The sequence below is a fragment of the Argiope bruennichi genome, chromosome 10 (assembly GCF_947563725.1).
Source record: "Argiope bruennichi chromosome 10, qqArgBrue1.1, whole genome shotgun sequence".
Classification (NCBI taxonomy): domain Eukaryota; kingdom Metazoa; phylum Arthropoda; class Arachnida; order Araneae; family Araneidae; genus Argiope; species Argiope bruennichi.
The window spans coordinates 75,742,860-75,814,948 of record NC_079160.1 but is presented as its reverse complement, the minus strand read 5'-3'; the positions used below and the strand labels follow the sequence as shown (position 1 = coordinate 75,814,948).

Sequence of the window (72,089 nt, the reverse complement as noted above, 5' to 3'; positions counted from 1 at the left end):
ATTGTTTTAAAACTTAAAAAATATGTTTTCTTAGCTGAAAAGGTATAAAACAAAAACCTTCTATTTTAAAAGAAATATTTAATAAGATAATTTGATATTTTCGTCAAAAATTGTCTTTTGAAAGTAATAATTTATTTTAACAAATTCTAGAACACATTTACTAAGTAACTGTTTTGTAGTCGATTTATTTCTTTGTGTACGAACACATTGATTAAAAAAATGTAACAAAACCAGATGAATTAATTTCAATTTTAGCAACAAGGTTGCAGATATATATCAAATTTTGTATTTAATCGATGGAGGGAAGTGGTACAAAATGAATAATCCAGTTCCATAATGAATTATATTATGAAGGTAAACAAGAAAACTTAGTATATTTTTACTTTCTCATTTACGAAATGTTTAAAGAGTAAATATTGTAATCGTCAAAAAAAAAAAAAAAAATCGAACTCAAGCGTGTGATGAATCTTCGTATTTCAAACCTTTTTGGCTTCGAAAAACCCATTTTTGTGACTATATCTATCTGTCTTTCCATCTGTGAATACGATATCTCAAAAATATTTGGAGTAAGACGAATGAGTTTTGTTACATAAACATTACATCATATTTGTAGATTTCTGTCAAATTTTGACAGATTCTTACGAAAAAATTGAACGAACACTTAGAGAAAATTGTTTGTCCGGTTGTCTGAGAGCACGTAAACACGATAACAACAAAAAGTAAAAGATAAAATAACTACATTTGATGTCTACTCATTTAGCAACTAAAATGTAGATTGTAATCATATTTTGAGACAAATATGTGAAAGGGGCGACCGTTTGTCAGTCAGTAATTTTGCTTGCACATAAATGCGCAATGATTCAAAAGCGCAATGACTTACATAAATGTGACATTTTGTGACATTTGATTGCAATTTACAATTACAACAAATTACAATTTTTGATTACAGTTGAAATTCTATGTCAACTCTTGGTTGCTATCGGTCTCAAAACAGGGTCCAAAATACAAATTCGATTTTCGATACGTTTATTAACCATAAACCCGGGATTAATCGCCGAAAACCGTACTCTAGATTCAGGCTGAACATCAGTATTTCTTATCTGTTGGTCGCCAATGTCATTCAAGATATTATTTTATACGTAGATAGGGACAACATCTTTATTGGAGAGTATGCTAGAAAGTTTTAGGGGGACTATTCCCGCCGGTTTAAGTATACGATAAAGTCTAAGGAGGGAAACATGAGTTTGTATTTTATGCAAATTAATTTTTATGACTCGTCATTTTATTGAAATAGTTAAATTTTCATGCTATAGCTGAACAAAATATACAAAATGAAGTCAGGGAAATTAGCCTTTCCGACACTTTCTCTCATGATAATAAAAATACTATCCTCCCCCCTCCCTTTCACTTGAAAATTGTAATATTTGGCAAATGCTGTCATCGTCAAGATTGTACAAATTAGAGTGCCACACAAGAGCGTTTTGTGCTTCGTACTATCGTAAAAGAAACCAAATATACATTTTGATGTCATTTTGTGTCCTGATTGATTCCAAAATTTGATATAGAATTACATTTTTTATAACACAAGATCACAAAACAAATTTCACACAAAACAGATCACATCAAATTTAAGATCACAAAACAAATTTCCTTTATCTACATTGTTGCATTATTGAGATATCGTATGTACAATCATACGAATATGGAGAGAGTTAAGCGTAGACAGAATTAGCTTTAAATATGGTAAGGACTTAGAGGCTAAAACAAGATGGCGTTATTCATCATTTTCATTTATTCGTTTGGTAATTATTGTGTTCACTTGTATTTAAATAAGGAGAAAGACATATTTGCTTTACATGGATTTCGTTCATAATTAATAACTTCTACTGTGTGAATTCGAAAAAAAAATGTTTTTTGAATTTGTGAATTCGAAAAAAATGTTTTTTGAATTTGTGAATTCGAAAAAAAAAAGGATTTTTGAATTTGTGAATTCGAAAAAAAGGTTTTTTGAATTTGTGAATTCGAAAAAAAATGTTTTTTAAATTTGTGAATTCGAAAAAAAGGTTTTTTAAATTTGTGAATTCGAAAAAAAATGTTTTTTGAATTTGTGAATTGGTAAAAAATGTTTTTTGAATTTGTGAATTCGAAAAAAAGGTTTTTTGAATTTGTGAATTCGAAAAAAAGGTTTTTTTGAATTCACAATGAATTTACGAAATTTCCATGTTAGAATTGTTTTCTTTCGTTTTTACTTTACTTTTTTTTGTTGGCTATTTCAATATTTTCTCATTGCAAATTTCCTTTGTGTTATTTTGTGCTATTGCTCACTTTTTTGTCTCTAAAACGAAACAAGTTTGAGATAACGAGATTGCAGATACTTAAATTTCTATTATTATTTTTACAAAGGAATGAAAGCGTGTCAAATCCGCCTATCAAATCAAAAGATAAAGCGAGTGTGATTTGATTGACTAGAATGACATGAGAGATAAAGCTGGCAATTCAAATGAGATAAGCTGTTTTATTTCTTTTATTTATTCTATTTTATTTATTTTTTTATTTTGTTTGAGAATACGAAATATATAAAAAAAATCCAGTTATTTCCGATTCGTTTCAATATAAACTATAGCAATAAATGGTATGAATAGCAATAATTTCAATTATTGTTATTTATGATACATGTTACTGATATTACATTACATATACTTGCCCTTTTTAAATCTCTTTCGTTTAATTGCATTTTTAATGTAACAATTTCATTTCAATTATTGCTTGAAAGAAAGAAATTTAAGTTAGTGTTAATATGTCAAAAATGTTCATTTTTATTGTTTCATCCTAGTTTTAAATAAGTATGAAGTTGTTAAGCAGAAATTAAAACTATGCAGCTAAAGATTATTAAAAGAATAATAGTAATGAAATTAATACAGAAAAATAAACAAACATAAAGATTTTTCAACCAGTTAAAAAGTTTAACATAATTTAAATTTATATTGCATAATTAGGCCTGACTTTGTCATTCTCTTTTTCTTTCACATTTTTGGCAACGGTAAATTTGTTCCGGTGAAATTTTCAGTCATGTGCGTAGCTAACTTAATTTTCAAGATTAACGGTAAGGTAATGGAACTAAGAATTTTCCGAGAATAATAACAATTTAACTATTTTACGAAAATAAACAATTTACTTTTAATTATTTAATAAGATTTATTTTGCTGAAGTGTGTCTTTGACAATCAAACCTACAATTCTGTATATTTAATATGTATGTTATAAGTACATGAAATGCTATTTTAATATTTTTTGGATAAAGGCACTTTTTATTTTATTTAGGACTAGCTGCCTTAAGCGGTAAGTTAATTCGTCGGTATCAATAGTTGCCAAAACTTTAATTAAATATCTTCTATAACTTGGTCCTTACGGTTACCGTAGCAAAGCATTTTTAAACTTCAAATTTTGATAAACATATAATTCATACTATTTTTGATTTTCGCCATTTTGTCCATTCTGTTCATTTCCCTAATTTTAATTCATAATTCTAATAATCCTAATAATTAATTCCTAAATTCTTCCGGTTTACTTGTTTTCTAAAGATAAACATAAATTGCGAGTACAACAATTTAAAAAAAAATTATTAGATGTATGTATCTACTCAATATATAAAAAATAAGCGGAATCATCACATCTTGATTATCAACAAGGAAAATAAACGTCAGGAAGAAATTTTCAAGTAACAGTGAAAACGATTTGAGTTTCATTTCATTGATAAAATATATTATTCTTAAATATGCTTAAAATATTTTTAAATTTATTAAAAGCAAAAAATAGATGTGTGTGGCGAAAAATTGACATGATTCCAAAGAGGAGAATTTTTGAAATTTTAAAATATGATGTAAAAATGGATTTTTATATTTTAATATTTAAAGAAATTATCAAAGAAAAGCATCAAAATATCCAATATTTTTTATTAATTAAAATTCCAAAGATATCACTCTGAGATGCCACATTAACACCCTCCCAAATTATTTAGGTGTCAAGTTTGATAGCAACTAAATCAAACGATCTGGCTTATAGAGGGCCGATATACACATGAAAGTTTATTCAAAATTTATATTTAATATTATATAATCAAAAAAGATGAGAGAAAAATCATTTACAGTCATAGCTAAATTGAATGATTTTTCTGTTATTTTTATTTCTTCTCCTGATTGTTATAAGCGATTTATAAATTTATATTTTAATACTTTACTTCATTTTGAGTCGTTTCACCCGATGAAAATGAAAAAAATTGCATATATTCATAAGGCACAAATTTTATCGATGTTTTCATAGGCCATTAATTTTTTCCAATAAGACAAATGGATTCGAATTCGAAAAGTGTCACAACCTGTTTTCATCTGCCATGTGTTTCCGACCACCTGTCAGATATACTCACGCGCCCAGGGTCTTTAAAATCCCATATTCAGGTAACATAAATAAATAAATTAATAGAATATGACAGTCTTTTGCGACGACATTACTGGTTCGTTACTTCTTCGAGTTTTTTTCCCCCCTTCTTATATCACTTGTTGTCTTTTTTATGTATGTTACGAAACAGTAAAAGTAAAGAAAATTACTAAAGTTTTTCGGATTTCTGGAAAAGCTTGAAAGATGAGTGCATTTTGCATTATTTATTAACAGGCGCGGTACCAAACGAGAACTAGATGTACTTTCTTAATATCGTTTGCTAGTTATCTATTTGTGTTTGCTTTCTGCGAGGTATGTGCTGTTTAATTCTTTTGCTGAAGAATTTCTATAAAAGGTATTTCTGAACAAAGGATATCCTAGTACCGTGAGTAAAAGAATGTATTGTAAATCATTTTCAAGAATAATTAATCTGCAATTAATTCATACGCACTAGATAAAAGTGCTTAGTAGTAATAGAATTAAGCAATGACTATAAAATTCGTTAATTTGGCTGTTTTTAATTCGAATTTTTGGAGAGAGGGATTCAAATTTTTCTCCGGAATTTTCTATCATCATATTAAAATTGTATTTGTTAATCTAATTTACGTTGGTTGATTCGAAGTTTAAATGGAAACAAAAAATCTTTTGTCAATTAATTAATTTACTATTTTCTAGCTGAGATGTTGCTATGATACAGATGTATCTGAGGCATAATTTTTTAAGATTCTTATTTCATTCAAAATATTTATTTCTATATAAAGCATTTAATCAAGAAAGCATAAAAAATTTCCAGTTTCAAAACTACTAGCAATTTGAACATGAGTTGTATTATTTATATTGAATATATGTATGAGTTGTATTATTTATATTATTGTTTTGCATATTATTTAACTATTAAAGTTACTTATGCGTTTGTTAAAATTATTATCCTCCTCAAAATTATTTCAAAAATTAATTTTTTAAATTATTATGATTTTATTTACTTTATTTGCCAAGATTATATATCAATTCTTATTTATTTATTAATCATGCATCTTTTATTAAAACAGTTAAATATCAAAAATAAATTTTTTGCACCATTTTTAATTTTAAAATTGTCGTTTATTGATCCAGTTCATAATTTGAATTTTTAGATAAATTAAATTTCAAAAGTATTTCTAAACAAAAGATATTAGAATACATTAAGTTAAAAGAATGTATTCTCGTGAATTGTATATCCAAAGTTTACTCATAAGTACTTTTTAAAATATTTAATAACAAAATGTTTTTGAAAAAAAAAAAGTAGATTAAAATTTGATAAGCTTAGAAATTCTCAAATATTCAAACGCTTTTTTTTATTTTCTAGATTTTGTTCGTTATATTTAATCATTTAGTCAATAAAATTTTGACTTTCTACCCTGTACGCTTTTAATTTCCTTTTATAACTCTGTTTTGTTTAATTTGCAAAATAAAAGTTGTATTTTAAAGTTTCGTCTTTATTTTATTTAAGATTGCACTGTAAATAAAAATTAATTCATGAGCGCTTGATAAAATTTCAGAAAATTATTTAATAATCTAGCAATAAATTTAAATTTATAATCTGATAGGTATAAAATTCTTTAACACGAAAATATTTCTTTATTAAGCTATAGTTTAGTTAAATTTTTATTATTTTTAAAAGCATAAATTTGAGTTTTCAACTGTTATGATTTCGATGTATTTATTAACCAGTTTATTTCATTTTAAAAAAAGGTTAAATAAACTTTCATAAAAAATATTAAGTTATTATCAAGCATAGTAAGTTTAATAGTTAATTTATATGAACTTAATTAAACTCTAAACTTAATAATTTTATATTTCTAATATACTGCATATATTTCAAAATTTTTTCTAATACAAAAACTGAAAAATTAAAGGCTTATAAGTACCCATACCTTGTTTATTTAAATAGTTTTTAATTTCATGTTAACTGCTTTCTGAAACACTTTTTTTCATCTTAAGCAATGTTCAATTTTTTATTAAAAAAAGAAGAAGGTAAAGTTGTGTTAATTAATTAAAAAATATTTTAAAGATAATTTTTGGTCATAACAAATATAATTAAATAGTTACAAGAAATTAATCTAAAAGTAAAAACGGTATTTTATCGATGGAACGTAATTTTTTCTAAAAAATAATGTTATTATATGATACGATGATTTGTTTTTTAAAAATTCATTTGTTTTATAGTTTTTAAGATTTGGCTTTGTATTGAAAGCTTTTTTATTTTAATTATTTAATTGAGAATTGATTGATCTTACAAATGGAATAGATTTTCAAGTTTCGTAAACACAAAATGTATTATCTATCACTTTTAAATGCAATAAACCGCTCAAAAGTTTATAATCGATTTATGCACTGTTAATAACAATTTTTAGCTATAATATATACATAAATCTGATGATGCGCTTATTTTTCTAATAAAAAATGAATCATAATAATTTTGATGTTGATTATTAAAGACTTACAGTTCTTTTGGCATTTTCATTGGTTGGTTAAAGATTTAACAAGTATTTTTCATATATTTCCGAAAGGAAGCTATTTTCTCTCTCTCTCTTTTTTTTTTTTTTTTTTTTTCGTATAAGCGGTAGACAAAGTGAAAATTGTAAACGTCAAAAATTGACTTCTAAATTTTTATTAAATTTCTTCTTTTTGAGTACCCTGGGTCAGTTTTTGGAATTATGTCTGTTTTCTTGTGCATTTGATAACGATGCAACAAGTTAGATAGATGGAATTAAGAGTAGGGCTTTTTGATTTAACTATGAAAATTGATTCTAATTTTTGACAAAACAAATCAAATATTCAAGTGTTGTTCTGTTTGTCTGTCTGTATGTAAAAACGATAGTTCAGAAACGCAACATACAAGATAAATGAAATTTGTCATATGGTCTTGCCTCCAAAATAATAGATATTATCAAATTTTGAACCCACCCGAATGTAGCATTCTTTTCCTTCTACATGTTTCGAAATTTAACGAAAAACACGCTATACTGTGGTAACGTATAAGAAACCGGGAGAAGTGCGCTAGGGCTGTTTACTTATTTTCCTTCAAAGAAACCGTGAAAATCAAAAAGTAAATTATTGGCACTCCGTAGAATCATTTGGTTATGTAAGACTAATTACCTTGATGGCTACTTGGTTAGTTAGAATTAATGGTTACTAAAAATTTTAATTAAATATTCTGTGATAATGTGGCCACAAAAAATGTATTCAAAGTCATTCCAACGCGCTAAATCAATGAAAAATATTGTTGTAAAATATACTTAAAAATACATTTCAAAAATTAAATTAAATTAGGGAACGAAATTCTTATAGAAATAAAATTATCACTGTATGTAATTTTTTTATTTTTATTTATTGATTTAGTTTGAGTTTGAAAGTGTTTGAAAACGACTTTTATTCAAAAACATGCTTTAAAGTTTATGGGGGTGATACGTTAACACTTGAACTAATTATTTAATTAAAAATTTTATAAAAATGGTGAAAATTAAATTTTAATAATACCTACTACGCAAGAAGAGCTTACAATTAGATGTTGAATCTGACAGTTCTAGACACACTAGTCTGCTCTGTAGAACATTTTGAACGATTTATTTAAGACATGAATGTCATCTCACGCATTCTTCACACTAAAAATAATAATAATAATAAATCACCCCATAAATAACCATCTACGATATCTATCAGCAATTGCTATTACCGCTGATAATGCTAATCAAGTAAAATCAGTTAGTCAAGTATTGCACGTGTGCTTTGACATCGAATTTCTCATATCAGAAAACTCAGGAGTCCAGAATGCTTAAATGCTGCCAGTAACAATGTTTATATCAAATCAGATTTTGATAATAATTTTCTAGCATCTGTTTTGCCTTGAATACTTGGAAAACACGCTGATGAAATCACTTGACAACCTTTATTTGGAAAAAAAATGCATTTCTTTCAGACATTTCTTAGGATTTGCGGACTTTGGTTTCCATTTCCATCACTTTCGATCCTGATAAGATTAAGATGCATTTTTTCTCTACCTTTTTATAATAGTTATGGTGTTTAAAAGAATTTCTTAACTAGTATAAATAAAATAGCTAAATGGTAGTTGATTTAACTGAAGAAAGGAAAGAAAGGGACGAATATAAATTAGAATTATGGATGCTCAATACCTAAGAACTATTATCTTACATATTTTAACTTACATCGGAACTATAAAATTATTCTTCAAGATTACAGTCGTTTTATTTTATATTCTAATAAACGCATTTAACTGTTTTAGATAGTAAATTTTTCAAAATTTGTCTTCTTCATTTCTTATGATTATCAAAATTTTCATTTATGATAATCATAAAAATATCACCCTCACTCCACTAAGCCAATGAACCAAGGAAATTTTAATGACCGTCTTCGCGACAGTATAGAGGCAGAATTTAAAACTAAATTCTAAGGTCTGTCACCACTCACGATACAGCCTTTCACGCAGAAGATGTTTCATCATTGGAGTGGAAGTATCACGACCCCACAACATTTCTATACCCAACAAAGGAAGAGAAGAAGCAGCCATTGAAACCAGCAACTTCCCATTCATATATCTAGTTTTCTTCTCCAATGGAAATTCAAAGTTACTCAAAAATAAAAATTCGTGAAATATTTTTCCTAGCAGAATGGCGACATGCCTATGTAAATACACATTAGCTAAAAAATGCACGTAATATTTCCCAAAGGAGAATGGCAACATACATAAACTGTAAATGTTGTGACTAAAATGTATGCAATATTTACAAGTGAAATAGTAACAAATATAATTATAAACGCTGTAACTAATGGTGTTTATAGTATTGATTCTAAGGGAAACACGGAAAATATAATTACTGCATTTGTTCTAACATAGAAAGAACAAATGCAGCAATTAAACATATGCTTGTGTGTGCAATAATTAATAAAGGTGCTATTGACTTTATTACGATCAAATAGCACATTTTGTGTTAAGCTTCGTCATAGAATGAGAAGAACCTATTATGCAGATAAGAATATAGACAGAGGCTGAAAATATTTTGTTAATAATTTAATGGAAGCCACTTAAAAATCATATATTAAATTTCATTATATTAGCTCACCGCATTTTTGATCTGTCATACTTGCATAAATACAACCAAACAGTTAATTAGTCATGTTGCGATTTGCGGCACAATTTCCAAATTTGAAAATGCTGCCATTTAAACAGTCAGACAAACAGACAACCTTTCCATTCATGGATTCGGTCTAAAATTTCATACAAGTAGACAAATTTGTTGTAAAGAATACACACTAAATTCTATTCATTTTTTCCGTTTTCCACGTAATCGAAATTGTATACAGATATGCACAACATTTTTTAATCCCTTTCCCGACGGGCATGTCATATATGCATCACCAGCGAACGTTTCTCACAGCCGAGCGTCCCACCCGTGCATTTCTGGAACTCGAACTCATTGGACGGTGATGCATTATATGCATTCTAAACTGGAACAATTTTTAATCGCCAATAGATGCCTCCCTGTGTCCATTACTTTTGAAATAAATATAGTTTTAGTATTCGGACCTTCAGTTTACTCATATTCAGACTTTGGTATTTTACTCATCAGCTATTGCAGGGCTGGGGGGGGGTAAGATTAAAATAAATAAACAGAGCTGGATTGTGTAACGTTCCACTTGATAAAATCATTTGCGTTTCTGATTTCGCTCAGAATTTTCTTCTTTTTTTGTCATTGCTGTATAACCGTAACTAATCTTCTTTGGTTTAACGTCAGTTCTATTTATTTCGTGTAGATTTCGGATACATTTCCCGTACTTCTCTTTTTATTACGGGAAGTCTTGTTTCCGGTTTATTATGACAAGAAAACGCAATTTGTGCAGAAAAATTGTGCTTAAATTAAGAATGAACAAATAATCTAAAAAGATGGAAAAAATGACGACGTTAGGATTTAAACTTTATTTTTTGTGATTTTTTTTTTCAAAGTTAGGCTTAGCCACGCAAAACCCCCGTCCTGTGGAATGATTCCTTTCGCGTACGCTCCGTCCCGTGCGCGCGTCTAGTATAGAGGCTTCCCGTCCTGAAAGGGTTAAACTAAGGATATCTAAAATGTGGAAATGCATCAAAATCTTGTAGTCCGATTTATTATTTCTATTTCTTTGCAACGCTATTTCCTTGTTATTTTTTGACCAGAAAATAAAAAATAATCAAAGTGCATTATTCTAATAAAATGTTTTTTTTTCTGAATATTTTTATTTGGTTTAAGATGCTATTTATCTATAATTTTCTCAAACTTTTGAATTCACTACGAATTAGCTTTAATCCAAATATTTATGAATGCTTTAGTATAGTAATAATTTTTTTCAATTGTGTTGTTGTTTCTTATGGCACTTGCCACCGACAAGCCCGCTGTTACGAAGACAGCGATTTTAAGTCGGAGAGGGAGCGTCTCTTGTTTTTATAATAGCGCCAACTAGGGCGAAGAGTACGACTTGGCTACTCACGCATCACTCATTCGCTTGCACAACCCCCTTTTACAGGAGGGCACATTCACACATCTTACAGACAGAACAACGGAAGAACAACCATGCCCAAACCGGGACTCGAACCCAGGACGCCCAGAACACGGGGAAGACGCGATACCCCTATGCCAGGACGCCGGCTTTTCCATTGTAATTAGCTTTATGAAAGAAAAGAAATCAACTTAAGCAGGGATTAAATAGTGTATAATTTTTCTTTATCCGTTGTATCTTTTTAATAATTTACAATCAGAACTTTTTTTTATTTTTCGACATAACTTTATAATTTAAGATACTTTTTGCTTTCTCTTATACGAAGAGTAGTGAAAGTATTGTAATTCTCAAAAAAATCCATACTCGAGATTTTGACGAATCTCCACTTTTTAGACCACCCTGAATTCGAAAAACACATTTTTGAAAAATGTCAGCTAGTATGTCTGTTATAACTCAAAAATACTTTGAGCTAGACAGATGAAATTTGGTATACAGTCTTTACACCAAATTTGAAGATTTCTATAAAAGTTTGAGCAAAATCTGCTCAAAGTAAATCTGTCTATCCGGATGTTCGAATGTAAGTTAAAACAATAACTATAAACGAAGAAAGTTATATGGATAAAATTCAGTGCACATATAAAGCAACTATAGTGTAGACAGTTATCAAATTTTGAGCCAAATACAAAGAGGGATTGACCGTCTGTCGGTCTGTACTTTTAGAAATATGTAAACGCGACAATTGTAAAATGCAAAGATTTAATATATCAAATTCGATTCGGAATTTTGTGACTAAGTGTAATTTTGTGTCAAATGTGATTGCAATCGGTTCTGAAAACTGCGTCTAAAACACAAATTCATTTTTGGATACTATTAACGGCACATCAGGACTTAACCGCCAAAAAACTCGCCAAGGATGACACGACAGATTCATTAAAAATGTTAAATTCACGCCAAAAGTTAATATTTCGCCATTATTGAATGAAAATTATATGCATTTATCTTGGATAACACTTTTATTAAAGAGTGTTCAAAAAAGTTTTAGGGCGACCATTCCCCGGTATGTGTCTATTATAGAAATTCTACCAGCTGAAGTCTGTTCCATGTGATTCTTTAAATTCATTGAAATTACTTAAAAATGTGCTTATTATTATCCTAAAAAATACAAGAATGCGTTGTTAACATAAGATGAAACTGTCATTTTATTAGTAAATTTTGATTTGCGTGTTTAAAAATTGTGCAAAAAGGCGGCAGAAAAAATTGTTTCACCTATATCTACCAAATTTAGTAGGTAATTAATAATTGGATTATGTGTTCAATAAGAATTATTTTAGATTCAAATTTGATTAGAATTTTAATTCAAAATCACTTTGGAAACTGTTATCATGTAAAGGCATTAACATAACTTTCGAATTCTATAAATTAGAGTTTCAATGATATCAATGATTATTACTTCAGTGCAATATTGTTTCTAATTTTAATGAATTTTGCTGAATATTTTTAAATATCTATTGTAAAATACTGAATTTCCGCTTTAAGTTCTGTGATAATCAGTGTTAATAAAATGTTGATCAGTGTTAATCAAGATATATATTCCAATGATAACTATTCAAGTTAAATTGAATTTTTTGCTGTGTGGTGGTTCTAATATCTTGATATTTATTTATCTTTGTATTTCTGCGAATTTAGAAACGTAAGAATTTACAATTATTTTGTTCAATATTTTGGATGAAATGCTGATCCATTTCCGCTTGAAAGATATAAAATATTTTGAAGTAGTTTTGCTTTCGTTGATTGCATTCGAAATCGCTTGGATAAATAAATATTTTTTTATTATCTTTTATTTAGATAGCTCAAGGATTTTATCTTTGTGACATTTTACTTTGAATAGATCATTGTTTAAATAGTCTTTTATTATCGCTTATCGCTAATGTGAAATGATTCAATACTTATCTCATTTTTCCGCTTTAAAAAAAAAAAAAAAAAAAAAAAAAAGGAGGAGAGGGTGGTTTAATATATTGACTAATTGTTTCTTCCTTCATATCTATAAAAATTGTAATATTTTTTGTAAGATTAAATTTGTTTAAATGCTATCGTTTGCAGGGCTGTTTCCATTGTTCATATATACAAGGCTCATCATAAATTCCTACAAATCTCAAAAATTCATAGTAAAGGAAGTAGTGACCAGAAAGTATTTCTGTTTGCGCGAATATGATTTTTTCCCATTATTAGATCTTCCTTCATGTATAAAAAAAACACCTCCAAAAGTAACCGAAAAAGTGCGCTCACACGTTACACTGAACCATTTTATGCATATCAGACCATCACAAACAGACAATGAATCCGATCACAATAACATGACACTATACATTTATTTTGAAAAGAAAAATATTTAAAATGACCAACACCACAAGGTATTGGACAAATTAGGTCCGTCGCTACGATTATTACAGGCCAGTGTAACATGTTTGCATTGATACCTCCAATGAATGACATCTTTCAGTTCTACCAAAGCTGGAGAGCCTCGGTACACACGCAACTATACGTATTCCCACAATTAAAAATCTGCTAAAAGGCAGTCTAGTGATCATGGGGACCTAGTGATCATTATATCAGGCCGTTCTTCAGTAAAAGTGTCTAATAGGAACGTCTTTTCTTCACGTGGAAAGTGGAGTAACACAGTATCCTGCATGACATCATCCTGCATCCTTTCCTACTAAAAAGCCACACAACAGTGGAATATATACGATTCTGTAATGATTGTTAAGGTTTTCCAGCCAATTATGGTACAAATGTTTTCAATAAAGAAAAGATCCAGGATGATAGACTTTGTAAAACTACGCCCACTAGGAAAATGCAGAAACTTGGTCAATATTCTCGAGGGTTTGTTTTCGTGCAGATACGATTGTTTTGGTATTGATGAAACCACGCAGTGAAAAGTGGGGTTCATCTGTCCACATGACGTTCTGTAATCATTGTGGACTAATTTTATTACAAGAATAACATGGTCCACGCTCGAGAATCATGGGACATTTTGTGGATGATCCTACAAAATCACCATTTTTTCAAAACGTCTTAACAAATTCGGTATCCCATTCAATGAAATAGGGTTTTAACGCCTTCAGTCCTTTCTCAGTGCAAAATTTTCGTAATTTAATAGTTATGGATTTACCATTATTGATAACATAATATCAAGATAATAACACTTTTATGATTTTTTTGTTGTCACTTTATTGCAATTAACTTGTACTATTTCTCTGACCCAACATTTCAGGTATTAGGAGGAGTGCAAAAAATGTTCTATTTATTGTTTTATATGACTTTGTATTAAAATTCAAGCTGTGAAGAAACTGTCAAATACTATAAAAAAAACTAACAGGAGTCAATGCAGAATGCAGAAGTACTGCTTTACGCATACTATGTGAAAAATAACTTCTGTCCGAAATTTTTTGAAACTATCATACATAACATAATAGTTTTTTCGTTCAAACAAATGTGAAAACAAAATCACTGTATCAAACCAGAAAGTAAGCTGAATACTGCAAGAGAAAGACATATGATTCATTGAAAATCAGTTGATTTGGGGGACAATGAAGATAAGTATGGGAAAATGACGCTATCCTGTATTTTGCAATTCATTCTTCTTTTTATGCATTCAAACGAATTTGTTGCCAAACTATCGACTGACCACGTGAATTTTATGTTTTACGTACCTTCTTTTTTCTTCCCAAATGACTGGAAGTCCTAAATGAAAAGTAACTTTAGTAAGGATAATGGTAATAAATATATTTAAGTTATTCTCAACTGGCTGTCCTAAATAGTACATTACAGATAATTAATCGGATTCCATTGTACAACCTTTTAGAAGAAATGCTGAATAGTTTTGGAATTCAGTGCGCATAAATGTACAATTAGACACTCGATGCCATGGGCAATTACGTTTGTCATGTGACAGTGATATTACATGTATTAATTCCATTCAGATCCTGAATTATATTTTATGAGGAATTAAATTCCCTTATTTACTTCCAGTCTAGTAATGTCGTCCAGTCGGCCTCCAACGCCTTATCCAGTCTTCCGGAAGACGAAGACTAAGCCAAAGGATAAAGAAGAGGATGATAAAAACGATGTGGTAGAGTACGCCAAGGACATGCTGCAGAAGTCGATGTTGACTGGAGTGCCGCAGATCGTCACGGCGCCAACCCTCACCAGTAAAATCTTCAAGACTTTCGTCGTGCTCGGAAGCTTCACCGGGTGAGTGCATCTGCCACGATTATTTAATTACCACTTTCATCATAAAAAACTGATTTATCATTAACGAGTGATGATATTTCTCCGAATGTCTTTTGTATTTGGAAAATTGATGATCGGCATTAAAGTACTCTATTTCAATATATCGATCGAATGATATCATGTGATCCACTGCATGTGATCCCCTATCAATAGACGACAATCCGACATAAAGAACATTTACAAACAGTTAGGAGAATGGATTACAGCTAGACAATGATATGCCGGAGTCCCTTTTTTTTGTCCACTTCTACGACTGCATATTCCTTGATGTCAAATATGACATCCTTTGTCATCAACGATGTATCATCTATTCCCTAACGCTGCATCGTTGATTTGTAGAGATATTTCGTTGGAGTTACACTGGTTCTTATTGCGATCAATACTTGTCCCAATGTAAATGCAACTTCAGTGTAGTCAGTAGAAACTCTTAATAGGCCAGCTATATTTACTAGAATTATCATTTCACTAGGTCAACTCTAAATATGTCGATAATGTAATTGAAAGGAATAGATACATTTGAACAAAACTGATACATCAATATGGCGCTATTCTGTGCAATATAAATTTGATTTGTAATCAGAAAGAAAGCTATTTTTTAATATCTTAGAACATCTATTTTTAATCTGATATATAATCCTCCGATATCAAAGAAAACTCTCGATATAAAGCAAGCAGTCATAAGAGATATTTAATATTTGCAGATTTTTATACCAGACTTCTACCTTCCTAGTGATGTACTTTTCTTATCCAACTCTGGTGGATGTCCAGGTCACAACGCCTGCGTTTGTGGACGTACCGGCTCTAACTATATGCAATAGAAATGGGTTCGTAAATTTTTAAGTGATTTTCATTTCTGATTCTGATGTCTCTGTTGGAATAATTAAAAGGTGAGGACTGGTATATTTATCGCAGTTTATATCTTTTAACTGTTTTAAATTAAACTATTAAACTTCGGAGCTTTTGAATGACTAAAAAGCTTAAGGCATTTTGTCTTTTTCCAGTATGTGGGTATGCAGAATTCTGTTACAAATTTCTAATATTGCTTCCTTGCGCATTTAGTTTCATGGTAAGGAAGAAAGTTTTACAAATAATTCTGACGGATATTGAATGGATGCCAGGTTAATAACCCCTCGCCCTTGGCGATAAACTTGGTGACTATTTGATGACTTGGCGATAAAAATAGATATTACCGAAACTATTTATCCCCATTAGGATTCGAAACCCATAGGATGGATGTTATTTATCAGAAATAATTATTTTAAAACTGTTCCTTTTTTTTTTTTTTTTTTTTTTTTCATTAATTTCACACAAGGGGGGAAATGTTTCTCCCGATTTTTTTGGAGAATTTGTATACATGGTTCTTAAATTCCGTGGCGTTATAAGATAAAAAATATGATTGTGATTCAGGGAACTTAATTCCTTAGATCGAAATTTCTGGTAGATGATTAATCCAAGACAAGACTTTAAAAAACAGGAGAAATCTAATATAAAATAATTAGCGAAAATATTTCTTTCATTTAAACAGAAAAAAAATCAAGTAACATCGTGCCATGGATATCTCCAAATAAGGTTAAAATATTTCGGTTTTAATTCAAATATCTTAATTTTTGCGGTCAGAAGATGTTAGTGATATCAACTTTTTTTGTCAATTGTAGATGGTACAAATATGATGCTATTTTCCGAGGATGAAATGATTTTTAGATTAATGATTAAGTTCGATTTAATTATTTGTCAGACATGTCAGATATCCTTATATGTTCATGATTAAAATAATTACACTAGCAGAAATTACATTACATACGTCCGTCAATTACAGCCTCCCATCATTCGTTTGTAAATGCCGATTTCACTAACATCTTCTGCCGACAAAGCTGCCATCCATCTATTATGTCCTTATTTTGGTCAATGACACACTACCCTAATAGTTTTAGAACAGATTTCTCTTAACAATTCTTTATTTCAATCAATCATCCAGCCTTGACAACTATCCTACCAAAGAAATCTCAAAACTCTGAATAATTATTACCTAAAAATATTTGCTTCTTCTTTAAAATATAAAAAAAAAAATCTGGAAAATGTTATTTTTTAATACACTATTAAATTTTATAATACACTTTATGATAGATTTTTATTATTGATTTTATATGAAATGAACACATTACCTGTGCAATATTTTAGAAATGAACACATCTTTGCAAAAAGACTATTTTTATTACAGGATTTTATTTAACTCGACTTGTTTCGCATTTGTAAAATCTATATAATCAATTTTTGCCCTCGTTTCCGTTCTAGAATTGTATGAGGTAATATTTAATATTCACAGAAATTAATTATCAATTAATAGATTCATTTTATTGAATTCTAATTCAATAAGATCAATGAAATTTGGTAGTCAATTTGAGGAAAACTTTTCACTAAATGACATAATACACATCAGATTATTTCCCAAAATACTGAATTATTGACTAAAAATGTGAAAATATTAAAAATAAAAACAGTTTAAAACATGCTTTTATTAATGTACTAAATTATCGAAAATAACTTCCTTTTCTTCAAAACTCTCTCTTTTTGGCCAGTGCAAAAATATCATAAAACTGAAAAATACATAAAGCATTATGATATTAAAATTTATCTGCAATTAACACCAAAAGAAAGAAAAATTCTGAAACTTTTATTAAAAATTGAGGATGTATGAATATGATTAAGATTTCGATTTATTTTATACTCATACTTTTTTTGCTTTGATTTTTAGAAACTGTAATATATTTTAAATGTTGCAAATATAGACTTAATTTTTAACTAACCCTTCTTATTTTAATTCATTTCCGTCTCACAGTCTTAGAAGACAGGAGTATTGTCGCATGAAACCAGACAAGTGTGGCACTTCGGCGGTGTTGGATGCCTTTTGCAACCGATATCCAGAAAGTTGTCAAGATGGTCTCGTGCAAGGTAGTAATCAGGTAAAAATGTTCTTCTGAATTCCTCGGTTAAACTTTATTCAGATAATCTAAAAAGATAAATATTTCCGAATTAAAAACAGTGACTAAATAAGATATCTGAAATAAGTTATGAGTGTTTTTTTTAGTTTAGTTTAGTTATATTAACGTCCTGTTTTAAAGCAACACTAGGGCTGTTTTGGGACGGACCTCATAATTCTGAACCACGGTCAGATGACGAGGACGACACTTGAACTGGAACTCCCTCTCCACACCACACCAGCGGGAGGACTTTGGCTCGGACGGTTTAGCGTGCACCAGACCCGCTTACACCACGGTTCTTCTGTGGAATCCGGTCTCGAACCCGAAAATAAGTTTTGAGATACAAGAGAAAAAAATCATGATTCCATGAATTAAATATTATTAAAAATATGAATTAGCAAGTATTATCATATTAATGTCAGTGAATAAATCTGAAAATTTCTGTAAATTTTCGCCAAGTAAGCAAAATTTTGAAATTATCGGGTAAACATATTCGGATCACTTACAGGTGGAACACAAGTGAATAAATATGAGATCTGCAATAAATCCCAAAAGAAAAAAAAATGCATCTCAGAATCCACCTGTTAAATACTATCCGTACCATTTGAGGAAATAAGTGGTACTAAATTAGAGCCTGTATGTAAAGCAGAACTTTGCAATAATTCTTACCAATTGAAACTATTTTCTTTTAGAGTAAGGAATTGAATTATTAAAAGGTAGCAAAAGATAGATTATTGTACAGCATGGCAAATATGCATATCATTAATATTGGCTATGTATACAGATTGGTCATAAAATCAGTATCAACATTCAGAGACAGCAGCACCTAAACAACCGAACCGAATTTAATCAAATTTCATTTTGTTACGAATTTGAAATATTGTTTTTTCCTGCGCAATTGGTTACCTGAGAAAGGAAAGAATTTTAAGGATAGTTTCAATGGCTGCTGAATGGATCGCGAATTGATTCCCCCAATATTGCCGGCAAATTTAACGAAGGTGATGACAAATATAATGGACCCAGAATGTTCCTGATAGTTCCATTAGGACTCAATCCTATGTATTTGTTTTAGAACTTTTGGTGACCTATCGCGGGAGCTATAAAAGCAAAGTCACCCAGACCTGAAAATCAGAAGTGGGAAAAGTATTCAGTAGAGTAGAGCTCGAGCGAGTATTTGAGCGAAATTTTTCTGCGCACATTTTTTTTACTGTTGCAGTTGTTTAATAAAGATTTGCCGCTTGCGTGTATGTCGAATAAATCATCTTTATCCGTTGTTGAATCTATTGCTTCATCATACATCCACGGATTTCAGCGTCGCAGGGCAGAAAATAAGGAAAATATCAAAATCAATAGTTAGAAATAATGCATGAACGATGGAACATGTATTATTTCATTAATGCTAGAATTATATAAACGCATGCTCAGAAATGAATGATGCGCCATATGAAACTCTAAGAAATTTTCTTTTATTAATATACGTTAGGATTACAGTTTCAGTACGCTGATCTTACCTTGTTTTACAAAATATCGCATAGGTTAATTTCTTATGCGGAATTCATTCTTTCATGCATTTCACAGTCTGCATATGAAATTCGATTTCATTTTATTCATTAATTTTATTTGCAGATGCTTTGAAATATAAAAAGCTATTTTTCACAGCTTAAGTTCACAATGTAAGATTAAATGAGAATTTAATTATAATTAAATGACACTTTCAAACTAGTAATCTATTAAATGACAATTTAATTATTGAGAACATACATCATGATTTTATGATTATCTAATATTGTCTCGAGCAATATAATTTTTTCGTAATCAAATGAAGTTTTAACCTGCTAGAGGGCAGGTTATTTTTCTACTTTCTCGTATACGTTGTGTAAAAATATTGTAATCGTTCAAAAATTCGAACTTAAAATTTTAACGAGTCTCCACATTTTAGATCAAAATGAGTCCGGAAAATACATTTTTAGAAAATGTTCATCTTTTCGTCTGTCTGTCTGTAATAAAGATAACTCTAAAACACTTTGAGCTAGATGGTTCAGATTTGGTATACTATCTTTAAACCGAATTTGCAAATTTCTATCCATTTTTGAGCAAAATTCATTCAGAGGAAGTCTGTCTGTCCAGTTGTTCGAATATATATTAACACAATGATTGTAAAACGAAGAGAGCTATATGGATAAAATTAACAACTATAGTGAGGAATCCTCTCAAATTTTCAGCCAAATCCAGCAAGGAGTTGACCATCTGTCTATCTGTATCTTTAGAAACTTATTAACCCGATAACTCAAAAGTACAATGATTTTAATATTTCAAATCTGATATGTGATTTTTGTGGCTATAAGTGTAGTTTTATGACAAATTTTTGTTCCAATCAGTCGGAATAAAACTCATCTACAAAGCAGATTCGATTTCCGGATTCTGTTAACTGCATGCCAGGGATTAATCGTCAAAACACTGGCCAAGAATGAGCCAATAGATTCAGTAATAAATGCTAAATTCTCGCCAAAGATTATTATTTTGTAAATATGGTATGCCAAAGCTATGCAACGTGTTCTCTTGAATAACACCTTTATTAGAGAGTATGCGAGAAAGTTTTGAGAAGACTATTCCCGCTGGTTTCGCGTGTGTGGTTCAATCATGGGATGTGAAATATATATATAAAATATTTTAAAAGATTATTCTCTCTAATGTTTCTAAGTCTTGCTTCTGTTGTTCAGTTTCCTTTGGGAAGTGCCCGCTTGGATGAAATATCAGCTACTCAAGAAATGGTTGAAAAGGCTGGACATGAAGCATATCCTCTAATATATTCATGCGGTTTTCAAGGGGTCAATGTCTCTTTTGATTTTTGCAAGTACGCATCGTAGACTTTATTAATTGTATTTCTATTCTTATATTTTAATTCACTAAATTTTATTACGATTACTTCTAATTTCAGAAATTCAACATTCAAGAGTTTCATCTTCCAAGATCTGTACGGGAGAATGAAAAAATGCTATATTTTGAACGCTCTCTGGTCGAAGGCTGTTTTAAACCTGCCACAAGTACCCACTAGAGCAAGTAAGTATGCTGGATATTACTTTTTGTTTATTTGAAAATTGAAACCCGCGAAATGGTTTTCACCTATTCGTTTCTTTTCGCCCATTTTTAATTTCTTTGTAAGTTTCTTTCACTGTGTAATGAAAGTACTTATTCCAGCTCTGCAGATAATCATCGACTTCGAACCCGAAGAGTATTTTCGGATCGACCAGATCGTGACGGGACAGCTGGCCATTCACTCGCCTTGGAACATCCTCAACCCTTTCAGCGAAGGTTTCACCATCAAGCCCAACAAGATCTACGTCATCCAGGTCAAAGAAGTAAGAGATGTGAATTGTGCTTTCAATAAATGATGAGCTTAAAAAATTTATTTTCATTTTATATAAGGATAAATATAATAAGGTTCAATCAATTGTCTTATCTTTTCAAAAAATATTTTATTTACGGTTCAGAGAAACATATTTGCAAGCTCATTCGAAGGAAAAGAAAGAAAAAAACCCAAACGAATTAAATTAAAATGCACATCATTACATATGGAGTAGTTCTAAAGAAAGTGCGCGTGAGTTTTTTTTTTTTTAATTTAGTTATATTAACGTTCCGTTGTAAAGCAACACTAGGGCTATTTTGGGACGGACCTCGTAATTCTGAATCGCGGTCAGATGACGAGAACGACACTTGAGCTGGTACCCCCCTCTCCACACCACACCACACCAGCGGGAGGACGTTTGGCATGACGGATTTAACGTGCAACAGACCCCCTTACACGACGGTTCTTCGGTGAAATCGGTTCTCGAACCTGAAACCCTACGACTCACAAGCTGAGACCTTACCACCAGGCCACCGCGGCCTTAGAAAGTGTGCGATATACTTAGTAATATCTTGTTCCTGACCGATCAAATAAGAGAGTAACGTAACAAACAATTCTTTCATTTACAGCCTTATCTATGCACACAAAACCAACTTGTTCTCATCAAAGTTAATATTATTTACAAAATTCATACAACATTTGAAAGTTAAAGTTTCTCGATCAATTCGGAGAAATAGCACAAAAAAAAACTAACAAGCTGTTAGCTCAAAAGCCTCTCCAGGGGGGATTCGCTCCAGAAATCCACAGATCTTTAGTGGGTGGATCCTAACACAGAACCCCGAATCACAACACAGTAACACCTTCTTCGAACACCGACGTCTCTTCAAACTTCTCTTTCCACGCCTCTCACTGCTCTCTTCTCTTCTCTCCCTCTTTTCAAAAAAGAAAAAAAACGCAGTTTATTTTTGTCAGGTCTCCACTTTTGACTTTCACATTGATGAACTTGAGTTCCTTATCACCCAATAGTTTCCCAGCAATGCTTCCTCAATGGTCTCCAGTCGATCATCGGGATGTCTGTTAATGATCCATCTTTGTAGCTGACCCTTCCAACACACGTATTAATTATAATCAATTCACAGCTAACGTCGGCTAACTTCGACACTTAATGACAACAGTTGCTGGTGATTGATCATTTCTCGGATTCGAGGAGTCCCTTCATAATGGAATAAAAGGTTAACAACTGGATGTTTTGTCGTTCTTCTCTCTTGATCTTGATGGATCTCTTTGAAACGGCGAAACATTTCTGTGGCCCCTTATCCTTATACAACAAATGACTAAAAACAATGACTCTACTGGTGAAGAGGTTTCCCATCTGGCGGACCGTAGGCACTTAATTATGTGTGCTGGTGAAGAGGTTACACATATGGCGGACCTTAGGAACTTAATTATGTGTGGGGAAACGGGTGACGTTACATCTGGCCGGAATGCCAATTATCTGAGGAAATAGGGAAATGTTACAACTTGAGAAAAAAATAGCACCATTAGAAAATTGAATTTGTTGTGGCTAACTTTCACATAATTTTCTTAAAATGAAACTATCGAAAAAAATTTATTTAAAAGTAATTCCGGCGAGAACTAATTGTTCAATTTGTTAGCAACTGTATGTTTTAATGCTTCCAGAAAACTTTACATCAATTATTAACAAACTAAAGTTATTCAGAAGTTCTGCAGGGTTTAATCTTCCATCCTTGCTTTTTTCCTACTTAATCATTATTATTTTTAAAAATAAAATCTGAATATCTTTTGTTTGCTGATAGTTCAGATTTGTTTTAGTTTGTATACGAGTGGATATTACTCTTTTTATAAAATGTTCTTGATAATTTGCATTAATTGTTGTACTCAAAAATCTAAATAATCAAATTTTGTATGAGGTCCTGACTCCAAAATTGTATATGTGCATCAAATTTTGATTGGAATCTTCTGTTGGAAGAAATACAAAAAAAATTTCTATATTCAACGAACTTAAAAGCAAAATATATCGTATTCAGTGAGTGAAAAAGTATTTATTAAAAGAAATATATTAAGAAAACGAAATATAAGCAGGGTTATCAACAATTTACAATTGAAACTAATCGAGCGTCGAGATCAGCGTCATTGATACGTCCAGTCTAGTTTGGATAACAATAAATAAGTAAATACTCGAAATATTCATCTTTTTCAATTCTTACTATTAGCTCACACTCTCTCTATGTATATCTTTTCAAATTTTCAATCGTTAATAAAATACTTTTTATTCATCCACTCAAGTTCAAAACATTTTTTTAAAACTTGTAATGGATGACACTTGATGTTAATACAGTTTTTTTTCAAATATTAATTCATTAATTAAATCTGTCCAGTAATTTCTATTTCGTCGCCAAAGTCACGAAATCCGTCGCCATGTCGCCAAATGGTTGTCAAGTTTGTCGCCAAGCTCTATTTTGCCACTTAATATTGTAATTCTATCATATGTACATACATATTAATTGTAATTATTTAATAAAAGTAACGAAAATAAATCTGCTGACCTAAGTAGGAATAGACTTAAATTTTTTATATATATATAGTACTTGTTTTGAAGATTATCAATAAAGTCTTAGAGAAAAGTCAATACTATGCATTTGTTTTCTGCTGTTTATAATTTACAGTCGTTGTTTCTTTTTAAATCTGCTAATATTTCTTTGTTATCTTGTTTTCGAGACATAATAAAAATTTCAAATTTGTATTCCCAGCTCATTAACTTATGGGACCAATCATTCATGTCTGTTTGGGTTAAAAATTATTCATTTCCGTCAATTCTGCTTTCACAGAATTTTCTAATTTGCCTGCATCTTACACATTAGCTGTCTCAAAACATACCTACTGCGTAGAGATTTTTACGTGCCCTTAAAGCCAAATGGAAAATAATAATATATTTTTGGAATTAAGTATTTTTCTTTCCCAATTATTTGACCTTATCCTGTCTCAATAAATTATAAATGAGCCATTTTGAGGCTATGGTATTAAATAAATATTAAATGATTATTTTTCTTACCTGACGCTTGCGCAATATAACGGAATAACTTTTCTGGTATTCAGCAAGCAAAAGTTCTCTTTTTTTGATACCGAAAACGTGGTATCGTTTTCTTTAACCCTTATTGTAAAAAAAAGCTTGTTTTGGTTCATTTGTGCATTTTTACTTAGGATATAAAAAACCTACTGCCTTATCCTTACCAGACCAACTGTACTGATTACATAGAAGCTTGGAAAATCAGAGGAAAAAATGGACCACTATCCAAAGAAGTAAGAAAAACTAACACATTCACTTGCTTGAAGAATTTAAATATATTATGATGTATCTTTTCCTCTTAAAAATATCAAAAGTAATATTTTAAATAAAACTAATTTATATTTTTATTTGTTTATTTATTTTATGAAATGCTAAGTGAAATCTATCTTTGGGCGACTTCATTCGAAAATAACTGTCGGACATTTCAAAATTTTGATATCTATTGCAATTTATCTAATGTCAAGAAGAATCTATCTTTAAGAGATTTATTAGAAAATAACTACTCAGCATTGCAAAATTTTAACGTCAAATGGGATGGTTTGTTGGTGTGTATAGCAAAGTGGGAAAGTAATCGAAAATACATAGAATGAACTTTTTTAAATGGAATGACCCTTCATTCAAGGAAATTTATGCTACATTATAAAAAGAGAAAGAAATTGGCACTACCGCGCTCATAGAATAGAAACTATTTATTGACATATGCGCAAGTCAAAGGGAGAAAACAATTATAATAAACAATATTGCGTCATCTGGTGTGGGAGACACAAATTAATTCAACTTATACAGCAGATATTGTTAATGGCTCTATAATCATATTAAGTAAGCTGTGCTGAATATCTAATGGAAGTGAAGAACATTCATACAATTTATTGATGATGATGATGTCGTGTCCGCGTTACCACTGAAAAGCGGTGCAGTAGCTTCTGAGAGTAAAGACCCCTGAGCACCCGAGAGCAGAAGTCTGACTTTCAGCTCACGAAACTCACACACATTCGCTTGCTCAACCCCTTTTTACAGGGGGTGGGCACATTCACACGCCTCACAGATAGAACACAGATGAAGAACAACCATGCCCGAACCGGGATTCGAAGCCAGGACGCCCAGATCACGAGGAAGACGCGCTACCCTTATGCCAGGACGCCGGCATACAATATATTCGATAACTGAATTAAGAACAAACGCTAAAATTTCACAAGTGTTATAAACAGAGATAAAATACAAAATAGTTGAAAAATGATCTAAAATGGATTTTTATTGGTTTTCATTTTAAATTCACTGGTTGAAATGCAAAAACTTTTGCAATCTGCATCAGGTATTCTTACAGATTTTCTGCAATACAAACAAATGAATCAATGGTGACGCTCATGACTCTACTTAGAAGTCTTACAACTTTCTGTGACTTCATGCTTTCCTTTTTTCATCTTGGAATTGTGCAACAACTTTCAACGTTATAACAGTTTAGAACGTTTGACTAATAGGATGTGGGATTGATTCGACTCCATTCTTAGTGTGCCATCCTTTTTCATTTAGAATTTAATGTTTTAGAATTAAACCAAGAGAGTAGCGCAACTTTTCTTAAATTTCTGTGATTAATAGGTTATTTATTAAGTTTTTTAAAATTCCATTTTTATTGGGAAATGGGTTTCCACAAGCCTTTTGATGAATTCCAGTCTTATTTAAGTTGGTATAAATAATTTATAAATAAGATTGGCAATTTATTACTTTACTTACTTATCTGAACAACTCGTTATAAATGCATTTAGTTCAATTTTAAGGGGGGGGGAGAGAGAAAATTTGGATTTTAAAACTTTTTCTTTCCATTTTAGATGTGTGTCGAAGAATGTCTGTTAAATCAGACGATGGATAACTGTTCATGTGTCATGCCATCGAATCTTTATCCACACAATTTCAAGTTTTGCGATAAAGGTAATGTGGACTATTCTTTTCTCACGTAAAAATTCTTCTTTTCAAAATATTTTAATAATATTTTAATGCAAATTAAATTCTGACCAGGTATCTACAAATTCTATTAACAAAAACTTGACTAGAAAAACATTCTAATATTCAGAACTTTCCGAAACAAATTTTATGTAAATATATCTTTATTTGAAAAATTCATTAAAAAAATATTCTTCTGACATTAAATACTCAAGATATTTATGCAATGAACAACAAATAAATCCATTAAGATCCTTTCGATGCAAGTTTATTCTCAGCTTTAATAGGTTTTAAAGTAAAATGGTTGTTGTTTTTGTTAATAAGAATATAAATTAAAAAGGTATTCTAATTTCAGCGCTTTCGATTTAATATCAAATTTATTCACTGAGAAATATTTAATTCAGAAAAACTGCAAATAATGACTTTTCTATTAAAAAGGGATTTGATTAAACACTTTCATTAATTTTTTTTTCTTATGACCAATATTAAAATTATTTAAAACAGCATTCACAATTTAGACTTATAGCTTTCACGGAGGCACAACTTTGGAAGATTTTGAAATAATATTAATCAACATTTTGTATAAATTCTTGCTCTTTCGATTATTTATTCAATTGTTCCTGTTCTTAATAATAATTCAATATTTTATTTTTAATTTTAATTACGCTATTTATAAAATTAGGTCAGATAGCTTTTTTTTATCACGCTTTTATAGCTTTCTATATTCCAGTAACTGTTTTAAATATAGATTGTTTATTTCTCTTTGCTACCTTTTAGTTTAACTATGATTCAAATTTTCGTATTTTCTATTCTATATTGTAGCAAATATGTTTTAATCCTTGGGAAAGGCCTCTTTGCTTCCTTGCTTTGCAACTTTTTAAATTCTTTGATTCGAGTTTTCATATTTTCTGCTCTATATTACAGAAAATATGTCCTAATCCTTGGCAAAAGCCATTTTGCTTTCTTGCTTTACAACCTTTTAGATTCTTTGATTCAATTTTTTTTTTTTTACTATATATTGTAGCAAATTTGTTTTTAGTTTTTGTTCTTAAATATATCTCCGCTTTCTTCATACAGGATATTGAACGGGGATTTTCCTCATTTTTTTCATTAATAAATGTTTTTCACAAAGAAATTTACATTTTAGTTTCTATGATTCAAGTTTTCGTATTTTCTATTCTATATTGTAGCAAATATGTTTTAATCCTTGGGAAAGGCCTCTTTCATTCCTTGCTTTGCAACTTTTTAAATTCTTTAATTCAAGTTTTCATAATTTCTGCTCTATATTACAGAAAATATGTCCTAATCCTTGGCAAAAGACCTTTTGCTTTCTTGCTTTACAAACTTTTAGATTCTTTGATTCAATTTTTTTTTTTTTATTATATATTGTAGCAAATTTGTTTTTAGTTTTTGTTCTTAAATATATCTCCGCTTTCTTCATACAGGATATTGAACGGGGATTTTCCTCATTTTTTTCATTAATAAATGTTTCTCACAAAGAAATTTACATTTCAGTTTCTATGATTCAAGTTTTCGTATTTTCTATTCTATATTGTAGCAAATATGTTTTAATCCTTGGGAAAGGCCTCTTTGCTTCCTTGCTTTGCACCTTTTTAAATTCTTTAATTCAAGTTTTCATAATTTCTGCTCTATATTACAAAAAATATGTCCTAATCCTTGGCAAAAGCCATTTTGCTTTCTTGCTTTACAACCTTTTAGATTCTTTGATTCAATTTTTTTTTTTTTTTTTTTTACTATATATTGTAGCAAATTTGTTTTTAGTTTTTGTTCTTAAATATATCTCCGCTTTCTTCATACAGGATATTGAACGGGGATTTTCCTCATTTTTTTCATTAATAAATGTTTTTCACAAAGAAATTTACATTTTAGTTTCTATGATTCAAGTTTTCGTATTTTCTATTCTATATTGTAGCAAATATGTTTTAATCCTTGGGAAAGGCCTCTTTGCTTCCTTGCTTTGCAACTTTTTAAATTCTTTAATTCAAGTTTTCATAATTTCTGCTCTATATTACAGAAAATATGTCCTAATCCTTGGCAAAAGCCATTTTGCTTTCTTGCTTTACAACCTTTTAGATTCTTTGATTCAATTTTTTTTTTTTTTTACTATATATTGTAGCAAATTTGTTTTTAGTTTTTGTTCTTAAATATATCTCCGCTTTCTTCATACAGGATATTGAACAGGGATTTTCCTGATTTTTTTCATTAATAAATGTTTCTCACAAAGAAATTTACATTTTAGTTTCTATGATTCAAGTTTTCGTATTTTCTATTCTATATTGTAGCAAATATGTTTTAATCCTTGGGAAAGGCCTCTTTGCTTCCTTGCTTTGCAACTTTTTAAATTCTTTAATTCAAGTTTTCATAATTTCTGCTCTATATTACAGAAAATATGTCCTAATCCTTGGCAAAAGCCATTTGGCTTTCTTGCCTTACAACCTTTTAGATTCTTTGATTCAATTTTTTTTTTTTTTTACTATATATTGTAGCAAATTTGTTTTTAGTTTTTGTTCTTAAATATATCTCCGCTTTCTTCATACAGGATATTGAACAGGGATTTTCCTGATTTTTTTCATTAATAAATGTTTCTCACAAAGAAATTTACATTTTAGTTTCTATGATTCAAGTTTTCGTATTTTCTATTCTATATTGTAGCAAATATGTTTTAATCCTTGGGAAAGGCCTCTTTGCTTCCTTGCTTTGCAACTTTTTAAATTCTTTAATTCAAGTTTTCATAATTTCTGCTCTATATTACAGAAAATATGTCCTAATCCTTGGCAAAAGCCATTTGGCTTTCTTGCCTTACAACCTTTTAGATTCTTTGATTCAATTTTTTTTTTTTTTTTTACTATATATTGTAGCAAATTTGTTTTTAGTTTTTTTTCTTAAATATATCTCCGCTTTCTTCATACAGGATATTGAACGGGGATTTTCCTCATTTTTTTCATTAATTAATGTTTCTCACAAAGAAATTTACATTTTAGTTTCTATGATTCAAGTTTTCGTATTTTCTATTCTATATTGTAGCAAATATGTTTTAATCCTTGGGAAAGGCCTCTTTGCTTCCTTGCTTTGCAACTTTTTAAATTCTTTAATTCAAGTTTTCATAATTTCTGCTCTATATTACAGAAAATATGTCCTAATCCTTGGCAAAAGCCATTTTGCTTTCTTGCTTTACAACCTTTTAGATTCTTTGATTCATTTTTTTTTTTTTTTTACTATATATTGTAGCAAATTTGTTTTTAGTTTTTGTTCTTAAATATATCTCCGCTTCCTTCATACAGGATATTGAATGGGGATTTTCCTCATTTTTTTCATTAATAAATGTTTCTCACAAAGAAATTTACATTTTAGTTTCTATGATTCAAGTTTTCGTATTTTCTATTCTATATTGTAGCAAATATGTTTTAATCCTTGGGAAAGGCCTCTTTGGTTCCTTGCTTTGCAACTTTTTAAATTCTTTAATTCAAGTTTTCATAATTTCTGCTCTATATTACAGAAAATATGTCCTAATCTTTGGCAAAAGCCGTTTTGCTTTCTTGCTTTACAACCTTTTAGATTCTTTGATTCAATTTTTTTTTTTTTTTTTTTTTACTATATATTGTAGCAAATTTGTTTTTAGTTTTTGTTCTTAAATATATCTCCGCTTCCTTCATACAGGATATTGAATGGGGATTTTCCTCATTTTTTTCATTAATAAATGTTTCTCACAAAGAAATTTACATTTTAGTTTCTATGATTCAAGTTTTCGTATTTTCTATTCTATATTGTAGCAAATATGTTTTAATCCTTGGGAAAGGCCTCTTTGCTTCCTTGCTTTGCAACTTTTTAAATTCTTTAATTCAAGTTTTCATAATTTCTGCTCTATATTACAGAAAATATGTCCTAATCCTTGGCAAAAGCCATTTGGCTTTCTTGCCTTACAACCTTTTAGATTCTTTGATTCAATTTTATTTTTATTTTTTTACTATATATTGTAGCAAATTTGTTTTTAGTTTTTGTTCTTAAATATATCTCCGCTTTCTTCATACAGGATATTGAACGGGGATTTTCCTCATTTTTTTCATTAATAAATGTTTCTCACAAAGAAATTTACATTTTAGTTTCTATGATTTAAGTTTTCGTATTTTCTATTCTATATTGTAGCAAATATGTTTTAATCCTTGGGAAAGGCCTCTTTGCTTCCTTGCTTTGCAACTTTTTAAATTCTTTAATTCAAGTTTTCATAATTTCTGCTCTATATTACAGAAAATATGTCGTAATCCTTGGCAAAAGCCATTTTGCTTTCTTGCTTTACAACCTTTTAGATTCTTTGATTCAATTTTTTTTTTTTTTTTTTTTTACTATATATTGTAGCAAATTTGTTTTTAGTTTTTGTTCTTAAATATATCTCCGCTTTCTTCATACAGGATATTGAACGGGGATTTTCCTCATTTTTTTCATTAATAAATGTTTCTCACAAAGAAATTTACATTTTAGTTTCTATGATTCAAGTTTTCGTATTTTCTATTCTATATTGTAGCAAATATGTTTTAATCCTTGGGAAAGGCCTCTTTGCTTCCTTGCTTTGCAACTTTTTAAATTCTTTAATTCAAGTTTTCATAATTTCTGCTCTATATTACAGAAAATATGTCCTAATCCTTGGCAAAAGCCCTTTTGCTTTCTTGCTTTACAACCTTTTAGATTCTTTGATTCAATTTTTTTTTTTTTTTACTATATATTGTAGCAAATTTGTTTTTAGTTTTTGTTCTTAAATATATCTCCGCTTTCTTCATACAGGATATTGAACGGGGATTTTCCTCATTTTTTTCATTAATAAATGTTTCTCACAAAGAAATTTACATTTTAGTTTCTATGATTCAAGTTTTCGTATTTTCTATTCTATATTGTAGCAAATATGTTTTAATCCTTGGGAAAGGCCTCTTTGCTTCCTTGCTTTGCAACTTTTTAAATTCTTTAATTCAAGTTTTCATAATTTCTGCTCTATATTAAAGAAAATATGTCCTAATCCTTGGCAAAAGCCATTTTGCTTTCTTGCTTTACAACCTTTTAGATTCTTTGATTCAATTTTTTTTCTTTTTTTTACTATATATTGTAGCAATTTTTTTTAAGTTTTTGTTCTTAAATATATCTCCGCTTTCTTCATACAGGATATTGAACGGGGATTTTCCTCATTTTTTTCATTAATAAATGTTTCTCACAGAGAAATTTACATTTTAGTTTCTATGATTCAAGTTTTCGTATTTTCTATTCTATATTGTAGCAAATATGTTTTAATCCTTGGGAAAGGCCTCTTTGCTTCCTTGCTTTGCACCTTTTTAAATTCTTTAATTCAAGTTTTCATAATTTCTGCTCTATATTACAAAAAATATGTCCTAATCCTTGGCAAAAGCCATTTTGCTTTCTTGCTTTACAACCTTTTAGATTCTTTGATTCAATTTTTTTTTTTTTTTTTACTATATATTGTAGCAAATTTGTTTTTAGTTTTTGTTCTTAAATATATCACCGCTTCCTTCATACAGGATATTGAATGGGGATTTTCCTCATTTTTTTCATTAATAAATTTTTCTCACAAAGAAATTTACATTTTAGTTTCTATGATTCAAGTTTTCGTATTTTCTATTCTATATTGTAGCAAATATGTTTTAATCCTTGGGAAAGGCCTCTTTGCTTCCTTGCTTTGCAACTTTTTAAATTCTTTAATTCAAGTTTTCATAATTTCTGCTCTATATTACAGAAAATATGTCGTAATCCTTGGCAAAAGCCATTTTGCTTTCTTGCTTTACAACCTTTTAGATTCTTTGATTCAATTTTTTTTTTTTTTTTTACTATATATTGTAGCAAATTTGTTTTTAGTTTTTGTTCTTAAATATATCTCCGCTTTCTTCATACAGGATATTGAACGGGGATTTTCCTCATTTTTTTCATTAATAAATGTTTCTCACAAAGAAATTTACATTTTAGTTTCTATGATTCAAGTTTTCGTATTTTCTATTCTATATTGTAGCAAATATGTTTTAATCCTTGGGAAAGGCCTCTTTGCTTCCTTGCTTTGCAACTTTTTAAATTCTTTAATTCAAGTTTTCATAATTTCTGCTCTATATTACAGAAAATATGTCCTAATCCTTGGCAAAAGCCCTTTTGCTTTCTTGCTTTACAACCTTTTAGATTCTTCGATTCAATTTTTTTTTTTTTTTACTATATATTGTAGCAAATTTGTTTTTAGTTTTTGTTCTTAAATATATCTCCGCTTTCTTCATACAGGATATTGAACGGGGATTTTCCTCATTTTTTTCATTAATAAATGTTTCTCACAAAGAAATTTACATTTTAGTTTCTATGATTCAAGTTTTCGTATTTTCTATTCTATATTGTAGCAAATATGTTTTAATCCTTGGGAAAGGCCTCTTTGCTTCCTTGCTTTGCAACTTTTTAAATTCTTTAATTCAAGTTTTCATAATTTCTGCTCTATATTAAAGAAAATATGTCCTAATCCTTGGCAAAAGCCATTTTGCTTTCTTGCTTTACAACCTTTTAGATTCTTTGATTAAATTTTTTTTTTTTTTTACTATATATTGTAGCAAATTTGTTTTTAGTTTTTGTTCTTAAATATATCTCCGCTTTCTTCATACAGGATATTGAACGGGGATTTTCCTCATTTTTTTCATTAATAAATGTTTCTCACAAAGAAATTTACATTTTAGTTTCTATGATTCACGTTTTCGTATTTTCTATTCTATATTGTAGCAAATATGTTTTAATCCTTGGGAAAGGCCTCTTTGCTTCCTTGCTTTGCAACTTTTTAAATTCTTTAATTCAAGTTTTCATAATTTCTGCTCTATATTACAGAAAATATGTCCTAATCCTTGGCAAAAGCCATTTTGCTTTCTTGCTTTACAACCTTTTAGATTCTTTGATTCAATTTTTTTTTTTTTGTTTTTTTTTTACTATATATTGTTGCAAATTTGTTTTTAGTTTTTGTTCTTAAATATATCTCCGCTTTCTTCATACAGGATATTGAACGGGGATTTTCCTCATTTTTTTCATTAATAAATGTTTCTCACAGAGAAATTTACATTTTAGTTTCTATGATTCAAGTTTTCGTATTTTCTATTCTATATTGTAGCAAATATGTTTTAATCCTTGGGAAAGGCCTCTTTGCTTCCTTGCTTTGCAACTTTTTAAATTCTTTAATTCAGGTTTTCATAATTTCTGCTCTATATTACAGAAAATATGTCCTAATCCTTGGCAAAAGCCATTTTGCTTTCTTGCTTTACAACCTTTTAGATTCTTTGATTCATTTTTTTTTTTTTTTTTACTATATATTGTAGCAAATTTGTTTTTAGTTTTTGTTCTTAAATATATCACCGCTTCCTTCATACAGGATATTGAATGGGGATTTTCCTCATTTTTTTCATTAATAAATTTTTCTCACAAAGAAATTTACATTTTAGTTTCTATGATTCAAGTTTTCGTATTTTCTATTCTATATTGTAGCAAATATGTTTTAATCCTTGGGAAAGGCCTCTTTGCTTCCTTGCTTTGCAACTTTTTAAATTCTTTAATTCAAGTTTTCATAATTTCTGCTCTATATTACAGAAAATATGTCCTAATCCTTGGCAAAAGCCCTTTTGCTTTCTTGCTTTACAACCTTTTAGATTCTTTGATTCATTTTTTTTTTTTTTTTACTATATATTGTAGCAAATTTGTTTTTAGTTTTTGTTCTTAAATATATCTCCGCTTTCTTCATACAGGATATTGAACGGGGATTTTCCTCATTTTTTCATTAATAAATGTTTCTCACAAAGAAATTTACATTTTAGTTTCTATGATTCAAGTTTTCGTATTTTCTATTCTATATTGTAGCAAATATGTTTTAATCCTTGGGAAAGGCCTTTTTGCTTCCTTGCTTTGCAACTTTTTAAATTCTTTAATTCAAGTTTTCATAATTTCTGCTCTATATTACAGAAAATATGTCCTAATCCTTGGCAAAAGCCATTTTGCTTTCTTGCTTTACAACCTTTTAGATTCTTTGATTCAATTTTTTTTTTTTTTTTACTATATATTGTAGCAAATTTGTTTTTAGTTTTTGTTCTTAAATATATCTCCGCTTTCTTCATACAGGATATTGAACGGGGATTTTCCTCATTTTTTTCATTAATAAATGTTTCTCACAAAGAAATTTACATTTTAGTTTCTATGATTCAAGTTTTCGTATTTTCTATTCTATATTGTAGCAAATATGTTTTAATCCTTGGGAAAGGCCTCTTTGCTTCCTTGCTTTGCAACTTTTTAAATTCTTTAATTCAAGTTTTCATAATTTCTGCTCTATATTACAGAAAATATGTCCTAATCCTTGGCAAAAGCCCTTTTGCTTTCTTGCTTTACAACCTTTTAGATTCTTTGATTCATTTTTTTTTTTTTTTTACTATATATTGTAGCAAATTTGTTTTTAGTTTTTGTTCTTAAATATATCTCCGCTTTCTTCATACAGGATATTGAACGGGGATTTTCCTCATTTTTTCATTAATAAATGTTTCTCACAAAGAAATTTACATTTTAGTTTCTATGATTCAAGTTTTCGTATTTTCTATTCTATATTGTAGCAAATATGTTTTAATCCTTGGGAAAGGCCTTTTTGCTTCCTTGCTTTGCAACTTTTTAAATTCTTTAATTCAAGTTTTCATAATTTCTGCTCTATATTACAGAAAATATGTCCTAATCCTTGGCAAAAGCCATTTTGCTTTCTTGCTTTACAACCTTTTAGATTCTTTGATTCAATTTTTTTTTTTTTTTTACTATATATTGTAGCAAATTTGTTTTTAGTTTTTGTTCTTAAATATATCTCCGCTTTCTTCATACAGGATATTGAACGGGGATTTTCCTCATTTTTTTCATTAATAAATGTTTCTCACAAAGAAATTTACATTTTAGTTTCTATGATTCAAGTTTTCGTATTTTCTATTCTATATTGTAGCAAATATGTTTTAATCCTTGGGAAAGGCCTCTTTGCTTCCTTGCTTTGCAACTTTTTAAATTCTTTAATTCAAGTTTTCATAATTTCTGCTCAATATTACAGAAAATATGTCCTAATCCTTGGCAAAAGCCCTTTTGCTTTCTTGCTTTACAACCTTTTAGATTCTTTGATTCATTTTTTTTTTTTTTTACTATATATTGTAGCAAATTTGTTTTTAGTTTTTGTTCTTAAATATATCACCGCTTCCTTCATACAGGATATTGAATGGGGATTTTCCTCATTTTTTTCATTAATAAATTTTTCTCACAAAGAAATTTACATTTTAGTTTCTATGATTCAAGTTTTCGTATTTTCTATTCTATATTGTAGCAAATATGTTTTAATCCTTGGGAAAGGCCTCTTTGCTTCCTTGCTTTGCAACTTTTTAAATTCTTTAATTCAAGTTTTCATAATTTCTGCTCTATATTACAGAAAATATGTCCTAATCCTTGGCAAAAGCCATTTTGCTTCCTTGCTTTACAACCTTTTAGATTCTTTGATTCAATTTTTTTTTTTTTTTTACTATATATTGTAGCAAATTTGTTTTTAGTTTTTGTTCTTAAATATATCTCCGCTTTCTTCATACAGGATATTGAACGGGGATTTTCCTCATTTTTTTCATTAATAAATGTTTCTCACAAAGAAATTTACATTTTAGTTTCTATGATTCAAGTTTTCGTATTTTCTATTCTATATTGTAGCAAATATGTTTTAATCCTTGGGAAAGGCCTCTTTGCTTCCTTGCTTTGCAACTTTTTAAATTCTTTAATTCAAGTTTTCATAATTTCTGCTCTATATTACAGAAAATATGTCCTAATCCTTGGCAAAAGCCCTTTTGCTTTCTTGCTTTACAACCTTTTAGATTCTTTGATTCATTTTTTTTTTTTTTACTATATATTGTAGCAAATTTGTTTTTAGTTTTTGTTCTTAAATATATCTCCGCTTTCTTCATACAGGATATTGAACGGGGATTTTCCTCATTTTTTTCATTAATAAATGTTTCTCACAAAGAAATTTACATTTTAGTTTCTATGATTCAAGTTTTCGTATTTTCTATTCTATATTGTAGCAAATATGTTTTAATCCTTGGGAAAGGCCTCTTTGCTTCCTTGCTTTGCAACTTTTTAAATTCTTTAATTCAAGTTTTCATAATTTCTGCTCTATATTACAGAAAATATGTCCTAATCCTTGGCAAAAGCCATTTTGCTTTCTTGCTTTACAACCTTTTAGATTCTTTGATTCAATTTTTTTTTTTTTTTTTACTATATATTGTAGCAAATTTGTTTTTAGTTTTTGTTCTTAAATATATCTCCGCTTTCTTCATACATGTATTTGAACGGGGATTTTCCCCATTTTTTTTTTCCACACAGAAATTTGCATTTTAATATACAGCTATATATCTAAGAGAAAGATAATACTAATTATAGTTCTTTTTAAAATAGAAAATCATCCTTTATGATTTGTTTCTGCCTGGAACTGACCCATTTAATCATTTTGTAGCAGTTTTTTGGGTTAGTAGATTTTATTTAAAAACTAAAGATCGTACTCTAAAACTATTCACCGAAGTTCATCGCTTTTTAGATATGTTTTTGGAAATATTTTCTTCATTATATTTTTTTCTTTTAGTAAATTTATGTCGGGATATGGATCACTCATATTAATCATATTTAATCACTCCACTTAAATATTCAGAGTTTCAAGAAATGCTACGGCATTTTAACGAGAACAAGTATAAATTTATATTACACAAAAAAAGAGCAAAACAAAAACAAAAAAAGTAACAGAACAAGTGGAAGTAGCCCTTTCGAGTTGATATTAAATGTTTGCCGGTCAGATAACATAGTGGGTACAGCAGTCCTCACATTTATATCTGCATATAAAATTCTTTCTTCGCCATACTTTAATACATTTTTCTTTGAAAGTAACAATCTTTTTATCTGTCTTAAGATATGCTTTTAAAGTGCTCTTAAATAATTAATTAAAAATATTTGTTTTCAGAGAAATATTAATAAATCAGTTACGGGTATTAATAAATATTTGTTTTCAGAGAAATACTAATATCAGTTATTTATTTATTTATAAACGTTGTAAATAAAAAAAAGTTTGCAATATCGGCTGATAGTTGAAAGTTTTAACAAATGATTATCAAAACAAAAAAGTTTTAAAAACAACGATTGTTAACATATTTCATGACAAAAAGATCGGAAGTTCGACAATAATCTGCCGTTGTTCAATTTAGGAAAAATTCTAATTCTGTTGGGAAGAACATTTGCAAACAGTTTAAATACTTTCACAATGAAACTAGTTGATATACAATAGATTTATATGAAATGCTGTAATAATACAGGGTGTTTCAAAACTATTGGTAGGAATTATAAGGAATGACAGAACACGTCTAAATAAACTCAAATTTTCTTACATTGACTAATCATAATACAAGAAGTCTCAACTACCAAATTTTTTATGATCTTAAAATCTATGCGTTTCAATATTTTCTCAAAACGAAAGCGCTGAAATTATAGATAAGTTTGTTTAATAATATATATAACGATTAAATTTTTTCAAAAAAATTCACATGATTACTATACCAAACAATTCTTACATTTTCATTTCATGTTTATATTTATTTTAGGCGATAAGCAATTTTTTATAAAACTGAAAACTTTTGAAAGAAATTATATTTTTTGTGAATAATAATGTGAACCCTTTTTTACAGGTTACCAAGTAAACGGGTAACTAAGCAAGGTAACGGGTAACAAACCCTTTGCAAGTAGAACAAAGCGATGCTTTTTTAACGCTGTGCAATTGGATACCTGAAAAATATAATTCGATTTCATTTGCGAAATTGGAAAAATGTTGGCTAAATCAATTTGATTCCTTTTTAACTTCGTTTTACTCAAAATTTATTTTCTAACTTTCTTAGAAAAGGCTTCATGTCATGTTCGAATATCTTAAAATAATTGAATTATTTAAATTATTTTTATTTCCATAATCTAGTGCGTTATCTTTTTGTGAATATTTCGAAAAATTAAGAAAAATCTAATTTGTGATGTTGCAATACTTTTATATAATGTTTTATCATTTTTTCCCTTTTTTACCTGATTGACCTCTTTACCGGTACAGTAAGTAAGTTTGATTTATCAGTTAAAGGTAAAAGAAGAAGAGCACTTGAAGAAGTGTAATCTCCCTTTTTTATCTTCTCTTTAAAAGCGTATAAAATGTAATGTATTCTTTATAAGATATACTCGGTTTTATATGATTAATTGCCTGTGCATATATTTAAACTATGCTATGTGTTCTTATTTATATAATTATACTCATTACCGGCAATATATTACTGTATGACGTATTTAGAAAATGTATGAATATGATAATTTTTAAATGCTTTCTCTAGGCATTTATATAATGCATTCTCAGTAAAATATTTTTAAGCTTCTAATTTTGACAGTTATCTACACCGTTCTGTTTATTTTATTTTGTATCATCTTCCCTAAAATTTGAATTTGAATTTTAACTGAAGTGAATAATTAAAACAAAAACTTTTTTTTTTTTGCTGTAATCAAATATGTTTTTAATAATATGAGTACAGAAAAAAGAATGCTTCGTTCAACATTGAAGTCATTTGTGTACTATGGATTAACTTTTATAATTTAAACAATTATTTTACGAAAACTTTACGACATTTAAACTACAATTTTAATGTAAAGTTAACTTATCAAATTTTTTTTCCGCTGATTACTACTATTTCATAAATTTTATTAATATACACATGAATAGAAAGATAGTCCTGTCATTGATATAATTCAGTCCAAATTAAATACAAATTTGGAACAGTGCAGGCTAAATATTTATCTATTTCTCCTCTGTTGAATTTAAAACTGATAATTGTTCGTGTTCATATGTATATATGCTTTTATAGATAAAATGTTTTACTAAGGAAGAACCAAAATATGGAGATTTACAATTTTTAAGATAAAATTTAGTCACAAATTCAATATTTCTTAATTTATGTTCTTTATATACAAAAGAGTGTACGTTAAAACAAAGTGTATTTTGTCTTTAAACGATACATTTACTGGAATTTCTGTCTTTCTCGCTCTTATAACAGTCTAAATAATTAAATAAATAGTTTTTCCGATTACAAATTGCTGCAGTTTACTAGTTTTACAAAGTTATACTGTTTACCAAACATAAGTATTCAAGTTTTCAATATGTTTTTGTAATACTTGTAATTTCGTGGTTGCAGAAGCTGAGAAATGCACGGACAAAATCAACTATACCCACTGCTTCGTCAAATGTAGCGCAGCTTGTCAGTAAGTATGAAAATTCAAATAAGTTTAAATAAAATTTTTGAATTAAATGCTCTAATAAAAGGATTTTTCATTTTTTTAGTAACATACAAATATTTTAAAGAGCAATTATACATATCTCTGTCATTCCTATAAATGTATTGTTACGAACTTGTGATGCGGCTTCCCAGCATAGCTGGTTCCATAGGAGGTTCCAGAGCTTGGAGACAAACTTGGCGATCAATTGGTGACTTGGCGACTTTGGCGCGAAAATAGATTATACCCGAAACATCAGAATTTTCCCGATCCGTCCAGTAGGACCGGAGATACGCCTCGAACGTTTCTGATTGGTTGAGAGGCTTCTAGCCCCGCCTCCTGTAACCTATAAAAGGAAGCACCCGCAGCTGCCGGGCAGTGGTGGTGAATTGGGTTGCGAACCAGTGGAGTCGAAGAGTAGTCGGAAGCGAAAGAATAGTCGTCGTGTTGAACCAGTGACGGTGAATTGGGTCGTGGACCAGTGGAGTCGAAGAGTAGTCGGAAGCGACGGTGAAGAACTCGTCTTCCAGGGACTAGCGGAGCAGCGACGGAGTGGAGCTGCTGTGTATATTGTTGTATGCTGCTGGTCTCGGCTGAAGAAAATCGTCTTCTGTGCTGTATACAGTTGTCGTCTTTGTGCTGCCCTGTGTGTCTTCGTGTAAATAAACGTCGTTGTTTTATTTTCTACTGTTGCCTGGTGATTGAGCGTTCTCCACACCATATAACGCCCACTATCCAAACGAACCCCGGAAAATTCCGTAACAGTATATTAAGAGAAAATTTGGCTTGCAGCTTAAAAACAAAAATAAATAAATAGAAGCTTTAAGTATTTGTGAGATTTCAGTATTTTTCACTTTCTCATATACGAAATGTAGAGGAAGTATAATATTCATCAAAAAATTCGAACTCAAGATTTTGACGAATCTCCACGCTGCATTCGAGAAGCACAATTTTGAAAAATATCCGTCTACCTGTCTATGATCAAAATAACTGAAAAACATTTTGAGCTAGAAAGGTGAAATTTGGTATACGATCCTTACACCAAATTTCTGTCAAATGTTAAGTAAAATCCGTTCAGGTTCAGAAGTCTGTCCGTCCGGCTGTCCGAATAAAAGTTAACACGTTAACTAGAAAACGAAGAGAGCTAGACAGCTAAGATTCGGTACACAGATTTAACATCTACAGCGCCAAATACATTTGCCAAATTTTGAGCCAAATCTAAAAAATAGTGATTTGTCTGTCGGTCTATACTTTCAGAAATATGTGAACGCGATAACTCGAAAGTGCAGGGACTAAAATACATAAAATTTGGTATGCGATTTTGTGACTACAAGTGCAGCTTTGTGTAAAATTTTGTTTCATTGTCTAAAACCCAAATCTGATTTTCTAATACTATTAACTGCATGCCAGGCAGTTCTCGCCAATGATCACCCAATAGATTCAGCAAAAATTCTAAATTCACGCCAAAAGTGAAGTATTATTATTACATGCCAATACCATGCAAATGTTATCTGGGATAACATCTTTATTGAAAAGTATGTGTAAATGTTTTGGGCAGATCCCTCGAGCTGGTTAGTATTTGGAAGTAAAAATCCAAACAAATTATTTTCCTTGAAATTAAATAAAATATTATTAAAGTATGTGCCCTCTCCAAACAGCTGAAATAGCTTAAAATTGGATTCTCTTGGATTGTAGAAAATAGACATGTAAATTATAACAATCTTTTTGAAATTTGGTTTAAATCTACTTAAATGAGCCCCTTGGGTTTGTCACCAATATAGTAATTAAAAAAAATAAGCAGAGTAATTCTTCTAACAACCTTATGACAATATTATTTAATTTGTCAATCCTCTTGATTCTTGACTTTGGAAATTTCACACTTATGGCATAATTGGTGAAATGAAGAAGTACATTTAAATAAATTTCAACATCATTTCTCTACAAGGGAAGTCACTAGCTCTCTAATTATTATCCGAGATCTTGAATAAATATCTGCTCATCTCCCGGGAGGGATCTGACATGCTCTTTTCCATTTAAATCGAGAAAACTTGCTACTGTTCTGTGCTATTGATACCACTTCCTATAACCTTCCATTATATTAATATCTAAGACATCGATAGTTATCTTTCATACCTCTAACTGCTTTAAAGCAACGTTTTCCTGAATCTCTTTCCTGAAATAGCAACCACACATCAGACATTTTGGATACTATATTTTTCTGTACATCCAACTGTACTTATTCCCGTCCAAACACTCTATGGCATCAAAGCTTTCAACAACTCATTCTCAGTGGAAACGCGCCATACTAAATCTATTTAGTGGTTCAGTGGTTTTAATTATCTATCATCTAATGTCTATTTTCAAATTCTCAGTAATCAAATATATCATTAAACACAGATTGACGCACACAGGCATTTATTGACGCACATGGAAAAACACACGAGCACAAAGATATTCTCGGTTACATCTCTATTTATACATTACAAAATCTGAATAGCTAAGCATAAAAATTAATAAGAAAAAAAACTGAATCTAAGTTCTAGAAAAATTGCACATGCGTCGGTTTCCTTGGCGACTCCAGCTGGAAAGGGAAAAAGCGTCCTTACGACGAAACACATACACTGAAATTGTTTTATGTCTCCATATGAAGGTAAGTCGATTAATGGTTTTAAACAGAATTCCGACGCAGTTTTTAAAAGAACTTGATGCCATTCTGAGTTACCTTAAAAGAGGTACTCAATGGCCGAGTTTTACTTAGCACTAAAATGGTTTATGGCTTGAATATAAATGGAGTCCAAATGGCCCGGAAATGACCGACTAGCAGCGATTCGCTGTTGTGGATGGGTTATTTAACTCACAACCGATAATTTTTAATATTCTGTTATAAAATTTTATTTTGAAGCTTAATAATTTCTGTTATTGGAAATTATATCAGTTATAATTACTGAATTATCTTAAGAATATTTTAAAATTTTTTAATAATTCAAGAGAGAATGAAAGAGAGTAGAAAATCATTTGAAGAAAAATTGGTTAATAAATACAGCCTGCCTTTCAATTGTTAATATTTATAAACATTTTTATTGAATATTTTTTCCTTCATGTTCCTAACGATAGAATTTTGTTATCTGTATTATATTTATTTCCTAATGTAATGAAATTTTGAAATTTTATATACTTGTGTGCTCTCGAAGTAAATACATTATTTTAATATTTTTTGAAATGAACTGTGTCATTGAGTAGACCAATTTATTTAAATTTTTATTGCATACACCTAGCGCCATCTGGTAATGAATTTGACAGAAAAAGACTGATTTCAAGATTCTTTAACTAATGATAATAAATCATAAATTAGTGATTAAAAATTTCGAAATCATTAAAATAATCTGTAAATCATCATTTTATATTACAATATATTAATAAAATATGTTTTCATAAACTTTTTTTTTATTAAATCTGTTATCGGTATTTCGGAAATACTTTATTGAAATATTTTTTTATTTTATTCCAGTGATCGAAATTTTGCCTACACTGTAAAAGAAGAAGACGTTATGCCGGTAAGATACATACTTCAAAGCTTAAAATTCGTGCATGTTTGTGGTCTCAATATTTTCTTTTAGTTTTTACTTGAAATATTTAGAAATTTCTTAAAAATTCTTTATACAAAAAAGTCATTTTTAAACTGGGGATTATCATTCAAAAATACGCAGTACAATATTTCTATTATACTGAATCTTTGGTAAATAACTTCCGTTCGATTGACATATTCTATCGATTTACATGGGTTAACACGAGAAATGTACCAAATAAGATACGCATAAATAAAAAAGGAAAAGAAAAACAATTTTAAGCGCCCACTATTCTTCGTGAAACAAAGGAGGGGGGAGGGGAGAGCAGTAATCTTCCGATTTTTTTCCGTCTAATTTTTTCCACCACATTAAACTGTTTTAAAAAGCTTTACTTTTTATCATTTCGCTTTAACACATTCGCTGCCATGATTCATGCCTGTGATCAGGACCACTATTTAATAAGATACCTGCTATGAATCATAGTCGATTCAAATGTGGACAATTTATTATAACAAGGAAATATAAACTAAACATTAGTGTGTTCTATTCGCATACAAATTCTACATTAAATGTAAACTCTTGTTGCCACCCGAATTTGGGTGGCACGGCAGTCAACGTGTTAATATGCTGAAAATACAGGTGGTTATCAAAATAATGGAAACACCAGAGATAAATACGAGAATCTTTAGTAATAAGACATAGAGTCACCGTTGGTATATAATGCAGCCTGGATTCGCTTGGGAATCGAATCATATAAGCATTGAAAAGTGTTTAGAGGAATAGTGCACCATTTTTCACAGAAACACTTTGGAAGTTCTAGAATAGATGCCGGTGGGGGATATCGATTTCGGATTGAGCTTTCTAAACTAGGCCATAACGAGCCATAATAGATCATTGAGGTCGGGGGACTGCGAGCCGAGATAGATGTTCAACTTCATCCTCGTGTTCATTAAACTGCAATTGAATAACTTCCGTTGTATGAAAAGGACAATTATCATCCTGGAAAATTCTATTTCCTGCAAGAAACAAAGTTTGCGTCATAGAATAGACTTGATTTGCTAAACTTCTCTATACTTCTCCTCGGGTATCCTTCCTTTCAGGGTTACGATTGGACCAGCAAAGAAACATGATATAGCCACCGATATCATGACAGATCCACCTCCATGCTTGATAGCTGGAAGGAGACAATCACGTTCATATGCTTGTGCAGGTGTCCTCCAAATGTATACCTGTCCTGTTGATTAGAGAAAGGCATAAATGACGATTCTTCTAGCCATATAACTGTCCTTCACTTATCAATCTACCAGATTTTGTGGTTATGGCACCACTACAAACGACTTTCGGCATTAACGTCTGAGACAAGTGGCTTGAGAATTGTTGCTCTACCGTAAATGTTCTGTTTATGGAAGTAACTATTTACTATAACTATTGAGACTGGAGAATCCAGTTACTGATTGAGCAATTTGGCTGTATTTGCTTTCTTTTTAGACATTACAATCCGCTTCAATACCCGTCGATTTCATTCACTCAGTTTCTCCTTCCGTCCACCATTTTGCTTTGTCGAGCTTGTTTGGTGACGCTTTGTATACACTGTAATAATTTTCACACTGTACCTCTAAAAACGCTTGAAATCTGGGATGTTTCGGTCACAGTTGCACCATCTAGTTGAACTCCTACAATTGCTTCTTTTTGAAAGTCTGTGAGATCTTACTTTTTACGCTTTTGATAACAATCCAAAATGCATACAACTTCATTTAAGCTACCTGATAATACCATGATATATACTTTATATATTTAAAAAAAAATGTCAGATAGTATTATGTTTTCATGCTTACGAAATGCATTTGTAAATGTCATTTTTATTCATAGGTCTTTCCATTATTTTGACGACCACCTGTACCTCTTCTGGTTAATTACATGTAATTGGAATATTGTCATTATTTTAGCTATAAATCAATTTACGCCCAGTGATAATTCTTTTTCCAACAAGAAAATAAATATAAAGCACCTTTTATATGTTTTCAAGGACCTGACGTAAAGAAAAGAATAAATGAAAAGACATACAATCGATATTTTATTAAACAAATATAGGTTATATGATTATCACAAATTCAATGCTACTGACTCAGATTCATTTAAAAGTAATAATTTCGAATTCTTTAAAGAAATATTAATATATTACTAAATAGCGAATACTATTGTGAACCATAATTAGAATTTAAAATAAAGCATTTATCTTAATAGTGCGAAAAATCATTACATATCTTTTGTTCTAATTATGCATTTCTTATGTTACGCTATTTCTATACATGCAAATAAATGTAAATAAAATTTCTATGCATGCTTAATTTTAAAAAAGTTGCTTGAACGTTGTGTGGTATTTTGATTGTCTGTGAGCATTAAATCTAATATTATGAATCAATTTAAACTTGCTGATTTTTTTTCAATAGTGTTTTGACGAAAAATGATTTCAAAAATTTTTCAATATATTCAACTAAAGGTTTAAAGGAAGGTGGAAAAAATTCCTAATTTTTCTTCATTATCATTTAAACTAGTATCAGATAATTTCCTTTCTATTAATTCATCAATTGTAAATAATTCTAAAATAATGAAATCTCCCCTCTTAAAAAGGATGGATAAATAGTGACTGATACAGAGAATTGAAGAATTTTAGAAAGGGCGAAAATAATATAATACCGTAGTTTTGGATTGTAATAACTAAATCTGTTATTATTACAATGATTACGGATGATAATGTTCTCATGACATGACATATAAATGGGAAGAGTATAAACGGTGCTTTACTTGGTATTTTTGCGTACAATTTTAGACCAACATTCATTAACTGGGAACACATCAGACTCTTAAACAGACAATAACTCCTATTCGTGTTGAAAAAAATAACACCTGACATTGAATTTTTGAATTTAGATTTTAAAAGAAATTAAAATGCGCTTTTTAATCATGTTTTTACAACATCACTCTTTTCTAAATTAATTGCCTACCACTACAATCATGATTTTATTCTGTTGACTACAATTGTTTTTTTTTTCCTTGTATATATCGTTTTTTTTTTATTTCCTGGGATTTTTTTTACTAATATACTTACGTTTATATTTTTATATTTTATTTATTTTTATATGAGAGGTATCTAGAATCTAAGTTTTATCAAGCATTTAAAAAAAGGACGTGATTAGAATAACATTTTTATTGCATAGTAATGAAGTGCAATGCTTAGGTTATTTTTCAACATGGTTGCCTCTATTGTTAAAACATTTATATTTATCTGGCACGAGCTTTTGTATACCTTCGTTGTAATACAGAAAGATGCTATGATGAAGAAATACTATGGCGTTTCTATACTATGATGAAGAAATGAACCGGAAATTTGAAAGAAATGCACTGACTGCTGTCGCAAAAAAAGAATTTTCGATTCTCCTTAACTTTCTCTTCAGCTTCTGTAAGCAAACCGTCATGAATCAGAAACTTAATCCATTCCTTTCTTCATCACGAACATTTTCGCGTAATTGATAAAAATTTTGCTCACTATAAACAGAAAATTTATCCTTATAAAATAAACGAATCACTCATCGCGTTTTGTGCGTAAACTTCAAAAATTTATCTGTGAGTTTCAATTGTTCTTTATTTCTGATATTAAGAAAATGGATGACAGAACGTAAATCGCATGCGAAAAGCTATTCAACTTTTTTAAAATCCTTTTAAACACTCAACATGTAGCCAAAGAAACACTCAACAATCTAAAAATGACTTCTGTTATGTGCCAATGAATCAGTTAGTGAACGCGCATGAACGCAGGGCTACGTTGGCAAAAACTAGAAACAGAACTTAGTTTCTGTATACTTCTCATATTTTGTTATATCATGTTTGTATTTATATTTATACAGACATTTATATCGACATTTTTCTTCCTGTCTTTATTTACTTATTTTATTCTCTAAATTTATTTCATTTCTGATTCTTTCTTATTTTTCTCCTTTATTCCTGTTTATTTATTTATTTTTTAATTTTATGTTTATTTATATTTTTTAAAGTTCCAGCAAAAAGTTTTCGTCAAAACTACTGTGCGCTTCAAAATCCTGAGACGACCACTTTCCGACGATTCTCTCTCACTAAGGGATTTATGTCCGGAATTTGCTTTATTGTTAACTGTAAACATCTCCTCCTTTCCTCTTTCCTCTCACCCCTATTTTGCCGAATTAAACTCATCCTAACGCATGCGCAAAAGCGCGGAGGGTTTTATAGTTCTTCGGCAAACAATACTTAATTTATCTTCAGTGATTGGCCACATTGGATTGGTTGGGATTCTGCATCACGGCTGCTCGCCCTAATTCGGAGCTGCAATTTTCACTTCGCTCGTTTTTTGCTTAATCGGCGAGAATCTACCAAATGTTTCATATTACTCGCCAAAAGCTGAAATAATACGTTGTTATTGCAAGGATATGAATTTCTTCCTCTGATTAAAGCCTCTCTTTTGAAAGTTAAAGTGCCGCCAATAAGAAATATTGGAACTTCAAAAACATTCGTTTCGCTGCAAATGTGATGAAAAAATATCACATTTCTTCAAATTAATTATCAAATATAAAACAAAATTATAAGAACAAAAATATGAACTTTTCTCTCAAGTCATTGCTTTTTAAAATTTTTTTAGCGAAATTTTTCATGATTTGAAGAATTTCTGGCAACGATTTGTCAACAACTTTCGTGAAGTAGAAGATAGGTAGATTCAATTGTTTTTACACAGATTTTTTAAAGGTGAATAAATGACTTCGATATTTACAAATTCTTCAAAAATGATAATGGTAATAATGAGAAAACATATAAGCCGTATAAAAAAAACGGAGTTTTATCGCAAAAATTATTATTGCTAATCAAAATGAACATGAGAAACCTATTTCAAAATCAAATGAAACAATACCAACTAACAAGCAATCGCTACACCAAAACAAGATACAATTGTTCCTACAGTTCCTATTTTAACTTCAGCCTATTACCGACTTTAATGGTTGATCTTAGATTTATGGCATTTACTTGGATTTTCATTAAAAGAGACGAAGAAATATTATGGTATACGATATCATCATTGTATTTCGAAAAGAAAAAAAAAAAAAATTTTTATTCTGAAATTGCTGTAACTGCAATAGTCAAACTTGTTGACAATCGGAAATTATTCTACAACAAAGTGACATTGAAATGACAGATTTCGTAGGTTGAATTATCATATTTTACTATTAAATACTGGCAGAAGTTTAAAATAAATAAATAATCATTAGGCTTATTAACATTTAGAACTTATTCAAATACTTTCTAATGTTTTCAAAAGAAAAATCATACGAGTTCACCATTCCTTGAAGAAGTTTCTTACGAAAGTTGTCTTCATTTTAATTACGTGATTTTCGGTTTAGTGATATTTGTTGGTGGCCAAACTGCAATTGGATTAATCAGAATTCTTTTTATATATTTTAATCGTCCATTCAGGAAAACTGGAGTGATGGTTCTGAATATAAAGATACACCGCCCTTAATGGTAAGTTGAAAAATACCATATTAAATCATTTAGACGTAAGACTGGTACAAGCAATTTCCAAAAATCAGTAACAGTATGAAACTTTGCTAATTTTTTTTTATTTCTCATTTGTTGAAAAAATTGTATTTATTTAATAAATACATTGCTCAAAACAATTAAGGGGTAATGATGACTTTTGATTGCCAATTTATTTATTAATTTGTTTAAAATAATGAAAATATTTCCTAGTTTTATCTCTTTCTTTTTCGTAAGTAGCATAGTTGATTTATATTAAGCATCGTAGTGGTCAAACGGTGTATTAGGTCTGATTGTTCTATAAATCAGTCTGCCTATTATACACTGTGGTTGCTACTTGTGGCAACATATGAAATCGTTTGCGTGTGTATTTCGTATTCATATACAGAAAAGCTCATTTTGTATTAATTTTCGACGTAGCCATAGGCGTATTGGGTATAATAGTCTACCTTTCTGCCTGCTATGCCCTGTTTAATGCCTCGAGCTGCATACGATTGTTTGTATATGGCATATCATATACATACAAACGCGTTTTGTATTAATCATCGTAAGGTCAACAATGGATCGGATATGTGGCTATGTTCATTGATCTTTCATCGGATTATTACGTCCTGATTATTACTTCGAGCAGTATATAATCATTTATATATGGCATATCATATACACACAAACGCGTTTTGTATTAATCATTGTAAGGTCAACAATGGATGGGATATGTGGCTATGTGCTTTGATTTTTTATTAGACTATTACGTCCTGATTACTACCTCGAGCGGCATGTGATCATTTGTATATGGCATATATTATACACAACAAACGCGTTTTGTATTAATCATCGTAAGGTCAACAATGGATCGGATATGTGTCTATGTGCTTCGATCTTTCATCGGATTATTACGTTCTGATTATTACTTCGAGCAGTATATAATCATTTATATATGGCATATCATATACACACAAACGCGTTTTGTATTAATCATCGTAAGGTCAACAATGGATGGGATATGTGGCTATGTGCTTTGATTTTTTATTAGACTATTACGTCCTGATTACTACCTCGAGCGGCATGTGATCATTTGTATATGGCATATATTATACACAACAAACGCGTTTTGTATTAATCATCGTAAGGTCAACAATGGATCGGGTAAGTGGCTATGTGCTTCGATCTTTCATCGGATTATTACGTCCTGATTATTACTTCGAGCAGTATATAATCATTTATATATGGCATATCATATACACACAAACGCGTTTTGTATTAATCATCGTAAGGTCAACAATGGATGGGATATGTGGCTATGTGCTTTGATTTTTTATTAGACTATTACGTCCTGATTACTACCTCGAGCGGCATGTGATCATTTGTATATGGCATATATTATACACAACAAACGCGTTTTGTATTAATCATCGTAAGGTCAACAATGGATCGGATATGTGGCTATGTGCTTCGATCTTTCATCGGATTATTACGTTCTGATCATTACTTCGAGCAGTATATAATCATTTATATATGGCATATCATATACACACAAACGCGTTTTGTATTAATCATTGTAAGGTCAACAATGGATCGGATATGTGGCTATGTGCTTCGATCTTTCATCGGATTATTACGTCCTGATTATTACTTCGAGCAGTATATAATCATTTATATATGGCATATCATATACACACAAACGCGTTTTGTATTAATCATCGTAAGGTCAACAATGGATCGGATATGTGGCTATGTGCTTTGATTTTTTATTAGACTATTACGCCCTGATTACTACCTCGAGCGGCATGTGATCATTTGTATATGGCATATCATATACACACAAACGCGTTTTGTATTAATCATCGTAAGATCAACAATGGATCGGATATGTGGCTATGTGCTTCGATCTTTCATCGGACTATTACGTCCTGATTACTACCTCGAGTGGCATGTGATCATTTGTATATGGCATATCATATACACACATACGCGTTTTGTATTAATCATCGTAAGATGAACAATGGATCGGATATGTGGCTATGTTCATTGATCTTTCATCGGATTATTACTTCGAGCAGTATATAATCATTTATATATGGCATATCATATACACACAAACGCGTTTTGTATTAATCATTGTAAGGTCAACAATGGATGGGATATGTGGCTATGTGCTTCGATCTTTCATCGGATTATTACGTCCTGATTATTACTTCGAGCAGTATATAATCATTTATATATGGCATATCATATACACACAAACGCGTTTTGTATTAATCATCGTAAGGTCAACAATGGATCGGATATGTGGCTATGTGCTTTGATTTTTTATTAGACTATTACGTCCTGATTATTACTTCGAGCAGTATATAATTATTTATATATGGCATATCATATACACACAAACGCGTTTTGTATTAATCATTGTAAGGTCAACAATGGATCGGATATGTGGCTATGTTCATTGATCTTTCATCGGACTATTACGCCCTGATTACTACCTCGAGCGGCATGTGATCATTTGTATATGGCATATCATATACACACAAACGCGTTTTGTATTAATCAGCGTAAGATCAACAATGGATCGGATATGTGGCTATGTTCATTGATCTTTCATCGGATTATTACGTCCTGATTATTAATTCTAGCAGTATATAATCATTTATATATGGCATATCATATACACACAAACGCGTTTTGTATTAATCATTGTAAGGTCAACAATGGATCGGATATGTGGCTATGTGCTTCGATCTTTCATCGGATTATTACGTCCTGATTATTACTTCGAGCAGTATATAATCATTTATATATGGCATATCATATACACACAAACGCGTTTTGTATTAATCATTGTAAGGTCAACAATGGATCGGATATGTGGCTATGTTCATTGATCTTTCATCGGACTATTACGCCCTGATTACTACCTCGAGCGGCATGTGATCATTTGTATATGGCATATCATATACACACAAACGCGTTTTGTATTAATCATCGTAAGATCAACAATGGATCGGATATGTGGCTATGTTCATTGATCTTTCATCGGATTATTACGTCCTGATTATTACTTCGAGCAGTATATAATCATTTATATATGGCATATCATATACACACAAACGCGTTTTGTATTAATCATTGTAAGGTCAACAATGGATGGGATATGTGGCTATGTGCTTTGATCTTTCATCGGATTATTACGTCCTGATTATTACTTCGAGCAGTATATAATCATTTATATATGGCATATCATATACACACAAACGCGTTTTGTATTAATCATCGTAAGGTCAACAATGGATCGGATATGTGGCTATGTGCTTCGATCTTTCATCGGACTATTACGCCCTGATTACTACCTCGAGCGGCATGTGATCATTTGTATATGGCATATCATATACACACAAACGCGTTTTGTATTAATCATCGTAAGATCAACAATGGATCGGATATATGGCTATGTTCTTTGATCTTTCATCGGACTATTACGTCCTGATTACTACCTCGAGTGGCATGTGATCTTTTGTATATGGCATATCATATACACACAAACGCGTTTTGTATTAATCATCGTAAGGTCAACAATGGATCGGATATGTGGCTATGTGCTTCGATCTTTCATCGGATTATTACGTCCTGATTATTACTTCGAGCAGTATATAATCATTTATATATGGCATATCATATACACACAAACGCGTTTTGTATTAATCATCGTAAGGTCAACAATGGATCGGATATGTGGCTATGTGCTTTGATTTTTTATTAGACTATTACGCCCTGATTACTACCTCGAGCGGCATGTGATCATTTGTATATGGCATATCATATACACACAAACGCGTTTTGTATTAATCATCGTAAGGTCAACAATGGATCGAATATGATAGTTATCATTATTATTTTCTAATCTTCCATCGGACTATTACATCCTAATTACAACCTCGACCTACATGCGATAGTTTGTATATGGTAAATCAAAGCTTCAGCATAGCATTGTAATACAGAAGAGAACAAATAAATATGACAAGTGGCTGATACAAACGAATACGAATGACCTTCAATCTTTTCAAACTATGCATTTTGATGGGTATTCTTAATAGAATAACTGAATTGTTCAAATCGCTAGACTAATTTCATAATATTGCTACATATCTTGTAAATTAAATTTTTTTTAACTATTTCATAATGGACCACTGTGTGCCCTTCAGAAAGCGGACTTAGATAGGTCTCAGATGGTGCAGCTTAACTAAAAAAGGAATTATATGAAGGACGATATTCGGTGGCGAATTTTTTTGTGTATTGGTCAAATGGCGAAATCGATACTTTCCGATAGGATCATCATCAAACAATTTTTGTCAAGAAAAATCTGCCTAAATCTAATTTTAATTTAAGAAATAATTTTTTTATTCATTTTCCAGACCAAGCTGGTAACACAAAGTACTCACTTTTTATTTGTCCTCCTTATTTAAACTTTAATCATTTAAATTTAAAGTATTCTTTATTCCAAGCATAATTCTCTTTTCTCAAAATTGGTTGCATGTAACTTATATATCAATAAATAAAACGTTCCTCATTGGTATTCCATATGCCAAGTCATGTAATTCCCCAATTGTTTTGAGAAATGTATTCTATACAAATTATTCTGCAAAAATATGTGGAGTACAATATAAGAGATGTTTAATAAATAACGAGCCAATAGTCCCACTTAGTTTTTTTTTAATTGAAAATTAACTAAAGTTTAAATTTTTTTTCTCTCAACAACTTCGAATATTTTGTTGCGCAAAAACTATTTTATGCAAATTAAGAGGGGGAAAAAAATTTCAATTTTTATGTCCGTACAATTTTTTTTTATTAATAATCTTTCAAATTATTTCTAAGAATAATTTGCAACAATACTTTTTATTTTTTAAAAATTATTTTATATATTCATGCACGTTGCAATGAAACAATGTTAATAAACATTGTTTTTAAGTACAAGTTATCGCTGCTTTTTAATTACAAATATATTTTTAAAATAAAAAAAGAACCAAAATTAAAGATGCCATGTTTCGTATTAGAGACTAGAATTTACTTTACATTTTTTTCGAGTTGCCTTGACTTGTCATGATATCACTATTTTTTACAACATATCTCTACCTCTGTTTCTGTACTCAGAACTCATTCTATAGTTTATTCTTCAATACCTGCTGAAAGCATAATGACAAATTTGGATGAGGCTTTCAGTTATTTTGTTTTCCTACTTTTATCCCACACTGCCCATGTCATTAGCCATCTCATTTCTATGAAAATTTCTCTGAAGCCATTGTAAAAAAGAAATGAAGTCATTAATTGATCCTTTCTTACTTTATTAGTATTACCCGATAAGATGATACTTTGTAATATCTTTAATTCGTTATTTATTGAACAGCTCTTTGTGATATATTATAATCATTGTTTGCTCTGACTATACTAATAACTTATAGTTTGATAAAAGAGTCTTCCATGTATCATTAAAAAAAAACTGCATACTTTTCTTATTTCTTAAACCCCCATTTGTAATATTCCCCGTTTAATAAAAGGCTAAAGATATAATGAATCTGTTGATTCTTTTTACCAATTCGCTTTGAAATAATAACTCCAACAGAAATTTTCATTAAATTACAAAGAAATGCGAAAATTTAAATACAAAAACGTTCTAAGACTCTATTAATGGTGTAATTTTTGGTGATTTGTGCGTGATTAGGAATATTTACTAGTGGCGGAATGATATGTGATGTAATTTAAGTGAAGATAGAGATAATCTGCCGGCATTTTGAAAAAACACAGAAAATTATCATAAAATTAACTTTACGAGAAATAACCTACTGTTATCATTCTGTTCTGTTATCAGTAATTCTTTTTCTACTTCTGCACTGAAAAATTTAAGAAGACGCTTTCACCAAAAGTCAAGAAAAAATACATCTGTGTGTCAAATGTGCAGACCTAGGTGCATATGTTAGGAGGAGTTTAGCTTTTGCCTCATAGTCGAATTCAAAGTCATTTAACAAATATAAATGTCCTGGTGTAAAGTATTTGGGCCGACGTCCTGGCCTAGAGGAAACGCGTCTATCGCGTGATCCGGGTTCGACTCCTGGTTTGGGTATGGTTGTTCTTAACCCTGTGTTCTATCTGTGAGGCTCGTGAAAGTGACCCTCCCTGTAAAAAAGGGATTATGCAAGCGAGTGTGTGAGTGTCATTTTCATATGAGCTGGAAATCAAACTTCTGTTTTCAGGCCGTCAGGGAGCCGTTACCCTCAGAAGTTAATGCGCAAATCGGCTTAAAATCGCTGACTTCATTAACTGGCTTGTTTATGCCAAATGCCATAAATAACAACAACAGAGTATTTGAGGCTTTCTCAAAGCAGTAACATAGAACTTCAGCAGCACTTTAGGCCCAATGAAAATATATACCTAATGAAATAATTAATGAGGAGAAATCATAGATGTTTTGTAAGTTTGCAAACTAGCGTCTTCCAGCAATAGAATTTCGCAAGCCAATTGACATCACACTTCTCGCCAGCCCTAGTGTTGCCTTAAAACGGGACGTTAATATAACTAAACTAAACATCACACTTCTCGCTTACATGGATACTTTTCATTGTTTTATAATATATAAAAAATATTTTTCATTTATCCTCCATGTATTTAAGAAATATAAAAAATTCAGTTGTATAAATAATATCCAAATTAATATAATAAAAAAAAACATATGTATATTTAAATAATATTTTATTTTACTTCCTTTAAATTATTCATTTAATTAGCACAAAAGGTGTGCGTTTCAGTTTTAAGCGTAAGGTATAGATATTTAAGCAGTATCATCAAATAAATGGCTATTTAGTTACAAACCATAGTCACATTTTTGTTTTTAATATATTTGAAATTGAAACGGAATTAATATAGTAAATTTTTAAGAACCTTCAGATCAAGGATCACGCCTTGATAAAACAGGCTACAGAACAAAAAGCTCAATGGACCAATATACCCTAGATGCCTTTTTTCTTGTCATTTGGTAAAAGCATGCCTCTTCAGGCAGTAGAAAAACGACGATAACGCCACAGCGATTATGAATATTTATTGTGATTTACAAATTAAATAAATTTGATTGAATAACTTTTTTACTTCTATCGTCATCTAAAATGAAGTGAAGCCAGCTATATTTTCAGTTTAAGAGATTAATTGTACAATTATATCATTGTCAATTAGTCAGAAAGCTTTCTGCGATATACGAGCGACGCTAATAATTCTTTTCAGAAAATTTAAATGCTTTCTGTTGGTACCACTCGTATATTTTAATTTTGAGATATATTTCTAAAATAATTTGTCTGTTTTAGCATCATATTCATTCAGCTTGCGATTTTCACTGTTATCGATATGCTGACGGCAGAAGAGCTGTGTAAAGCTGCAAAAAGACTATATGCATTTAAAAAATAGTTTTTGGCGACTACAATATTTAAAATTTATTAACAGAAGAATAATTTTTTAAAAATTCTATATTGAAATTCGCTGATAACTGATGCTGTCCGAACGAAACGCATGCTGTCGGCCATCTACAACTGACGCGGTTCGGAAAAGTTACTTTGGACTTAAATGGCTAATTATATCCTATAAGAAATTCTGTTAAATGTATTAATAATTTTTAAATTTATTGTTAAGAAATTGTTTGTGTAGTAAATATTAAAAAATAAGAGAATAATTCATGCAAATGAAAACAAAAGGAATGTATAAACTTTTTTAATGAATTTTACTTTAATGCTTTATTGATTCTTTCGAAATTATAATTCGTGTTTCATCTACAAATTTGTGGCAACTTCACTTAAGATTTTTAATTGTTGTTATGTTTAATAAATATGATAAAAATATGAATATATGAAAATCATATAATATAGGTAAATGAATGCGTCTATGCAACATATAAAATGTTTTATTTGAGAATATTTATTAAAAATCTACACATTTTCCAATGATTGATAAGAAAAAAAAATAATTCAGCTGCTTTTTCATATTTTTTCCAACCTTCATTATATCTCTAAAAATCTTATGCTCCTGGCCCTCACTTTTTGCTTTACATCTGTAGACTTTTTGATGGAATTTGCTGAATTAGTTCAAACGTTCATTTGTCGATATTCGACAGTCGATAATGAAGTGTAACTGTTATATTCACATCTTGATTTCATTTTATTGTTTTCCTCCAGGATTCAATGGAAGGCTACTCTGTGAAAAGAAATTGGTAAGAATAGCATCAATCATTTAGTTACATGTAAAAGCAGTGCATAATTATGAAATGGCAAGACTTCCAAAACATCTAGAGCCTAAGATCTTAAGAGACCCTGATCCAAAGTGTAACAATTATATAGGCACTGCTAATGCTGTAGTCTAAAAATAAATAAATAAATAAGTGTATTAATAAAACGAAAAAGTATAAAATTAAATAAATATTAATTTGTATCTAATGTTATTTTTAATTATCAATAATGCATTAGTTCTCTAATTATTCTGGTGCTTTTGAGGAAATCCGCATATTTTCTCAAATAAAGTCAACGAAATCGATTTTGAGTTACATTTACAAGAAGTATATTTCATTTTATATGCAAATATTGCAAAATCAACCAAAAATCTGGGATTTTGCAAAATCAGAACAGAGGTAAGCCCATTTAACTAAATGGACTAATGAAGGTTTATTTAAAAAGCATATAGTATGTGTTCTAGATTTACCATAGTGGCAATTTTGAATTATCGCGTTCAGAAACAAGTAAGCGTAATTCCTTTCATGTGAGGGTATTTTTTTTTTTCGAAATCAAAAATATCTAAAATGAAAAAAAAAAAAGGGGGAAAAAAATTTAATGCAATGGCAAAAAGAGAAAATTACTGTCAGGTTTACCGAAATGTAATAAATGCTTTTGTATCTCTTTCATGCTCTAACCTTCCGTAATTCACAATTGGTTAGACTTAAGATTTGAGTACTGTCTCACCGCCAACTTAGCGAAATTTTCACCAAATGTTAAAATACTCGCCAAATAATCGCCATATTGAATAGAAACAATAAGTTGCAATAAGCAAACAAAACAAATATTGTTTGAGAAGCATTCATTTTGTACGGTTGCAAGTGAAATTTTGTATATAGCCAATTTTAATGAAAAATCAATGAAAAAAAATTGTTTTTTGGAGAAAAAGGCATATTTATTAAATATTGCGACTAAATGGAAGATTAGAACAAATTTGATAAGGAGAGCGGAGGGGAGGGGGAGGGAATCATCATAGCCAATTCGACATTCTTTCTGTTCTCTGATGTAATGTTTTCAGCGAAAGTAAGTGATATCCAGGATATGATATAGTTAGTTCTTCCCCAGTTTTCATCCATTATTTAAATGGTAAATGTCTCCCAGGACATATGAGCCGTTTATTTTGAAAATGGGGCCAAGTCCATTTTTTGTTATTGCGAGATATTTAAAGGTTTGCATTTCAATACATTTAAAAATATTGGTACGTATTAATAGATATATTTTTTGTATTTTGTGGTACCGGATAATTCTAAGTTTATAATTCAATAGTGTTTACAGTGCTGACTAAAAAAATAAGAGTTTTATTATAACTAAATGGACTTGCCTCACTTTCAAAATTAATGAATTATTGTAAACGTTCATTTAATTGGGAAATAGTATTTCAGTTACAATAGTCTGTTTTTTTAATAATAAAAACAAAATGCTATTCAAAAATTTACAATTATTTATTCATTTGATAAAAAGTGCAAACAAAACAGAGAGTATTCTTGTAGAAAATATAACATAACAAAAAACAATACAGTTTTATTAAGAATTTGAATGAAATTATACATTTTCAGTTTATACGCAGGTATAATTAAATTCAATTTTATTCAGCATTTAACATTTTAAAATGTCATGATGAACGGGAGGTATATATGGTAATAAATCCATCCTTTCCTTGCATTTTTCAGATGTAATAGGTCTCCTTTTTTTCATACATAAAAGATAATTTTATATTTCTGAAATCACTTGGTCTTCCTCGTTGTGGTGGCAAATCGATAATTTTAAATTCAGCATCTCGATCTATCGAAGTTTTGTAGAACATTTTATATGGTGCATCCCTTGTAAATCTGATCCAGCATATGAGTCGTTTATTTTGAAAGTGGGGCAAGTCCATTTTTGAAAAAAAATAGAGGTACTGGTAGTATAGATAAAACTCGTTATGATCTTTTTTATGCGTAAACAATTTAAATTAAAAAAAAAACTAATAATAAGATTCTAGTATTTTGGAGATGAAAGTTTTAGCTCTTAACAATATTAAAAATCTGTTTATTTTCAAAGTGGTGCAAGTCCGTCTTAGATTGAAATTATTTTTGACCGAATATATTACGGCACAATTTAGCTCCGATTGCTGTATGGTGAAGCCAATGTGGCCGTTTGATATCATGTCTGAAATCTAGGCTGTTTTAATCTATCTATCTTTGATATTGAAAATAGGTGGCTGTACATTATTTCATAAACAAAAAGTGTATCTTAATTTTGTGTTTCGATAATAATATGTTTTCTTCCAATACCGATTGTTCAGTCCAGTGACAGTGAAAAAAATATCATTGATCACAAATTTTTATTGTCAGGACATTTAGTTTTAACAAACTATCGTGATTTTGGAGTGGTAGAAATGGTAATCCGGAAAACCATTTCCTTGTATATTCCAAAGGATTACTCTAAAGTAATACGAAATAATCGAAAACATAATAAATTTTTAGAACATCAAATGAAACGCGGATATTTATTTTCAACCCAACATCTGGAGAAAGCGATTTTAAAAAAAAAAGAAAAATATCGTTGGAAAAACCGTGAATTGGTTAACTATGTGCTGGATCTAATTTACAAAGGATGCACCATACAAAATGTATGTATGAAAAAAGAAGATTTATTGCATCCGAAAAATACAAAGACATGATGGATTTATTACCATATATACCTCCCGTTCATCATGAACATTTTAAAATGCTAAATCCTGAATAAAATTCAATTTAATTATACCTACGTATAAACTGAAAATGTATAATTTCATTCAAATTCTTAATAAAACTGTATTGTGTTTTTTATGTTATTATGTCTACAAGAATATTCTTTGTTTTGTTTCACTTTTTATCAGATGATTAAATATTTATAAAAATTTGAATAGTATTTTTTTATTATTAAAATAAGGCTGATGCAACTGAAATATTTCCCAGTTAAATGAACGTTTACAATAATTCATAAATTTTGAAAGTGAGGCAAGTCCATTTAGTTATAATAAAACTCTTATTTTTTATTACTCACTATTGGATTATAAACTTACATTATCCGGTACCACAAAATACAAAAAAAATTTATCTATTAATACTTACCAATATTTTTAAATTTATTAAAATGCAAACCTTTAAATATCTCGCAATAACAAAAAATGGACTTGCCCCATTTTCACAATAAACGGCTTATATCGTGTCTGAAATCTAGGGTGTTTCTATCTATCCATCTTTGATAATGAAAATCGGTGGTTGTACAGTGTTTCATAAATAATAAAAAGTATATCTTAATTTTGATTTTAATGCATCAAAATAAAACTGCATCCAGTTAGGCCCGCATCTAAATAGAGCTGAGTCTAATTAAACCCGCATCAGACCTGCATCTAATTACATCTGCATCCATTTAGACTTGCAAGTAACTAGATATATTTAAATCTGCATCAAATTAGATCCGCTTCTAAATAGAACTGCATTTAATTAGGCCTGCTTCAGATCTGCATTTAATTAGATCCATATCTAAATATATGCATTAGGTGTGCATCTAATTAGGCCCGCATCAAATATGCATCTAAATAGAACTGCATCTAATTTGATCGGAATCAGGTCTGCATCTAATTAGAACTGCATGTAAATGGATCAAATCAGATCTGCAACTAATTAGGCTCGCGTCATATCTACATCAAATTAAATCCGTTTTTTAATAGAACGGCATCTAATTAGGCCTGCATCAGATCTGCATCTAATTAGATGCATATCTAAATATATATTCAACAGATATGCATCTAATTAGATACATATCTAAATAGATCTGCAACAGGCCTGCATCTAATTAGATCTGAATCAGGTCTGCATCTAATTAGACCCGCATCAGAACTGCATCTAATTAGATCCACATCTAAATAGAACTGAATCAGGTCAGCATCTGATTAGGCCCGAATCAGACTGCATCTAATTAGAACTGCATGTAACTAGCTCTATTTAGACCTGCATCTAATTAGGCCTGCATCAGACCTGCATCTAATTAGGCCTGCATCAGACCTGCATCTAATTAGGCCTGCATATAACTTGGTTTAATTAGATCTGCATCTAATTAGATCCACATCTAAATAGAACAGCATCTAATTAGACCTGGAACTAATTGGCCCCCTCCCATCAGATCTACATCTAATTAGATCCATATCTAAATCTGCATCAGGTTTGCATCTAATTAGATCGGAATCAGGTTTGCATCTAATTATGCCAGCATCGGTCCTGCATCTAATTAAGCGCGCATGACATCCGGATCTAAATAGAACTGCATCTAATTATATCTGAATCAGGTCTGCATCTTATTAGGCCCGCATCAGAACTGCATCTAATTACATCTGAATCTATTTAGAACTGTAAATAACTAGATATATTCAAATCTGCATCTAATAAGGCCCACATCAGATCCGCATCTAATTATATCCATATGAGCCATTTATTTTGAAAGTGGGGCAAGTTCATTTTTGAAAAAAAAATTAGATAATGGTAGTTATAGATAAAACTTGTTATGACCTTTTTATGCGTAAACAATTTAAAGTAAAAAAAAAAATCAGATTCTAGTATTTTGGAGATGGCAGTTTTAGCTCTTAACAGTATTGAAAATCTGTTTATTTTGAAAATGGTGCAAGTCCATCTTAGATTGAAATTATTTTTGAACGAATATATAACAGCAAAATTTAGCTCCGGTGAAGCCAATGTGGTCGTTTGATATCGTGTCTGAAATCTAGGTTGTTTCTATCTATCTATCTTTGATAATGAAAATTGGTGGTTGTACATATATTATTATCGGTGGCTCATATATTATTTGTTCGCCCTTTCATTATATTTGACTTTTAAAATGGCATAAACAGACTAATTTTTCTTTTTTGGTCCTAAGAATGATGCCTACATTATCAAAAATCTCTTGCTGTTCTCTTTCTCTACAGTTCTGAATGTAATCATCATCATATGCAAAATGAACAATGTATGCTAAAGTTAAACTAAGATAGTTCATTTGATATTTATGAAATTAGCTGTATTATAAGAATTTCCTCAAATATAAGTTATATTCTTCTACATTTAGTTTGGAGTTATGATGCAATTCAAATATAAATCAAATAGTATATCTCACTCTCACCAAATAAATATTTTTAAGGCATCATTTAATGAGAAAATTTTAAATCATCATGTGTAAGATATTTTGTGATTTTTCCTTGACGTTCCTTATTTATAAGAAGAAAAAAAATGTATAAATTGCCATTATTTCAAACTTAACAACCGACTTGAATTCCTTTTATTGAAGTAAAATAAAAGTATACCAAATAAACTTTTAAAAAATTATACGTCAAAAAATTTATAAAAATTGTTTATTTCGAAAATATAGAATATTTATGTAATGAGAATGAAGATATTCCTTAATTGTTGCAGTTCTCTATTTTATTCTTTTTCTGAAATTGGACTTTCTCATGTGTCCACGTGAGTGGTTTTTCTTTTCAGGAACAAAACTGCGATGCTTCTGATCCTCTTCAAAAGAACTCAGGTGAACGTTTACAGATACAGAGCTAAATATGAGGTAATTTACTTTTCTTGCTTGTTATATTATACAAACCTTCCAGGGCGATTGATGCTCAGTAAAAATTATTTTTTCATGCTTTCTTAGGGACAGTCAACAATAGAAGGTTATATCATCATATTAAAATAACTACACAAATAACTGACTTCCGTCACCACTCTTGAAGTCAAAGATACATGCATGCGCGGATTATTAAAAAAGTGCACCATAAAAGTGAGATTAGTGAATGGTTTGTCACAATCTACACTCCCCCTTCCCATGTTACCTAATTCTGAAAACAGTAAAAGCAAAGATTGGTTTTAGGGATTGCAATACCGGTATACCGGGATACCGAATACCGGTATTTTGAGCCATTTGTACAATTTTGTAATACCGGTATTCACAAGTTTAAATACCGGTTTTTCGGTATTTACTAGAAATTTTTAAAATTGTCTCCACTATATGTTCAGAGATCGCCAACATGACAAAATAGCATACGTTTTTGTTTTTATGTCTCCCAAACGGGCGAAATTAATTAGCTAATTAATGGCTTGATTAATTGATTAAATCTAAATTAACGAAACATGGATTATCCCTGAAAGAGAATATAGTATCCGTAACGACTGATGGAGCAACAATTATGAAAAAAGTTGGAAAGCTGATGGGTGCAAATCAGCAGTTGTGCTATGCACATGGAATTCAATTAGGAGTAATAGATGTATTATACCAAAAAAATAAAGAACAGAAGAATGCAAATACTGAGTATATAGAAACTTCGGATTCCAACTTTGATGAGAGTAAGAGTGAGAGTGATATTGAAAATGTAATTGTTGAAGAAGATATTACTAATGAGGATAAAATATTAACCTATCAAGAATTGCTTCCAATAATTTATAAAGTTCGAAAAGTCGTTAAGATATTTAAACGTTCCCCTATAAAAAAAAGGATATATTACTAAAATATATACTAACTGAAAATAAAACAGAATATATGTTAATATTAGATTCTAAAACACGTTGGAACAGTTTACTCCTAATCATGTAACGATTTTTGAAACTGAGAAATCCAATCCAAAAAGCAATAATCGACTTAAACCTGTAAATTAATTTTTCAGATAGTGAATTCGACTTAATATCCAGAACTATATCAGCTCTACTTCCAATAAAACTCACTATTGAGGTATTATGTCGGAGAGATTCTAATTTATTAACAGCTAATGCAACAATAAATTTCATGTTGCAGTCACTGAAAGAACAGCCCACATCAATATCTAAAGAATTATATATTACATTGAAAAATCGCACAGAAGAAAGGCATACCTAAATAGAAAATGTCTTATGGTATTTACATAATTATAATGATTTTAAAAATGAAAATGAAAAAGAAGAAAAGAAAATAACCAACTCAAATCTGATTAAGTTTAGAGTAAATTTTCTTAAAACATTTTACCCACAAACCTATCCACATTCAGAATTCGGTTCAATTATCGAAGATTATGATGTCATTACTGTCGATAGTGAAAAGGAATTATCTTTTGAACAAAAATTAGAATTAGCGATAAATAAAAAAAAATTCAACGAAACAAAATACAATACAGAAATCAGCTATATCCAAAACCATCCGACGAGAAATCGATTTATTTGAAGATGAAGGATTTAGAGGTAAATACTTGAAAAAAATATATCACGCATTGCTAACAGTACCACCACCTAGCGTAGATGCCGAAAGAGCGTTTTCGACAGCTGGTAATTTTTACACAAAATTACTTTTCAGGCTTAATGACAGTACAATTGATGAATTATGTTTTTTAAGATCACATTTCAAAAATTTGTAATAGTACCACAGACTGAATAGTGATATTTACTCTTTTCTTGCGATTTAAATAAATAAGATATTCCTTTACTTTTTTGTGATTATATACTGCTATAATTTATAAGTTACAAATTATTTTTTGTGATATTTACACTCTCTAACAAAACTGGCAAATAAAATAAAGAAACACCTGTGTTTTCTTTCTTTTTCTAAAATTTCTAATACCGGTATTAAAACCGGTATCCCGGTATTAAGATTTAAAAAATACCGAATACCGGTATTGAAATTTTGGTCCGGTATTGCAATCCCTAATTGGTTTATAACTTGCTTACACGTAGACATGTTCTTGGCTTTATATTACCAGCTACTGGCTATTGTTATTAGTGATTTTTCTCAAAGTAAAGAAGATCTCCCTCAAGGAGCATACTGAAGGAAAATTGGGAGAAATGTCTAAACAGCTTAACTTTTTTAAAATACTTCCACGACGAGGTACTACAAGTACGTGATTTAGAGATTGTCGAATATGTAAATAGGGGTTCAATTTCAGTTATGGTACATGCCATCTATGGGAAGAATTTTACCGTAACCGGTGATGAATCTTAGGACTCAAATTTAGTTCCCTAACATATGCTGGTAGGATGGCTATCATTTAACCACCCCGCATGTTTTGACAGAGCATGGTCTTACCTGTGAGCACCTCAGATATAAGAAAAATTAAGCAGGTTTTTGTTTGTTTGGCACATTAATGGTGGAAGGTTTTATAGTTTTATTGACTCTATTTCTCTCTGATATGATTCCTACGGAACCTACTGAATATATTAGTGTATGGACTGATGCTTATTATTACGCAATTAATTATCATTCTTGCAGAGATCATCTAGACATCTCATCATCCTCTACCGATTTTACTACAGTATCGACTTCCTTTATATTTGCTTCACATAAAAGTAGTGATCCTAAGTGGACCATCAATGCTTACATGCCTTCCCCCATATCCATTTCAGTGGTCGCGGTGGCCTTGTGGTAAGGTTTCGGCTTGTGAGCCGTAGGGTTTCAGGTTCAAGACCCGATTCCACCGAAAAACCGTCGTGTAAGGGCGTCTGTTGCACGTTAAATCCGTCATGCCAAACGTCCTCCCGCTGATGTGGTGTGGCGTGGAGAGGCGGGTGCCAGCTCAGGTGTCGTCCTCATTATCTGACCTCAGTCCAAAATGACGAGGTCCGTCCCAAAAATAGCCCTAGTGTTGCTTTACAACGGGACGTTAATATAACTAAACTAAACCATATCCATTTTTTAGAAAAATCTCAAAAACGCTTAACCAATGTTCATGTTTGTAGGGAAAAAATCTCCACACATTTCGCCAGTTATATGATTACACATTAAAACGTCTACTGTAACGATTTCGAAAATTTTTATTTCTTATTAAAGTCATAATCCTTAGATACATAATTAATGGCCATCGGTCTCCTCCACCTCTGTTTTTGAGAGAATTGCAAATTAATACGGCCCTCAATCTCAATAACTGGACAAAGAAAGTTTCGAAATCAGTATAATGGTTCTTTCTGAAGAATCAGAATAAGGAAAGGTGCATTCATGAGAGAGTATTTTTTTTAAAAAAATTTCTTACAAACAGAGACAGCTATGAAAAGAGGAAATCATTGATAATATATCTAAGAATCATAAGTTTTTATATGAAAAAACACTGTTACAGCGATTGATACTGGGAAATTCTGTCATGGTTTTTTCCCCATAGAATATACAGAGTGAAATAATATATTTTCTATTTTTGCCAAAAATAATACGTCGCAGGGTGCAGGCAGCCATTTATGATGTATTTAAAGGATTAAGAATTTTGATACGATATAATATTTTGTAAAGTCATTTCAATGGTTATGGCAGGAAACTCTTACATTTTACACATTTCTCTATAAAGAATGTAATAGTGTAGGGTTTTTTTCCCCTCCAATTTCTATCAAAAATGGAGAGGGGAAAAGCTAACAATCACTGATGACATATCTAAAGATTTCGTATGAAGTGAAATCGGATCACTGGTTGGGAATGGGTGATTGATTCATTGTTTTCTTTAAAATTAAATTCCTCATTATTTTAAACATATGGGTTTTTTTTTATCATAATCATAGTAATGACATATAAATTTATATATAAATTCAATAAATTGGTATACACGTATAAATAAAAGCATAACATAAAATACATAAACATTTCAATTCGTTATAAATGTCAATGCGCATTTACATATTGGGGGGAGGGGGAGTTCTCGTCAGCTTTTGGGCATTTTCAGGATATAGCGGAAAATAATTTTTATGCATTTAAGTAACATATGTCTTCTCATTGCCAAATTTTCTAAAAATAAAAACCAGTCAGTAATAAAATTCTAAAACTCCTGAGAAATTTGACCACTCTATTATATTCTTAATGTATATTCTTAATTTTTCTTAGTAATATAATTCCATGTAAATTTTTGTTTTAAAGATATAATATCAAAAATAATTTTTTCGAATGACGGAGATCTAAAACGCAGGAATTCAGCTTGAAATCCATTGTCAAATATTACTGGGTAAGAGCCAAGAACAGGACACAATTTAAAGTTATACAAACTATCCAAAACCTCGCTAAATAATTTTATCATTGTGAACCACAATGAATGGTAATAAGCATCTTTTAGAAATGTAATAAGAATTTCCAAAATTGCCAAGAAATTCACTCAAAAAATACGACTTCATCTTATTCTTAAAAAGAACAGACTACTGTATTGTCTCTACTCCTTTGCTGACGAAACAGTTAGAAAAACAAATTCCTAATAATTTTGTGTCTCTCCCCATGCATTGATGAAAATACTTTTCTTTCCTGTCTTTCTCTCTGCAGAGCATCGAATTATTCAGTTTGCTTGGCGGCTTCGTTGGCATCTGGTTGGGAGTGTCTCTGATCGCGCTGCTGGACTTCCTCGAGTCGCTGGCCACCTTTATAGTCTATTTGATTGAAAGAATCAAGAAGAGCCCCAGGATTGCCAGCATCAGATCCGCTATGGGATCCCGAAGTCAAAGTCGTTCGAATTCCATGCAGTCGGAAACATCCATCCCCTGGGCAAGAAGCGATAGCAACAATCATCTGAGGGTGGATCTACGTCGTGGTTCTAATGGCCATTACTAAAGAAAATTTGTAGTCTGTACCTATTTGTACAACTAAGTCAGATGAATGCATCTAGTCACAAACTCCTTCATTTTGGTACAACTAGATCAGATGAATGCATCTAGTCACAAACTCCTTCATTTTGGTATAACTAGATCAGATGAATGCATCTAGTCACAAACTCCTTCATTTTGGTACAACTAGATCAGATGAATGCATCTAGTCACAAACTCCTTCATTTTGGTATAACTAGATCAGATGAATGCATCTAGTCATATACTTCTTCATTCAATATTCAAGGTCGTTACTGTGTGAATTCTTTATCAATCCGTTGTTAATATTACGACTCCAACTGGTAGAACCGTTAGAAGAGGGAACAAGAGAATATAAAGTTTTCAGAAGCAGATAAACGCCATTAATTATATTTTGAGAGCTATTTTGGTAATCTTTTGAGGACAGTCACCAGAATACGTTCTTCAATATTATGTATTTCTTGAAAACTTCACCAAGGCAATCAATATCCGTTTGAATCCTTTAACTATTTATTGTTATTACTATTACGATTCCAAATGGTACATCTGTAAAAAAAGAATACAAAGTTTTCAGAAGACGATAAACAGCATCAATTATACTTTAAGGACTATTTCAGTAATCTTTTGAGAACAGTTCTCAGAATACGTTCTTTAATATTATGTATTTCTTGAAAATTTCACCGAAGCAATATCCGTTTGAATTCTTTATCTATCCGTTGTTATTACTGTTATGATATTAACTGATACAACCGTGAAAAAGGAAAACAAGAGAATATAAAGTTATCAAATAAAAAAAAATCCTTGATTATATTTTAGAAGATATTTCAATAATCTTAGTACAACAATATGATATCAAATTATTTGTTTATAGTCATGCATTTTTTTTAAAAACTCCATTTGTTATTTCCTTCCGCAGTAGGACTAGAAAGTACAACACATAACTAGATTTACTCTTTCACACCATATTGCATTAGTAAATTGATGTAGCAAACACATAGAGAGCTCACACTTTTAGATTTTGTATTAGTTGTTGTGTGTCTTATTCTAGATTGCAAAAAAGTATTCAATCAGTATTTTATTGCAAAAAAAGTATTCAATTAGTATTTTATTGCAAAAAAGGAATTCCTTTATCTTTAGATAGCAGAAAAAAATTCATGATCAAAACTTAGGAAAATGTTGTATACTTATTTTCGCAATAAATGTTGCGTGTCTTATTCACATAGATTTTAGAAGACAGCTGTGTCCATTGTCATAAATTATTTTCGAAAAATGTTGTTTACGAAATAAATTTTCGATTTCAGTTTCTCATTGAACACAGCTTTTTTCAAACACACTGAAAGCTGTTCATTCGAGCGTTTTCAATTCGAATTTTTTTACAAAGCCTCTAAATTTTCTATTAAAATAACCTCAATAACCGAATTCATTTTGATTAAGTAGAAATAAAATTAAAACATTTTGATTTCAGATTTGTTTTTTTAGTTAAATGCTGCCATAAATTGTATCTGAAATGACCATATGTAATTTTCTGAGTTCCTTAATTATTTATGTAACAGCTTCTGTTGTACAATGGCTTCCATACAAAAAAAAATCTAATATTTTCAGCTTTTGAGAAAATCTTAATACACTTTAAATGTGAATTTGTAGTGATTATTTTGAAGTGTTATTTTATTATTATTGTACTCAAAGTAGTGTATATTGTGGAGCTATTAAAATAATTTATTTATTGAAATTTTTGATTAAAATTTTATATTTTATGCATTATATATTTATGCAAAGTTATTATTTCTTTAATAAAACAGCTAAATATTAAAAATAAATTGATACAAATATTTATTAATTTAAAATCTTGTCCTTTCTTTGCGTGCGTGCGTGCGTGCGTGTGCGTGTGTGTGTGTGTGTGTAAACATAATCTGGCAGATGTATGGCCGAAAAAGAAAAGAAGGAATTTTTGAAATTCTCTTCAATTTATTTTACGCTGTGTCACGATTTGTACAGAAGTGATACTAAAACGGCAGATGCTTGTACTCTGAGATTTAGATAGAATTTTGTTTATATACATGTAGACTTAGAAAAGGGAATCTTCAGTGTCTTTAAAAGAATGTCTTAAGCATTAGGGATTTTTATCTCTTCACACCGAGTGTGGGAAATACAAAAGTCAGCACTTTTTGGAACGCGTGTTAGAAATAATTTTCAGATCAGGAAATACGAGAACATTTTAGAATGAAGTTAACAGGAACTAATTTAAAATAATAATGCAGAACCTAATTGAAATTTAAATGTTTATATATATATATATATATATATATATATATATATATATATATATATATATATATATATATATATATATATATATATTGGAGTCAGTTTGTGCAGTCACGTAATGAACATAATTGTGCATCTTATCTAAAAATGCAATAACTGTATGTAACTGTGGAGACGATTTGATTTCTGTAGACTTCTTCTTCTTGAGTACAGCCGACCACTTCGCCACCACAAAACATAATAGTATTGAACGTAATAGTATTGACAGGATTTGTTGTGGCCGACTGCTATCTGTAACATTGTCCATCCTTGCATTGACCGATTTGTCAAACTGACATTCTCTTCGAGGTAATTTGCCACAAAGTGGTCAATTACTGTCCTTCTACCTTATCTACAAACTTTCAAATAGTTGGTAAAAAACTGAAAAGTTTTGACATCATGTCCTTCAGAGTTTTAAGACTACCTGGTACAATCAGTACTGTACTGAAGTCATTATTTATAATTTTCAGATTTTTTCTTAGCTCCAAGATTTCAATACTTTCCTTTAAATAGTGGAAAACAGTACCAATTCCTCCACAACTGCATCTATTGTCCTGCATTCTTCCAAATCTTTGGAAATATGCCGGGAATCTCCCATGTCCTGATATAAGTTGAATTATCAGTGGATGGTATCTTCTTATTTTTATTTCTGGATTAGGAATAAAATCGAAAGTTACTGTTCCGTTTTTGGACATATACCATTTGTCAAACCATTGCAACTTTATTTCTTCTCTTAATTCCCATTTTAAGACACCATTTGATTTGGGGACAACCATATCAACACCCTCTTTCTGTGCCGCCAACTTTGCATGTTGATCTGCCTTTTCATTACCATATATCCCAATATGGGCTTTAACCCAATTCAACTCTATCCACTTGTTAGTTTTTACACTTTTTATCTTTTCTTTTATCGTTCATATTTCCTTATTACAATTGTGAGATGATTGTATGATTTGTAGGACTGACAGAGAATCTGAAAAAATTGTGCACTTCTGTCCGTCCTCCACCCTTCCACAATATTCAATGGCCATCTTTAAAGCTTGCACTTCTGCTTGGAAACTTGTGGCATGGTTCGATAATTTCACAAGACTTTTATCTATCTCGTTCCCATAATAGTATACTACTATTGTAGCTCCTACTTTATTTTCCTCTTTCGAACCATCTGTAAAAATTTCTATTCCATCCATATCTTCGATTTTAATTTGAAAACCATGAATAAACCATTCTGCAGGATGCTCTTCAAACTTGTCAAAATACAACTCATAATCTTTTTTGCTGAATCATTTGTTTCCTATTTTAACTTTATTACTAGTAATTCTTATTTGAAATTTAGTGAATATTTCCGTTGCTCTGAGGTCCAAAAGTGATAACGGGCAAAATTCCCGTTATCACTTGAAGGGCTTCTGTAGAAATGGTTCTATATCCCCCAGATATAACGATGAGAGGGCGCCGTTGCATTGAATTAAATGTTTCTCCGATTTTCTTTAGATTTAGCCTATTTCCCCTTGCTCCGTGCCCGAAAAGAACAAAGGGCTCAATGGCCCCAGTGTAGATTCTTCTTAGATGGTATTTCCTTTTTCTATAAAATTTTTCCGCAACTGTCACTAGTTTATATGTTAATGCATTCACTTTTTTCTTGACCTTACTAAAATGAGACGTAAATGTTAATTTACTATCCCATGTAACTCCCAAGTATTTAATTTTATTTGACACATTTATACTGTTATTGCCCATTTTTATGTTAGGCGGATCTGTTAATTTTAAACGTTTTCCAAATGTAATAGGCATTTAAATTGTTTTCTTTTCATTAAACTGAATTCTGTGTATTTTTCCCCATTTTACTAGCCTATGAATTATTTGTT

At 30.2% G+C, this 72,089-nt stretch overlaps 1 protein-coding gene across 1 annotated transcript; it reads left to right on the top strand.

Moving 5' to 3' along the window:
• The first annotated feature begins 26,504 nt into the window (after positions 1 to 26,504).
• On the top strand, positions 26,505 to 69,501 carry LOC129988810 (uncharacterized). The gene is made up of 7 exons (XM_056097081.1): positions 26,505 to 26,589; positions 39,882 to 39,948; positions 43,469 to 43,514; positions 49,023 to 49,070; positions 57,290 to 57,324; positions 62,875 to 62,950; positions 67,628 to 69,501. Exons 1-7 carry the CDS (start codon positions 26,523 to 26,525, stop codon positions 67,910 to 67,912), a joined length of 624 nt encoding a protein of 207 aa, XP_055953056.1. The 5' UTR covers positions 26,505 to 26,522; the 3' UTR covers positions 67,913 to 69,501.
• The last annotated feature ends 2,588 nt before the right edge of the window (positions 69,502 to 72,089 follow it).

Coding starts and splice junctions, on each gene's coding strand:
- LOC129988810 (XM_056097081.1), top strand. CDS start 26,523: ATGGATAACTGTTCATGTGTCATGCCATCGAATCTTTATCCACACAAT. Junction 26,590..39,881: donor TTTCAAGTTTTGCGATAAAG/GTAATGTGGACT, acceptor TCGTGGTTGCAG/AAGCTGAGAAATGCACGGAC. Junction 49,071..57,289: donor AAGATACACCGCCCTTAATG/GTAAGTTGAAAA, acceptor GTTTTCCTCCAG/GATTCAATGGAAGGCTACTC.